Source organism: Centropristis striata, chromosome 2, assembly GCF_030273125.1.
Source record: "Centropristis striata isolate RG_2023a ecotype Rhode Island chromosome 2, C.striata_1.0, whole genome shotgun sequence".
Classification (NCBI taxonomy): domain Eukaryota; kingdom Metazoa; phylum Chordata; class Actinopteri; order Perciformes; family Serranidae; genus Centropristis; species Centropristis striata.
The window spans coordinates 19696034-19768122 of NC_081518.1; the positions used below are offsets into that span (position 1 = coordinate 19696034).

The 72089-nt window shown below is 38.0% G+C and overlaps 2 protein-coding genes across 2 annotated transcripts; both read left to right on the forward strand.

Moving 5' to 3' along the window:
- Positions 1-4897: 4897 nt before the first annotated feature.
- Positions 4898-9077, forward strand: tssk6 (testis-specific serine kinase 6). Its single transcript, XM_059358601.1, has 3 exons — positions 4898-4972; positions 5072-5149; positions 8338-9077. Exons 1-3 carry the CDS (start codon positions 4913-4915, stop codon positions 9046-9048), a joined length of 849 nt encoding a protein of 282 aa, XP_059214584.1. The 5' UTR covers positions 4898-4912; the 3' UTR covers positions 9049-9077.
- A 15581-nt stretch (positions 9078-24658) lies between these two features.
- On the forward strand, positions 24659-45453 carry spg21 (SPG21 abhydrolase domain containing, maspardin). Its single transcript, XM_059358590.1, has 9 exons — positions 24659-24976; positions 25179-25241; positions 37561-37722; positions 38123-38203; positions 39482-39627; positions 39720-39828; positions 42604-42711; positions 42807-42947; positions 44851-45453. The coding sequence occupies exons 2-9, from the start codon at positions 25179-25181 to the stop codon at positions 44974-44976; spliced, it is 936 nt and encodes a 311-aa protein (XP_059214573.1). The 5' UTR covers positions 24659-24976; the 3' UTR covers positions 44977-45453.
- Positions 45454-72089: the final 26636 nt, after the last annotated feature.

The window sequence follows — 72089 nt, forward strand, 5'->3', positions numbered from 1 at the left end:
GCTAATGACTCCGGTGACCATGTAATTCTTGTTTTGTTGGACCTGACTGCAGCATTTGACACCGTGGACCACAGCACCCTAGTGGCTCGGTTCCGCCACCTAGTTGGCATCGGTGGTACTGCGTTGGAGTGGTTCAAGTCCTATCTGACTGACAGAAGTATGAGTGTAAGCCTTGGTACCTCGGAGTCCAGCCCTGCTCCACTGCTGTATGGGGTCCCACAGGGGTCAATTTTAGGGCCTCTCCTTTTTTCCCTGTATTTACTGCCTTTGGGCTCCATCTTGAGAAAGCACGGCATCCCTTTTCACTGTTACGCTGACGACAGTCAGATTTACGTGCCGCTGAAGAAAAAAGATGTCTTCTCTCTCACACCGCTCCTGTCTTGTCTCGAAGATATCAAGGCCTGGATGACCTTGAACTTTTTAAATTTTAATGAGAAGAAGACAGAAGTGATGGTGTTTGGCCCAAGTGGCTCTTGTGTGACCCCTCCTTTTGACTTGGGCCCTCTGGCAGGTTTTTTAAGACCGAGTGTTTCTAATTTAGGTTTTAAGATGGACAGTGATTTTAAATTAGATCGTCAGATTAGTGCTGTTGTTAGGTCAAGCTTTTTTCATATCAGGCAGCTGGCTAAGGTGAAGCCTTTCCTTACGCACAAGCACTTTGAAACAGTAATCCATGCCTTCATTACATCTCGGCTGGATTACTGTAACTCACTGTACCTTGGAGTCAGCCAGTCCTCCCTCGCACGGCTCCAGTTAGTGCAAAACGTGGCTGCTCGCCTCTTAACTGGAGTTCGTAAGAGGGAGCACATAACTCCCATCCTGGCCTCCCTCCACTGGCTGCCTGTGCATTTTAGAGTCCATTTTAAGATTATTTTATTTGTTTTTAAATCTTTAAATGGTCTCGCCCCACTGTACCTCTCTGAGCTCCTCCACCCCTACGCTCCTGCTCGGTGCCTCAGGTCAGCTGATCTGCTGCTCCTGGAGGTACCGAGGTCTAAACGGAAGCTCAGAGGGGACAGATCTTTTTCTGTTGCAGCCCCCAAACTATGGAATGAGCTACCTTTGCACATCAGACAAGCCTCCTCACTGTCCATTTTTAAAACTCATCTTAAAACCTATTTTTATTCCTTGGCTTTTAACCAAGCATGAGACTCTGCTCTTGTTTTTAGTGTTTTATGGTTTGCTTTTATTTATTGTTTTTTAAAAAAGCAATGCATCTATTTATTTTAGTGTATATTCCTGTTTTATTTATTTTATTGTCTCTTGTTCTGTTTGTTTATGTACAGCACTTTGTTGCGGCTGTGGTTGTTTTAAAGTGCTTTACAAATAAAGTTGAGTTGAGTTGAGTTGGACATCTGTAGTAAGATGCTGCAGATGTTTTATCAGTCTGTGGTGGTAGAGTGTGTTTTTGTGCTGCAGTCTGCTGGGGAGGCAGCATCAGACACAGAGATGCAAGGCGGTTGGCAGGGCCTAAGCGAAAACATTTCTTCGCCCCAATTCACCAACAGATGGCGACATTTTACATCCATTAAAATAACATTAGCCAAATTCTTGTCTGGTGATAGCTAGTGTGGTGATAAAATAGATTAAAAACTTTAGCCAACAATACAACCAACAACTGATACATTTACCACTGCCTTTCAACAGAGGTGAATGCATATGCAGACAAAGGTGTTAACAAGACATTTAATAAATGGTAACGGCCGTTGGACAATTACTTTCATCTCCAGACCACAGGTCCACATGTAGACTCTAGCTAAATGGACTGATGGCTAGCATCTCTCCTCCTACTTTTGGAGTAGCAGCAGCAGCTGTACTGAGCATGGAGGTTTAGTGCTTGCTTAGGCCACAAAGTTTTACATTTTTACGAGTGCTGGGCCGTTAACACCATTAACAGCGTTAACGGACATTAACGGCGTTAATGGCGCCGTTAATGTGGCCCAGCACCAACTTCAACAAATACCCACCTTTGAGAGAAGCACAAGTTTCCTCTTGTTTGCGGTGTCAGATTACAAAAAAAACTCTCTTCTCCTGCCTCTCGCTGACAGCTGATCTAGCAGCGTGCCCCACGGCTGTGCATATGTCCTTTGTGCAAAACGGGGCCCCCATTGGATCACGGGGCCCTACGCACTGTGCGTGTTCTGCGTGTAGGCAGACTGGTCTAAAGAGCTGGTTCTGTGGTTGGAGCCAGGTTGGACACACTGGAGGAGGTGGTGGAGAGATGACCTGTCAATATGTTCCAGGCCATCCTGAAATACCCAGATCATCTGCTACACAAAACCTTTATGGACCAAAAAAACAGCAGTGGACGGCTCCTCTCTCTCTGTTGCAGGACGGAGAGATACAAAAGATCCTTCTCTCCTACAGCCATCAGGCTGTCTCATTCTAACAGAGATTCTACCAGACTAACTGAATTTACCCTCAGGGATGAATAAACTAATTTTGATTTGATTTGATTTTTTTTATTTGATTGTCTTGCTGTGAACAGTGTGAAAGAGCAAAATGTATGATAAATTGAACGTGCCAGGGGGGCTTTATGGCTGTGAAGTGCTGTGGCTGGTCAGGCATTATTATGACTGTGGCTATTTAGGATCATGGGAGTTGACAGTGCACTACTGGCAGCCATAGAAGCCAGATTTACATCTTTCCAGTGTGAGAGGAAAAACAAAGTTTATGAACATTAACAGAACTTCAAGGACATGAAAAACACCAGTGACCCAGGCTAATGCTATTTGCTAAAAAGCCATATCCAACAGGATGGCAGCACCTTAGAAATAACTTTCTTTTCATCTGACCACCTGTTGTCAAGGTGTTAGCAGCTGAGAGGTGTGAGCAAAAGAATGGTTGCTATGAAGACATCCGTGGTTATTTTTACTCCTCAGTAATTATAACAACACATCACATAGACATTTTCTTTTAGTATTTATTGCTTCTTCATTCACATCACTCAAATTACGCATTGCAAGCGCAGCAAAAATCATACCAAAATTAGTGTGAGGTTGATGGTTGTTTCCTGCTGCCATCTGATGGACAACTTTATGAAGCACAGTTCATTTTTGTTAAAAAAAACATTCATTGTAGAAATAGTCATTCATTCATTCATTCATTCATTCATTATCCTTAACTGCTTATCCACACTCGGGTCGTGGGGGGCTGGAGCTGATCCCAGCTGACATTGGTCAAGAGGCGGGGTACACCCTGGACAGGTCTCCAGACTATCACAGGGCTGACACATAGAGACAGACAATCATTCACTCTCATTCACTCCTACAGGAAATTTAGAGTCACCAATTAAACCTAAGTGCATGTTTTTGGACTGTGGGAGGAAGCTGGAGTACCCGGTGAGAACCCACGCTGACACAGGGAGAACATGCAAACTCCACACAGACGAAGAGCTGCAGTCGAACTGGCGACGCTCTTGCTGTGAGGCAAGAGTGCTAACCACTAGACCAGTGGTTCTCAACCTTTTTGAGTTGAGCGACCCCCAATTTGCATGTTAAATTGGGGGTTGCTCAACTCAAAAAGGTTGAGAACCATGTTGTACGCTTTTCAGTTTTACTGGTTCAAGCTTTCATTTGCCAGCACTTCAGAGCAAATGTGGATATTCTGTGTTGTTTTTTGTCATGCACGAAAAGCCATACTTCAAGAAGTTGGGCTGATATTTAGGGAGCCTAGCCGGTGTCAGCCCCACTGCCCTCCGTTTCCGGGATGTCCTGTTAGACTTTCTGGACCTGCACTTACGTATATATAGTGCTTTTCTAGTCGCTTTACACTACAGACTGCGCTCATTCACCCACACATTCATACTGGTGGCCGAGGCTACCCTAAACGGTGCTAATTAAACCACTGGGAATTCATTCTCACATCGATGAACGCAGCATCTGGAGCAATTTGGGGTTCAGTATCTTGCTCAAGGATACTTCGACATGTAGGCTGCCATGGTCAGGGTTCGAACCACCAACCCTCCGATCAGAAGATGACCCACTCTACCAACTGAACCACAGCCGCCCCGGTGGTAGACCTTGGGACCCCTGCTGCTGCTGCTGCTGACCCAAGTCTGGAGCTTTTCTTTGTAGCCATCGCTCCATTTGTTCATAGCTAGCAAGCCAGTTTTTTTTTCTTTTGATTTTTTGTTATTTTGTCCACTGTGATCACTGAACAGAATCTCATGCGCACAGTTCAGATCATACACACTCAGTTGATACGATGAATTTTTAACAAATAATGAAGCAGCCAACAGCTAAAACATCTCCCTGTCTGAAATTATGTAACTTAATATTAATTTTATGCATTATATTTTTTCCAAAATGATTTGGTGACCCCCAGAAATCATCTCGCCAAGGTTGAGAATAGCTGCACTAGACCACCGTGTAGCCCACGCCCATTTAATCGTCTGATAATATTTGAAACAGGTGATTTTTTTCAGTGTGGTATGGCCTGTATTCTTACTTTTTCTTACACAGATGTGTTACAGACAATCACTCTATCAGTCAGCCAGGATGGCCCTTTGTCGATCGACCATCCAGTTTTCTTGCCAAACATGTCTGTTAGTCCGTAAACCTTTTCTGAACAAGGTGAATGCAAACTGTGTAAAATACGAGTAAAATATGAGGTCCCTGAATTGTAGTGAAATCAATACTAATGCTAATCAATAGCACAACATCTGAGATCGTCCAGGGAAGATATTTCAGTGTTGTGTTGGTGCATTATGAGGAAGTGCATCATTTACATTACATACAGTTCTAATGGAACATTCTCAGAATCATTGCTTCTAAAGAATGATGTCATAATATTAAGATTCTATAAACTGTTCCTATCAGACCAAGATGCATTTTAGTACCAAACTCGATCAGTTTCTGGAGAAAATTCAGCATTCATCACTAAACTGTGATGAGTGATAAATAAAAAGTTCATGGAGGACCATGGCTATAAATTTAAGAAAAATCTGGGAGAAGGCATGTTTGGAAAAGTTGTGAGTGCATACTCATCTAAACTGAAGAGGAGGGTTGCCATAAAGGTTATAGACAAAAAAAAGGTTAATGCTGATTATTTGGAAAAGTTTCTTCCTCAGGAAATGGAGATCATCAGGTCCTTGAACCACCCCAACATTGTCAAGACTTTGGACATCTTTGAATCACCCATAAAAAAGGTAATAAATATTTTTATAGCTGTACATAACCTGTGTAAGAGTTACTGTACCAACCTACTACTTGATTTCACTGCTTAAATAGTAACAATAATGGATTTTTAAGGCTCCTTTCTACTTTAAAACATTCTACATACGATAGGGTGTCAATAGCTTTTTAATTTTTCATATATATACTGTATACATGTGTGTGTTATTTTCCTGTTTCCAACTGACCACCAATGTAAGTATCTTAACCATGACAGTTGTCATTGTCTTACCTTAACCACATGGTTATATGTGTAGCCTAGATGGCATTGGTAACTTTAAAGTTTTGATGCACAACATGGGTCTAAAGTGACCCAACTAAGTTTTTATAGTCTTTATCTTTGCAATAAATTAATTTCATCATTCAGTATTCCAGGTTTTCCTCAATTAACTTGTTTTTTTTTTATCATCATACATCCTAATTTATTGTTTTCATTTCTTACTTTTTGAATAAAAAAAAACTTTTTTTTATCACTATGCTTCTAATCCACAAGTTCATTTTTGACCCATGTGTGTAAGCTTGATGTGATAATACAAAACATATTTTTCTTCATAAAATATGAAAGGAAAAATGGATATCATGAAATGTTGTAATAAAAAAAAGATATTTAAACACACAGCCAGCATGAAATAACATGGGAAATGAATGTGGGTCGTTTTTGACCCATGTTGTGCATTAGAAGGTGTTTATATGTTGTGCATCAATGGGTTAAAGTAAAGACTTAAAGTTTTTTTTTTTAACCATGATCTCTCTCTCATCCTATCCAAGTTGTTTTTGTTCCTAAACCTAATCAAACCCTAACTAGATGAACTGACACATGTTCTCCTGCTGGTAGTGGAGTTAGATCAGAAAACACATGTGCCATTTGACCAGACAGATTTTGTTGTTTAATTTAAAGAACTTGTTGGATCTAAAAGTGTCTCAAGCCATGCTGTCAGCTCTTTGAGGCTGTACTTCAGCACCATGTTACTTACACTGTTGGGAATTAAGGATGCCTCTTTTATGAATAAATGATGACCTTGCACAGGGCTTTAAATATGTAAATAAAAGGGCGTTATCATAAATGCTATGTCTCCCATATGGATATAAAATATTTAAGGATGAACCTAGGCAACACTTGTGTGGATCTTGTGATTCAAAAGTGTGGTAAGTATCATAAGTAATTATCATAAGTAATTATTAATTTTAATAATTTATATGACTTGATTTAATCTCAGTCATCACTCGTTGGGGCACCATCTGTAAAACTGAAAAATATAGCCAATTCACCTAAATCAGTCTCATAAAGTTACTAAACTATCAATTTGGAATACTGATTCATAATTATGAATATAATTATAATCAAATAACCATTTTAATATTTAGTAGTGGTTGAAGGAATTGTGAATTATTTCCATAGAAGAGGTTAGAGTATCATTCACAGTGTATAACATTAAATAGACAGCATTTGTATATTCCAAAAAGATGTTTATTCTAAACAAACAAGTAAAAGCAAATAAAAGCACACACCTATGAAAAACATATTTCTATAAAGAGTCTAGTCTAGTGTAAGCTTACAAAACAGAAAAAAGTGTGTTGAAAAAACATTTTTGTTATCTGAAATAAAAATAAAAACGAGAATAAAAAAATAAAAAAAACGATAACTAACTGAAACTGTATTGTATGGTTCAAAACTAACTAAAGCTAACAAAAATTAAAGCGAAAATTCAACTTTTGTAAACCTTTTGGTTGATATAAAAATCTATCTATTTTGCTCCGACCAAACAGCTGCTGGTTAGTGAACATGCAGGAACACATTGGTGAATATGTTTACTGGGATGTTACACAGATATGTGAGTCGATTGCCTTCAAAAAGTTCAGCACTTCACTCCAACCAAAATTCAAAACACCCGGAGATGCGATAGTTAATAACCGTATTGGGGCTGAGATGGATAATAAAAGGAAATATAGGCCATTTATCGAGATCTTTTGGAATCTTACATCCTAACCCTAACCCTAACACTAAAACTAATAAAAAACTAAACTAAAACTAAGCATTTAAAAATAATAATGAAAATAAAAACTAGCAAACTCACTCTCAAACTAATTTAAACTAACTGAATTTGAAAACATCATTTCACAAAAGGATTAAAACTTAAACTAATGAAAAATCTTTCCTACTTTGGAGGACAAATGGCCGTGCTGCTGTGCACCTTCTACAAAGTTGTATTCTTGTTAAAGCCAATTTAAGTATATTATGTGTAAATCAGTGTGTGAACAAATCAAATGTTAGTAAAGTTAGTTGCAAAGACTGACTGTCTGTGTTAAGCAAGATTAAATACAACTTTGAATGATGTAGCGACATGAATATCACAACAAATATACTTAAAAACTAGGGCCGGGACTCGATTAAAAAAATTAATCTAACTAATTAGAGGCTTTGTAATTAATTAGTCAAAATTAATTGCATTTTAATCGCATATAAATATTTGACCTGAGAACAGTGAGAGGTATTTTTTTTCACATGGATTTTTAGTATACCATTGAATAATGACTGAATACATAAGCTTAAGCAACAAAAATATTATTTATTTTTGTTCAAGTCCAACAGATCAGTGCAATTTTTGCCATTAAGTGTAGCAATAGCATATTTAATGTAATTTAGAAATAAAGTACATTTCAGAAATTCAGGTAGCCTATAGGTAGGTAGACCTTCTGTAAACTATAAGTGTTTAATTCAATATCAATATCTCATGTTGTTTAGTTGTCTGTTTATGTGACAGAAAGTCTCCTGTTTATTATTATTCACAGAAATACCATACACTGTCAACCCATATTGTTGAGATGCTACTCCTCATTCATCATTGCTCATGCATCCTGCTGTTGCTGTAATGCCAGTACAAATGGATAGATAGAAGGAGTTGAACTGTGAATCGTGTGTCTGTATTTACTCTCTGACCGTATCTCTATCATCCCATATTCATCCTGGGGAGAACAGGAATATTCAATCCATGAATTTCATGGCACTCCATCAAGTAGCTGTTGAGATCTTTCACATGAGGCCAAACATGTCAACCTGTTTGTGGAGCTAGAGAGAAAATCAGGAGTTCACGAAAATCAGTAGGAATCCTCCTCTGGGAACCATGACTGTACATAATGTAACTATGCACTTCTGTATCTCTAGATCTATGTGGTGATGGAGCTCTGTGTAAAAGGAGACCTCTTGAAGCACATCAATGCCATAGGGGGATTACCTGAACCTTCATGCTACAGGCTTTTCAAACAGCTGTGCGAGGCTGTCCAGTATCTTCACAACAGTAACGTGGCCCACAGAGATCTGAAATGTGAAAACCTGCTGCTGGACAAGTATCACAACCTCAAAGTGTGTGACTTTGGTTTCAGCAAAAGGCTCACTTACACAGATGGACGGGTGGTGCTAAGTCAAACCTTCTGTGGCACCTCTTCCTATGCAGCACCTGAGGTCTTGAGAAGTGTTCCATACAACCCCAAAGTGGCTGATGTGTGGAGTATGGGTGTTGTGCTGTATATGATGCTTTATGCATCAATGCCCTATGATGCCACCAATGTTAGGAAAATGGTGGGAATTCAAATTCAGCATAGCATCAACTTCCCAAACATTCCATCTGTTTCGTCTGATGCAAAGGACCTCATCCGAAGCATTCTGCACCCTGTTGTAGAGAAGAGACTTACAGTCAGCGGCATATTACAGAGTTCCTGGATGTTGCGGGAAGGGATAAAGGATGGAGCCTCCCCTTCAGATCCTATCTCTGGGCAGGAAGAAGTACCAGATGAAAAGGGCAGAGAAAATAAGAAACTTTTAAAAGACAATTCAGAGCCAGGGGAAGGACCATCAACTGCTGCACCAAGACAGTGAAAAATACTGACATTAGATGGTGGCAAAACTTTAAATAAAAATAAAACTTAAAACTAAAGTAACATTGTCAAAACTCTTTACACAGCGTGCAAAAATCATCAACATGTTTAGCCTCTGCCTTCTTGTTGTGGGTTGTGGGTGTTTAGTTTCAAGTTTAGACAACACAGATAAAGGTTAACAGACTAGAAAATTTAGGCTAAATATGTCAAAAATCCAGGGTGCTGGAAATGAGGCTCTGGCCGATTGTCAAACCTCAGATTCAGGAGGAACAATGCAGCCGTGGAACAGCGGACCAGCTCTTTACTCTTGCGAGACTTCTGGCGGGGTCATGGGAGTTTGCTCATCCAGTCTACATGTGTTTTGTGGACTTGGAGAAGGCTTATCACCGTGTCCCTTGGGGAGTCTCGTGGGGGGTACTCCAGGGATATGGGCCGGGGTCGTTGCTACGAGCTATCCGGTCCCTATATAACCAAAATGAGAGCTTTGTCAACATACTCGGCACAAAGTCAAACACGTTCCCGGTCGGTGTTGGCCTCCATCAGGGTTGTCCCTTGTCTCTGATTCTGTTCGTGGTCTTCATGGACAGGATCTCAAGGCGCAGCCGGCGGGGGGAAGGGATCCGGTTTGGTGACCTTAGAATTACATCTCTGCTTTTTGCAGATGATGTGGTTCTTTTGGCTTCATTAGACCGGGACCTCCAGCACTCCCACTGGAGGAGACGCCAGTGGGGTTTTTCTTTCATACCTCATGGAAAGGCATGGCTTAAGGGATGGGACGAGGCAGGTTAGGCCACAGGTGATTGGCCCTACATGGCAGAACACTAGGGGAATCAAGAAGTGTTTATTATTTTGTTCAGTCTTTGGGTTTGGTGGCAGGCAGACTGCTCCCTGTGTGTTTTTTTTCGGACGATGATGGGCTATTACTGGAGGTAAGGGGGTGCCTGGCTGCCAGACTTACTCTCAATACAATTTCCCTCCTATGCAGTGCACATAACCACTACTCAAAAACTAAAGCTGATTCTACCGAGGAAGCTTTTTTTTTTCAAAAATAAACTGGGCATGTCTTTAAAGGGGATTCTATTTGGTACCCATAGAACCCATTTTCATTCAGCTATGTTGAGGAGCCAGGTCAGACGGGGTCTGCATGAGGTCATTTAAACCTGCCAGAACATCACTGGTACCCATCTAGAGTACATCAGTGGCCACTGATTGATCACCTGATCATGTGTGATATTATGCATTGACTACTGCAACTCCCTACTGGAAGGTGTCCCCCACATGCACTTTCAATCCTCTTATCTGCAGATGACCAGCCAAAAAGAGCACATGTCAACCCACTGCTTATATCCCTCCTCTGGCTCCCAGTTGATGCCCGCATCAGAACAATATTCTTCTTTCTGCTAGGACATCTACCTGCCCATGCATAAAAATAAACCAAAAACGTTGCACATGGGTCCAGTCGTAGACTAAGCCAAATATCGTCAATTGGCTTTGTGGGCATCAAACAATAGTTTTGTCTCTTTCTTGTGAAAAGGGACTACAACTTGCATATCACTGTGCATTGCTCCAGTATAAACCAAGAGGGTGGTCATGCAGTGTACCCATGTATAACTACATGTTATAATATGTATGTTATTGGATATTTTGTTGTTACAGGGTTTTGTGTGTGTGGAAAGAAACGTATCAGGTTGTTCTGCAATACGGTACTGGCACCTATGAGAGGGGAGTAGTTGGAACAGGTTGTGTTCGAGGTGTAATGTTTCCTGCCTGTTTCCTGACAGATAACAATAATGTAGAATGGCAGACCACATAGTGTTATGAGGGGGTGAAATGTGGGCCATAAAACAACTAAACTGCAGCAGATTCAGTTAATGTGTCTGTGTCAGTGAGAAATGTGAGGTAATTAATCATATGCTCAGGTGCTGCTGTTGGGAAGTCTAAATGTAATCTGTTTATTAATTCAGTAAATCAACAACAGATCCACAGACATCCTCTCTATGAATATAAAATACAATTTCATTTGAATGCAGGCAAAGTGTGTATAAAATAGGGTTGTCAAAAGTATCAATACTCAAAAAAGTATCGATACTAAAATGTTGTATCCGGATACAATACTCATTTTCAAAACTATCAATGAAAAGTGTTATTTTCTCTCTTGAAATTCCCAGAATGAAGCAGAGAAAAGTCGACTCATCAAGCTTGCCTAAGATTGTGCACAGCATACAAAATATTGTTCTAATTGTTATTGTTTATGGTATTTATTTATTTTTTGCACTACCTCAGACCTGAAGCTTGTTATCCTAGTTGCAGTTTCTTTTTGCACAACTGTTTTTTATTATAAATATTTAACCAGTGGTTCTGTTAATTTTTACATGTTGCATTTTTCTTGCTGTTAAAAATATTTCTGTTAAATTTTCGGGGTCTTTGTTTTTATCCTTGTGGTATCGAAAATGGTATCGCATATCTAATATTTTCCTGAGTATCGGTATCGAGTTGAAAATCTTAGTATCGTGACAACCCTAGTGTAAACACACACAGACACACACACACACACAGACTCACACAGACACACAGAGACAGACACACACACACACACACACAGAAACACACAGACACACACACACACACACACACACACACACACACACACACACATACACATATATAATAGAGTGCAATGATTTACAAATCCTTTGCGATCTACATTAAGTTGAACACAGTACAGAATATTGTATCAATAAATACACTCATTCTGATTCTGTTTTAATAATGGTTTACCCAGCATCCCAACTTTTCAGGGTTAAAGAATTAAAACCTATGTTGGTTGAAAAATGTGTTCAAGACAGCTAAAAGTAAGTCTGATGTTAATCACACTTCAGCTCAGTAGGGAAGTGACTGAGACAGTTTGTACACATGATCACACAGCACACAGAGATAATAATAAACAGGCTACTTCCCATATCACATCCGGAACATGATTCAAATCAGACTAACACACTTTATGAAATATTGTTATGTAGAACTGGTCAGTGATGAACATCTTTAAGACCGTCCCAAAGCTCTTATTTGTGATCGGAGGATAGAGGATAGAGGATAGAGGAGGCATATCGGAGGAGGCACAAGCGAGGATACACGAGAGAATCTTATGCGGAAGTCTTTTAGCGGTGGCCCCGCCCCCTGACTTACTGAATAGATGCAGCAGCTGATCGGACTGATGTTATACATCGCAACATCGCTGTAGTTTGATACCGGAGTGAAGACAGATCACAGATTAAACTAAAGTGTGTCACCACAAGTTTTATATTTTATTTATATGATTCACCATGTAATTAAAATCTGTTTTATTGTGACTCTGAACAACAAAAACACCACAAACATATTTCTACATTTATAATAAATTAAGAGAAAGATCGCTCTAGAAGTTTTTTTCCTTTTTCCTTTTTTTCCTTTTTGTGATCTGTTTTTTCCACCGTACAGATTTATTATGGATATTATTAAAGTAAAAAAACAAAACAGTAGAGAGTATGAGAGTCTGTCCGTCAGCAAGAAACACTTTTACATTGTTTGTCATTTTCATCAGTCCCACGCGAGGCTGATCATTACTGAGTGACATAATTTACATTTTACCTTTTTAATCATCTAACCTAATAAAATATTGGCCGGTGTTCAGCGGACACAATCATGTTCTGGGATATTAAATAATTAATTTATCACCAGGATCGTCTACTACGACGGCGTATTAGGGCCATATATGAAAAAAATAAATAAATAAATAGGAACCCAGGGGAGAGGGACCCAGCCACCATGGCATGATTAATCATGCCATGGTGGCTGGGTCCCTCTCCCAGACCTGCGTATCACGGCAGCACCTCGGCGATGCACGAGCATTTAAATAGAAAGCACATCGGGCAGTTGAACCAAACGGAGTCTGACTCGCCCCGGTAAGATTCAAGTAACATTCAGCCGATACGTTTTGTTTATAAGCGCTTTTTTTTCGCTTCAAAAGAGAGCTTTAACGTTATGTCTGACGAACGTATTTTAAATTAAATGCATGCAGTCTGAAGCAGAGAGCCAGCATGGAGCCTTTCTGCAGAAGAAGCAGATGTGCAGCAGCAACAGGCTCCTCACTGAGTCAGTACTGGTGCTGGTCTGTGATACGAGGTTCCAACAGGTGAGCCCAGTTCAACCCAGACTACATCCAGAACCCAGAACCAGTTCCACCCACTTGATGGAGCAGAAATACAGTTTTATAAAACACATTTTCCTGTCCAGAAAAAATGGACAGAGGTTTATTTATTTTTTGTATGAATCAGCAGCTGAATTGTTGAATAAAAGATGCATTTTTCATTTAAGTACCCATCTTTCTTGTGCTTATTATCATTTGCCACATATTTAAAGCAACTTCATGCTAAATTTAAGAAAAAATTAATAATTATCCGATTAGTCGACTAATCGTTTCAATAGTCGGTGACTAGTCGACTATTAAAATAGTCGTTAGTTGCAGCCCTATTGAGCAGTCGCAAGCTGAGATAACATGACGCAACTAACAGCAAGCCAGAGATCAACCAGTCTACAGGAAGACGGTGAGAGACAGCGATCAGGACAGCCAACAGCAGTCCAGGAGGAAGAAACACCAGCTGGTGTCCTCTGAAGGACAACAGACACAAGGACAGTATGCTTCAATATAGACAATACTGGAAAATGACTGTGATGCACGATAAGAATGAAAACATTTTGTTGTTGAGGTTGCCAAGGCAACTGGGACAGCCTATGGAGAAGCTGAAGGGCCCTAACGAGGCTTCATGTGATCCAGGAGGCTCTTAGCAGAGAGGCAGCAAGCTGCAGGAGGGCCACACCCAAGTCAAAAAAGATGAGTACGATGCAACACACACACCAACCCAGACAGTGCTGACCCATACCAACATTCACACTTCATACAGACAAGAACATGTCACACCAACACTATAAATAAAGCACATAGAACATTCACATTTCAAACAGTCAGGAACATGTTAAATAGATGTATGTCCCAGGAAGAGACAGAGCTATTTAGGAGGCCACACAGACTTCAAGTTACACAAAGTATGCAGAATTTAACCTGCTCACCTCACAAGCTGACACACCAACATGTTATAGTAGATTATAAAATACATATTGAATGTTTGCAAATGCTGGATTTCTGAATGCTGAAGGATGTGATATGACTGTAAACTGTAAAGTGACGTGGGTTATTATCATAGTTCTCACATGTCAAATGACTCTACCCCTCATAGATATACTAGTATGGTTTGAAAATCACATTACAATAAATCAAAGTTGCCAGCATTTGAATATGACCAGCCCAATTAATTCTGCACAGACAGGATGTGTAGGAATGACACAGTGAACACTGAGCTCTCAGGAGCTGGTGAGGGTGTATGAAGGAGGAAGTGAGACTCTCAACATTAGAGGAATGTGTGGAGAGCTTTGGAGAAACAACCACTCACGCCAAATGCTAAAATGTCCTTAAACCTGCAACTATCCCCACTATGTTAAAGGCTCAGGATGATTCCAGGGCCGGTCTGAAGTCCATACTTCTCTTGATCATAAATAATAAAAATGTTAACTGGTAACTGTCACATAAGTGAAATCCTGAAGGTGATGAGGGAGCAGCTGCATGTTACCATGGCATGACAGAACAGACAGGTGTTTAGTATGTAGTTAGCTGTAGTTTGAGAAATATTATTATTGTACATTCATTTACATTTTGCATAGCAGAATGCTGGTAGGGGGAGTCTGTCAGGGGATTGGGTGAACCAAATTTTAGAGTAATGAGGAGCTGTTTTGGCTAAGGCATTATTCAGTTTAATTCTGGTTTCCTTTGACATGTTGCATCGTATCCATGCTGAAGAGATGGAGTCAGAGACAAATGGACCTGTTTCTACCGCCTGCCTACATGATGACAGAGACATTTCAGACTATATGGCAGAGTGTGAAGGGTTTTAAAAACATGGCAAATGGACAATCCAGGAAAAAGGTAATGGAACATTTAGCAGCATTACAATGAAGGAACTTGGACTGAGCAGAGGACAACGAGGGACGCCTGAAGGAACGGAAGAACACCACACAAACTGTTTTGTTTTTTGTTTTGTTTACAGGATACTACGTATATTAACTTTAAATATATTGTAACACAGTTACACAGTAATGTTCAGCAGTACACATTTTATACAGATAATATCCTCCATAGTTATGTGACTGGATTCGTCTATAATACTCAATTAATTTGACTTGTGTTGTGTCTTACATGTAACATTGTATTGGTTTGGTAATCCTGTTCAGTGATGTGGTGACATGTATCAGTGTTTGGCCGCCAGGCGGGTGGGACTGCAGTTCGACTTTCCTCATAAACATGACAGCCTGTATGAGGTTTTCACGAACTGTACACTGAGCTGCATCTTACAAACAGAACATACAGAAGTATTTATCAATGTTTATAATCCACTTGGGTATCTCATAATAATTAATCAAGGTATTTGGTGAAGGTTTGCTCATAACCACTAGAAAGTGTCTTACTTTGTTGATGTGTTGTACATTTTAAAAATGTATATGTAGATACTAGTATATCAAACTCCTATTTGTGCACAAAGCCATATCTTGCAGGAAAGTCCCCACACCCAAAAGGAAAAACTCACTAGCCAAACCTGCCTAATGTTTCCTGTTGATGATCTGAATTTTTAAATCTCCTTAGAGTTCCCATGTTTATATAGAAACACACATCTTCCGAATTAATTCCTGTAGATGTTGTTAATGGATTTCTCCATTAAAGGGGGGATATGCCGTAGAATTAATTTGAAGATGTATTAAAATATCTGACATATAGCAGTTTAAATATGCATCAAATATGTTTTGATAAACACACAGAAATCTGACCAACAGTCACAGTCTCTTTAAAGGAAACTTCTGCTTGATTGAGATATGAACAGCTCGGATTTGGGAAATCCCAAGTGTGCTCTTATATCAAGTGTTTTTTAATAACCATCAAATTACAGGACGTTGACCCTTAGTTACACAGAAACAATGACACGCCAACCTGCAAAGTACAAAGAGAGAAACTGGGTGTTGTCTCTCAGTGTTGTTCTGACTTTTGGATTCATCTGACACATTTGGCATCTGAATCTGTTTTTTGATACTTGCTAAATAAATCCCGCACAAGGCTGTGATTCGAATCTATCTGTTCGTCAAGTGTTTTCTTTAAAGATTTTCTACAACATTTTATTCTGATATTAATACTGCAGTACTATTTTGATAATAGAGGTTATTATGTAATAAGGTGTATTTGTAATACCAGAGTCATAGCCATTAATGGCTTAAATTTAGTATAGGGTGCATTTGGGTACTATTACACTGAAAGCTTTTGAAAGTATTTGCCACTATTATCAGATTATTACCTAACTATTACCATGGTGTTACCGAGCTGTGGTGTCAATAGAATTATCAACCTATCCATTCATGTTCATCTTCTTTAATCCTGTTTTTCACCTGACAAATTTACAGCTTGACCATTTATTTACAGGTGAGTGTTTGTCAAAGACTGTTATTAACATAAACTACTTTCATAAATTATGTATTTTTTATTTTTTTTAACCCTTGTGTGGTCCTTTGTCGACTATATACCCATGGTCCTCAGGGTCAAAAAGGATCCCATGACACACGACTGTTTTTAGGACATGTAGAAAAAAAAATATTACCAACTTTTTTTTTTTTTTTATCATTTTATCATTTAAGGCAACTCATGCCCCAAAAATTAATTGATTGATATATAATTTTCATATTTTTTTTCTTTTTTATTGGTCAATTTTAGTCAAATATTCAAAATTAGGCCTCATTTCAAGAGAGAAAAAAGAAAAAAAAAACCTGAATACTTTTTTCAATAGTAATAGTGGAAAAAAATAATTCTTGATTGGAATACACAGAGTAGGTCATGTCAACTTTTAGTGAAACTTATGTTTTGATATTTGTATATTTGAATAAAATTGACCAATAATAATGAAAAAAAAATGAAAATGAAAAATATATTTTTTTGGTCATGGGTTACCTTATAAGGTGAAAAAAAAGTTGGTAATATTTTTTTCTACATTTCCTAAAACCAGTCTAATGTCATGAGGTTCTTTTCGACCCCTGAAGACCATGGGTGCTATAAAAATGTATAAAACACATAAAAATGTATGAAGAAAGTTAAAATTTATATTATCTGTAAAGGATGCAGAGGGGCACATATGCTGAAAATTTTGCTATGTTTCTAGAGGTGCTATGTGTGTATTTAATTCAAATTATTATATTCAGCTTCATACTGATTTTTATGAATAAGTGATACATTAATTCAGTCACTTAAAACATTAATAACACATTATTGTTACATTGCTGCAATGCTCACGGTTGTCATCCTGTTCTAGATAAACACTACTTCACCTAAGAGACTTGAGTGTCCAGTTCTTCGTTGACCTTCAGCATCCAGTCTTCACCTTTTTGGGCGGCTGTGGCTCAGTTGGTAGAGTTGGTTGGCCCCCAACCGAAGGGTTGATGGTTCGATCCCCGACTGTCGCAGCCTACATGTCGAAGTATCCTTGAGCAAGATACTGAACCCCAAATTGCTCCCGATGCTGTGTTCATCGGTGTGTGAATGAATTCCCAATGGTGGCAGGTGGTCCGTTTAGGGTAGCCTCTGCCACCAGTATGAATGTGTGTGTGAAAGGGTGAATGAGCGCAGTCTGTAGTGTAAAGCGCTTTGAGTGTTCGCAAAGCGACTAGAAAAGCGCTATATAAGTGCAGGTCCATTTACCATTTACCTTTTCAGGTAAGCAATTTAAAAAAAATGCTTTTGTAATGTTGAGAAACACTGAAATTATTATTCATAAAGAACTTTCAACCACTGTTCTGTGATGTCATGTATAGTGATATACAAATATATCTGAAGGAACGGTGTATTTGGGATAATCAATATTATTAGTATTATTCATGTATTTATTTATTTATTTTTAAATCAGAGAATGGGGGAAAATAGATTATTAGTACAAAAACTAGTAACTAGTAAAAAAAAAATTGGTAACAATAATGTTCATTCATTAATTGACGCTTGGTCAAACTCTCATCTAATTAAGTATTGCTGTCTCATTAACATGTATTAATTTATTTTGTAGGCTAAAACCAGAGAAGTCATCACCATGTTGTTGTTTGTTGTATTTCACATTATGCAGATTTTTCAGCATGTGGTCCTCAATATATAGTATAGAAGTCACTGCATTTTCTGACTTTTCCAGGTTTCCTGTGTCCAGCATCTTCAAGACAGACTAAGCTAACTTTTCATATTTTTTGCACATTTATATTTAGGTTAGGTTAGGAATAGGTTAGGTTTATATTAGAGTATTTAGTTTGTATAGTTTAGCTTTTTATGCTGGTCTAGGGACAGTTAAGTTAGCAAATTAATTTAGTTCAGATCAGTGGCGGTTCTAGACCAGCGTTCCTGTGGGGGCCAAGCAGGGGCCAGTGTTTAATCAGAGGGGCATGTTAAAAAACAGCAAAGGTGATATTTAAGCATTCAAAACCTTTATTTTAGTTTATTTAAACATCATATTTAAGTATATTTGGAAGATACAAATACATTGAAACAATGAGACTCACCAACAATAACAATTATTTTTGTACAACAATGACATTTTCTCATTTTTGAGCACAATTACTTTCTTTATATTTTGGAAGTGCAGGACAGTAATAATGATCTTATTTATATATACAAGCTTTTATGAAACAATGTACACATTCTGGGTTCTTACAATGAGGTATTGTTTGAACAAAAATAAGTAAGAATTGTTCTGTCGTACATCGTTTTTCATCACATTATTATTAATTTGACACAGGGGCCACAGCAGGGGCCAAGGGCTTCTTCACAGGGGCAGGGGCCCCTGGAGGCCCCTGTGTAGAACCGCCACTGGTTCAGATCACTTACAGTTGCATATTATTGTTACAATTGTGTTATTTTGTGAGTTATTGTTGTACAGGCTATTGTATATTGCAGGACCAAGTGAGACGAGGAAGACCACTGCTTCCAAGATGCCGCTCAGAAAGTGCGTTGGACAAGTCTCGACCTTGCAGATCCTGCCCCACTTAGCCCAACCACTTCCGACCATGGGGTACCTCAAAGACCTCCGTCAACCAGCCGGCTGTGGATGATGGATAACGGACCCACAACTCCTTCTCCAGTCTACAAGGTATGGGTTTGTTTTTTTCCCCATCACGGTGGACACAGACATGGCCTGATAATACAATCTGCTGTCTTAACTACTTCCTTTGAATAATAAAATATTAATTCAGAATTGAGTATTTATAATGTATGAATACATTTGGTATTGTGTGTCATCAGGTTCTGAAAATACAGACACCCCCACAGTCCAAGAACAGCTGGATGACCTCTGGACCCAGTTGAAAAGATAAGCTTTTTTAAAAATTCTTCAATTGTTAATTCTGCACAAAGTGATACACAAAACATTGTCTGTATTCCATTTCAACAAACACAAACATGAAATGTATATTTAAATACATGACTTAATGCAAGTCAATCATACTAAACATCATCTTTTTTTTTTTTAAACCAACCATTGCACACACTTCCATCCAAGGAGAGGTTACATCTTGATGGTAACTTTTTAGATTAACAAAACTTTTGTGAGATTTGTAATTGTTGTTGCTGGGGAGGGGGCGGAGAGGGTAAGTCTAAACATTGCATGCAAGAGACCAACACCGGCGTCTCAGGGGAAAGCTATCTGTATACACAACTATCAATCTACTTGGTTGCTTCAAAATTTTACGATAGTTTTGCAATTCCTGACCCAGAGAGAAGCACATCAAACAAACAAAAAAGCAATGGTAGATTTTCAAGGCCTTTCAATGACATTAACATTATTTTCAATGACATTTATTTTGCAATCAACATTAGTTTTATCTTCTAAAACAAAACTATAATGACATTCAAATGTAGATTACCACAAAAACAATATTAAACTTCAAGTCTCATTGGACAAAATAAAAAATTATTGACAGTCCTGAAATGATGGGTTAAACATCCTTAATAAGCCCACATTAATAATATATTAATTTCAGGTGAAATATTTATTTTTTACTTTAAATTCTAATCTCATTTAAAGAAATTGTTTCTATATAGTATTTTTCATATGAAATTATGTGAAAACAAATAGAAAAGAAAAGTTAAGTCTAAAACTAAAAAGAGGTCTTCCTCATCTCGCATGGTCTCAGTAGCAGTCGCAGGTTCACATGGTCTCAGTGGCAGTCGCCGTTTCGCATTGGTCTCAGTGGCAGTCGCCGGTTCGCATGGTCTCAGAGGCAGAGTTACTGGTTCACATGGTCTCAGTGGCAGTCGCCGGTTCGCATGGTCTCAGTGGCAGTCGCCGGTTCGCATGGTCTCAGAGGCAGAGTTACTGGTTCACATGGTCTCAGAGGCAGTCGCAGTTTCGCATGGTCTCAGTCGCAGTCGCCGGTTCGCATGGTCTCAGTGGCAGTCGCCGGTTCGCATGGTCTCAGTCGCAGTCGCCAGTTCGCATGGTCTCAGCGGCACAGTTACTGGTTCACATGGTCTCAGTGACAAAGTTACTGGTTCACATGGTCTCAGTGACAAAGTTACTGGTTCACATGGTCTCAGTGACAAAGTTACTGGTTCACATGGTCTCAGCGACAGAGTCATCGGTTCACATGGTTTCAGCGTCAGAGTTACTGTTTCACATGGTCTCAGCGGCAGAGTAACTGGTTCACATGGTCTCAGCGACAGAGTCACCGGTTCACATGGTCTCTCAGAGACAGAGTCACCGGTTCGCATGATCTCAGTGGCAGTCGCCGGTTCGCATGGTCATAGCGGTAGAGTTACTGGTTCGCATGGTCTCAGAGGCAGAGTTACTGGTTCACATGGTCTCAGCGACAGAGTTATCGGTTCACATGGTCTCAGCGGCAGAGTTACTGGTTTGCATGGTCTCAGCGGCAGAGTTACTGGTTCGCATGGTCTCAGCGGCAGAGTTACTGGTTCACATGGTCTCAGCTCTGTGCTGAATTGATGCGCCGTGCTCCATCGTCTGTCAAAAATAGAAGCTCTGCGCAAGTTTTGCAAGGGCTGATGGATGGCTGTGCAACGTTTTGTGGTCCTCTGTGTCTTTTATTTCTTTTACTACTTCAAACTACGTTACATTACATTACATTACATTACATTGTCAACAGAGACTGCCCTTCTCGCTGTGACTGAACAGCTTCACAAGGCGAAGGCAGCCTCTCTCTCATCTGTTGTGGTTCTACTGGACCTCTCTGCAGCTTTTGACACTGTGGATCACCAGATCCTCATCTCCACCCTTCATCACCTGGGAGTATCTGGCTCTGCCTTGTCTCTGCTCAAATCCTACCTCAAGGACCGCACCTTCCGTGTAACTTGGAGGGGTTCTGTTTCAGAACCCTGTCTACTCACCACCGGGGTCCCTCAAGGCTCGGTCCTTGGTCCGCTCCTCTTCTCGATTTACACCAACTCCCTTGGCTCCCTCATCCACTCACATGGCTTCTCCTATCATAGCTATGCCGACGACACCCAGCTAATCTTCTCATTTCCCCAGTCTGAAACACAGGCAGCAGCACGTATCTCTGCATGTCTGGCTGACATCTCCCAGTGGATGTCCTCGCACCACCTCAAACTCAACCTGGGAAAGACTGAGCTACTCTACCTCCCAGGGAAGGGCTCCCCCACCACTGACCTCCACATCACTGTGCAGAACACAGTGGTTGTCTCCACAGAAACCGCCAAGAACCTTGGCGTGACTCTTGACAACCAACTGTCCCTCTCCACAAACATCACCGCCACCACCAGATCTTGCAGATTCTTGCTGCATAACATCAGGAGAATCCGTCCGTTTCTCACTCAGAAGGCAGCTCAGGTCCTGGTCCAGGCACTGGTCATCTCACGCCTGGACTACTGCAACTCCCTCATGGCAGGTCTGCCTGCCAAAGCCATCCGACCTCTGCAACTCATCCAGAATGCAGCTGCTCGACTGGTCTTCAATCTTCCCAAATTTTCACACACAACACCCCTCCTCCGCTCCCTGCACTGGCTACCTGTGGCTGCTCGGATACGCTTCAAGACTCTAGCTCTGGCGTACTCTGCTGCTAATGGTTCAGGTCCTACTTACATCCAGGACCTTGTCAAACTCTACACCCCTGCCCGTCCTCTCCGCTCTGCATCAGCCAAACAGCTGGCGACTCCCACCCTCCGCGGGTCAACTCGCCTCAAAACCACCTCCAGACTTTTCTCTGTCTTGGCTCCCAAATGGTGGAACGAGCTCCCCACCGACATCAGGACCTCAGACAGCCTGTACATCTTCCGCCGCAGGCTGAAGACCTATCTCTTCCAACAATACCTCGGTTAAGCCATGGTCACCTAACACATATATATATTAAAAAAAAAAAAAAAAAAAAAAAAAAAATTGCTCTTCTTCTTCTTCTTCTTTTCTATTCTTTTCTTCTTTAACATATAGCACTCCTGTAGCAATGACAGTTAGCTCTTAAAGTTATGTACTTACTCGATTCCTATGGTCTATGTCTAGTACCATCAGGTTGAATGCACTTATTGTAAGTCGCTTTGGACAAAAGCGTCTGCTAAATGACATGTAATGTAATGTAATGTAAAAACTACGTCTTTTATTTATTTTACTATCTGTTTGATTTATTGTTTTATTTATAGCATCATTTTAGAGTAATACACTTATTATTTATTGCTGATTGTTATATGGAAATGTTTGTTTTATTGTTGATTCTATGAACAGCACTGTGGAGATGTTTTTGTTGTTTAAGTGTGCTATACAAATAAAGTGAATTGGATTGGATTGAAGTAAAATCATGTAGAGTGGTTGTCTTACTGCAGTAACCTCCTCATAGACACTGTGTAGCTTAAGGCTACAAGAAGTTATTTCTTCCTGCAGCCGGCGGATTATCTCAACCTTGGGGGACAGAACCCAATGTATATCTTTAAGAGTTTTGAGTGATGCTGTTGTAGCCATTTCATAGTGTCTCTGAGCTGATCTCTAAGGTACTCTGTATTTTGGACCTAAAACTCCTTTGTATTCCGGTATCCATGTTCCTGACTGTCATTAATGTCATGTCTGATTTCCATCAGAGGTTGATTTAACTATGGTATATGTTCCTTTTCAATTTTCATGTCCCACACCATTACTTCTAGTTTGTGAACTGAATGTTGCAATTCTTCCAAGGGACAGAAGGTTACAACTGAGCAGTTAGAGAGTCACCATCACATAAATAAATATAAATTAGTAGAATTACTCAAATGGAAGTCAAATATGCCACCCACTGCAGCACAGTGGCTGAAAGATGTAATGCTGTTTTTACATTTGGAGAAGATTACATTTGCTATAAGATGCTCAGACAAATTTCAATTTGTTTGGGAACCTCTTTTGTCATACTTCAGTAATCTCCAAGAGCTTCCCAAGACATTAATGGATTAAATCAGAAGATTTCAGGAGTCTATAGAGTCTTGTGGTTTGGGCCCACACTAAGGCACACTTGGCCGGTCATACAGAGCTCTGAAGTCATGTTGTCCCTCATTGAAATCCTATTCATTTATTGGTGTTTTAATTTTCTTAAATTATTATTATTTTTTATTATGTCTAAGACACCTATAATTAAGCCTTCTCTTTTTGTTTATTTTTATTGTTATTATTATTATTTTGGTCCAGTCGGGGTGGGGGGGTTATGTGTGTATAGAAAAATAAATAAATAAGAACAATCTTTTGTAACCATGCTGATAGGTCATTGTCACTAATATTGTTTTTTCAATAAAAATCCTGATATTTTTATCGCAAAGTGAGAGCAAATGTTCAGTCAAAGCCAAATTCAGATATGACATGCCACAAGTAGTTTTATTGAAACGTTTAGTTAATTGAACATAAATACTGTATAACAGGAGCGCCTTTTTAAAAAATTAAAGCTCCATAAAGTGCACATTTAAATATAAAAAATCTTAAACAAAAATAAATTTGACTCTGGTTTCACTTAAACACACTTGTATAACCACACTTGTATAACCACACTTGGCCGGTCATACAGAGCTCTGAAGTCATGTTGTCCCTCATTGAAATCCTATTCATTTATTGGTGTTTTCATTTTGTTAAATTATTATTATTTTTATTATTTATTATGTCTAAGACACCTATAATTAACCCTTCTCTTTTTGTTTATTTTTATTATTGTTATTATTATTATTTTGGTCCAGTTGGGGTGGGGGGCTTATGTGTGTATAGAAAAATAAATAAATAAGAACAATCTTTTGTAACCGTGCTGATAAGTCATTGTCACCAATATTGGTTTTTCAATAAAAAGTATATATCTATAAAAAATAAAAAAAGAAGAAAAAATAATAAGTGAAGGTGAATGCAACGAGATTCTACATAGAATGTATTGAATCATGTTGATATGATCATAGATATACATGTATATGATAGTATTAGCAGGAAAACTCAAACACGAGCAAATGCACAGGAAATGTTTGTTTGCGCATGCGTAAACGAAGCCCACACTGGCCCTGGCTGTTTCTGTTAACGAGACAAACCGTTCCGGAAGGCGACAGATAGGTCCTGTAAATACACTGTAGCTAACCTACGACATGGAGCAGTAGGCTTACAGTAGCTCTTGTGTAAGACAGAAAGACAGACAGGCAGACAGACAGGCAGGCAGACAAACAGACAGACAGTCGTTGTAGGCGGTGGCAGAAGCATTGCGGAAGTGTATTTTATCGGAGTCATATGACCAGGCAGCAGCAGGCAGCGGCTGAGAAAATGCTTCCTAAATATGGATAAAATTCCTGGGACACGGTGACTAACATCCACAACAACACGGTAATAGAGCCCACAAATCTTATTTACACCTAGCAAATAACCTTCTGTTCAGTTTGTAGCGTAACGGTGCTAACGGCCACACATCCATGTTGATGTTATCACCAACAGTAACAGTGAAGCTAGTTAACAGTCAGGTGTTAGTCAGCTGAACTGGGCAAGTTATATCACGTTAACGCTTTGTTTCCTGTCAATGTGTCCTCAGATGGAGGAGATTAAAGTGTCTCCTGACTACAACTGGTTCAGAAGCACAGTACCCCTGAAAAGAGTAAGTATCTCCTGATTATTAACTTGTGATGGTGCAACAACAAGTACACAACAACACTTAGCGTGCAAATGATTCTATTACAAACACTTACAAACATGGAAGGAATCACAAAGAAAGAGGAATCTCTCTTTCTTGTGGATGAAGAACTAATGTTATTAAAATGCACAAACATTAGGTTGGTTAGATGTAAAAACTAGATTGTTGTCATTACTGATGGTGTTTATTAAGAATGTCATAATAACAAAATCACCTCTTATTATTGATAGAAATTTGTCTTTCAGTTCAGAAGCACATAATTATTCAACAAGGCATGCAGTTGGAGGTTGTTTCACTTTACCAAGATCCAAGACTATGATTCAACGTACAGTTATATATACTGTATATATATATATATATTATATATAGGGCAATGCAACAGTGGAACTCACTCCCTTATCATTACTCAATTAAATCTATAGCTTTAAAAAACAACTTAAAATAAATTATCTAAATATCAACTTTAATTGATGCAGCTGTCTTTTTGTGTTGTTTTGTTTTGTGATGTCATCCATGTTTTATGTGAAATGTAATTATGTATTGTCTGTGTGTTCTTTTTGTTTTATGTTATGTATTCCTTTAATGTATGTCATGTCTGTTATCATTCTGTGTATTTCTACATTGTATCTGTCACACTGTAATATGATGATAGACCACAGGAAGAATATATGCTGCTTTGCAAAAGCTAATGGGGATCTAAATAAAAACAAACAAACAAACATTTCACACAATAAAACTGCTAACTGCAGATGAACTACAAGTTTTACAAACACAAATACATTTGACCAATACAATACATTAGTGCTGCACGGTTTTAGGAAAATAATATAAATGCAGTTGTTTCTGACTGATATTGTGATACGCGATTGTGATATGATAAATCATACTGCAGTGACTAAGAGAACCATTTTGTCTGCAGTAGGGCTGGGCGATATGGGCCAAAACTCATATCCCAATATATTTAGGCTGATTATCGATATACGATATATATCCTGATATTTTTATTGCAAAGTGAGAGCAAATGCTCAGTCAAAGTCAAAGCCAAATATGACATGTCATAAGTAGTTTTATTGAAAGCATTTAAGTGAACGTACATACTGTATAACAACAGGAGCGCCTTTTTAAAAAATTAAAGCTCCATAAAGTGCACATTTGAATAAAAAAATATCTTAAACAAAACTAAATTTGACTCTGGTTTCACTCAAACACACTCGTACAACCAAGTGTTTTTCCAAAATCAAGCTTTAGAAATTTTCTACATTAATATTATTTTCTCGTTTCATAGTTTATTTTTTAAAATCTACACCAGTCATAATCATAAATATCAAATATTATATTCATTTATTTTCTGAATTTTAATCCTGTAAGGGATTTTTATGTACATTTTCGCAAATTTGAACTATATCAATATATGCGATATGGTATAATTCCATATCACATTTATAAATATATCGATATATTTTAGTCTGCAGCACAACAATGTTCATTCAGAAGGTATTTTGACACATTTTGCCTTTCACAAATTTTGCCTGAAGTGAGGTAACATGCAGACACACACACACACACACACACACACACACACACACACACACGCACACACACACACACACAGTTTGTGTGTAACATAAGTTAAATAACCATTGTTTAGTATTTATGGCAGTCAGACTAAACTGAGGTTGAAGACTAATGTAATTCAGGTACATAGACATTTCAAATGAAGACCTGATCAGTATTATTGATTGGCCTGTTTTATTTATTTCAGTTTCTCTCTGTGACAACAAAGTTGTGCTATTAATCAAACATGGGCTTGCTGTATTAAACACAGTTATGAGCAGCATTAGTAAAATATGCAAAAATGTACAGAAGTGGGGCAACACATATGAAAACACACATACAGAAGACACACACACACACACACACACACACACCAGAAGCAAAGTCCCCTCTAGAACAGATGGTGAATTAGGTCCGGTCTGCATAACATCAGGTGGATGGAAGTTGGAAGCTGAAGCGATTAGTCAATGAATTAGTCAGTTGACAGTAAAAAGTAATCAACTTGGTAATTGAATCGGGATTTGATTTAATCAAACACAAACTTGTTAAACATTTGCTGCTCCCAGCTCCTCAGATGTGAGGATTCAATGCTTCTCTTGTTTTTTTTATCTCAGTAAACTGAATCTCTGTTGATCAAACAAAATAAACATTATAAAACATTATTGTAAAGACTCCAACTGTAAATGTGGATCACAGAAAAATCCTTAATTTTTAAATTAAACTCCCCCTTGGAAAATACTCACAGTTCATAATGATATTCATTTTCTAACTGATTAAGTTGTGATTTTTGAAAATTGAAAGGCTTAAAATCTGTGTATTCACATATTATCCTATGCTATATTTAATGAAGTAGGACTTTCTTGTATAGTTACTTAGCTATATACTTTGATACTTGGATGTCCAGTTTTTGGTTATCATAGTTTAGTTATTGGTTATCATAGTTTAGTTATTGTTATCATAGTTTATTTATTGGTTATCATAGTTTAGTTTTTGGTTATCATAGTTTAGTTATTGGTTATCATAGTTTAGTTATTGTTATCATAGTTTAGTTTTTGGTTATCATAGTTTAGTTATTGGTTATCATCGTTTAGTTATTGTTATCATAGTTTAGTTTTTGGTTATCATAGTTTAGTTATTGGTTATCATAGTTTAGTTATTGTTATCATAGTTTAGTTTTTGTTTATCAAAGTTTAGTTATTGGTTATCATAGATTAGTTATTGGTTATCATAGTTTAGTTTTTGGCTAGCATAGTTTTGTTTTTGGCAATCATAGTTTAGTTATTGGTTATCATAGTTTAGTTATTGTTATCGTAGTTTAGTTTTTGTTTATCGTAGTTTAGTTTTTGGTTATCAAAGCTGAGTTATTGGTTATCATAGTTTAGTTATTGTTATCATAGTTTAGTTTTTGTTTATCATAGTTTAGTTATTGGTTATCATAGTTTAGTTATTGGTTATCATAGTTTAGTTTTTGGTTATCATAGTTTAGTTATTGGTTATCATAGTTTAGTTATTGGTTATAATAGTTTAGTTATTGGTTATCATAGTTTAGTTTTTGGCTAGCATGGTTTAGTTATTGTTATCATAGTTTAGTTTTTGTTTATCATAGTTTAGTTTTTGTTTATCATAGTTTAGTTATTGGTTATCATAGTTTAGTTATTGGTTATCATCATTTAGTTATTGGTTATCATAGTTTAGTTTTTGGTTATCATAGTTTAGTTATTGGTCATCATTGTTCATTTAGTTATTGGTTATCATAGTTTTAAACTGGCCCATAGTTATAACTGTGTTGAGTTTAAACTGAAGTATTCGTCCGGGGAACATTGAGCATTAAGCATTAATCACTAGAGCGTGTTGGATAGTTACTATGTGACCAGTTTAAAAAGGTGCTGAGGTATGGTGGCATGTCGCCTATCAATACTTTACAAATGAAGAGGAACCAGTGCATGTCTCACAGATAAAGGTGCCCATCCCACCTTGTTGTATAGGAGTCAATGATGGTGGAGTAACTGTCACCAGTGATGAATCTGAGGTGGGAGTGGAGGCAGAGGCATGTCTATAGATGACATCAGCATAACCCAGAACTGATAAAAAGACAGCCTGAATGATCCTGAATTTTTCACAGTAAAAATATCTTTCAAGTAGCGAAACCCTCCCCACATTCACATGAAAAATAACAAACTTGTGCTTGTGTCCTCATACACAAGAGCTTATTCTCTAACGCTCCACAGGAGATTCTGTCTTCTTCTGTTTATTAAGTAAAAAATTAGTTCATGTCATGGTATTTCCACACAAGGCATCTATAAATACATAAAGTATGTCCTATAGTTTTAGCAGACAACCTGTGCAGAGGCAATTCATTTATAAGATGAATTTCATGTCTTTATATTTCCAATTGTATCATTCTAGGACATTTATTTTGTGTGCTTGCTTGCAAAAGCACACTAACTACTATTCACCGGGCTTATTTTGTGTGCTTGCTTGCAAAAGCACACTAACTACTATTCACCGGGACTATTTTTATTTTGTGTGCTTGCTTGCAAAAGCACACTAACTACTATTCACCGGGACTATTTCTTTTTATTTTTATTCTTCCGTTTCTTCCGTGGTGTTTTTTCGGTCGACTACTCCTCCCAGAGTTTTGGTCGCACATACAAAAAAGGTATCAAACCGACGGGCTCGCCCATGACAAGTGTGCTATGACTTTTATAAGGGTTTCGACAAACGGTTTTCAAATTATTGGGCAAAAACACGTCAAAAAATCCCCCCAATGTAACCCTATGGAGAGTCTAGAGTGGTGATGTCATCAAACAGAGTGTAGAGGGAGAGAAAGAATTGTCAAAAAATAAATTTGAAAACTGCGCTCCAGGCCGCAAATTTCACTCTACAGAAATAATTTATACATAGAAACGTAGGAAAATTTGTCCTCTCACTCACAATCCTCTGGTAAAGCTGTCAGAGTTATAGTTTTGGCGCAGGACGCACAGATGCACTTATGCACCAACTGCCTCATTGGCTCCCATATTAAAAATGCAGGAAGATTTATCAAAAAAAAAATTCAACAGTTTTTTCAGATCGCTCTAACAAAGCTATTTTTTCATCTTTCTTAAAAAAAACATATCTAGATGTTCAGGAAGAACTCAGGACGCTCAAAGTGAAGTCGGATCAATGATAGGTATTATGGTTTTGTCAAAAATGCTTTCTGTTCGAGGCCAGAAATTTCAGTTTTTCCACCTCTGGCCACTCTTCCCGAACATTCCGTTGATTGCTCTGCTGTGATTGGTCGACCCCACCTGGCCACCGGGTTGCTTAGCTACCAAAGCCTCCCCCAGCCCCCCACTCCTCCAACACAGACATTTTAACTGAAAACAGTTAACTCTGTCACAGACATGGCATTTTTGAGACCTTATAACTTGACCATACATTGTCCAATCTGCCTCAAACTTGTTATGCATGATGATGGTTCATCACTGACCATCTCTACATAAAAATATTTCATAAAGTCCCGCCCTTTTGATTAGCCACGCCCCCTTTCATAACCAATGAACCGTTTGTCCTAGAGACTTGTATGAGGTGTCTGTGAACTCAGGACAGAGTCCCTGTTCAACTGCTGATTAAAGCCACACCCCCTTGAGTAGCCACGCCCCTTTTACTAACTTTTGAACCGTTTGGCCTACAGATTTGGATGAGGTGTCTGTGAACTCAGGACAGAGTCCCTGTTTAACTGTTCATTTGAGCCACAAGAGTGACGGTCCAGAGGCAAGCACACAATCAAAATTTCTTTAGAAATTTTCTAGTTTTGTGTGCTTGCTTGCAAAAGCACACTAACTACTATTCACCGGGCTTATTTTGTGTGCTTGCTTGCAAAAGCACACTAACTACTATTCACCGGGACTATTTTTATTTTGTGTGCTTGCTTGCAAAAGCACACTAATTGTTATTCCTCGGGCTTATTTTGTGTGCTTGCAAAAGCACACTAACTATTATTCACCGGGCTTATTCTTCTTCCGTTTCTTCCGTGTCATTTTTCGGTCGACTACTCCTCCCAGAGTTTTGGCCACACATACACAAAAAAGGTATCAAATCGACCGGCTCACCCATGACAAGGGTGCTATGACTTTTATAAGGGTTTCGACAAACGGTTTTCAAATTATTGGGCAAAAACACGTCAAAAAATCCCCCCAATGTAACCCTATGGAGAGTCCAGAGTGGTGATGTCACCAAACAGAGTGTAGAGGGAGAGAACGAATTGTCCAAAAATAAATTTGAAAACTGCGCTCCAGGCCGCAAATTTCACTCTACAGAAATAATTTATACATAGAAACGTAGGAAAATTTGTCCTCTCACTCACAATCCTCTGGTAAAGCTGTCAGAGTTATAGTTTAGGCGTGAGATGCAGAGATGCACCACCAAAACCCAAAAACAGCCTCATTGGCTCCCATATTAAAAACGCAGGATGATATCTCAAAAAAGGAGATGTAAGAGTTTTTTGAATTCGCTCTAACAAAGCTATTTTTTCATTTTTCTTTAAAAAAAATATATGTAGACGTTGAGGAAGAACTCAGGACGCTCAAAGTGAAGTCGGATCAATGATAGGTATTATGGTTTTGCCAAAAATGCTTTCTGTTCAAGGCCAGAATTTTCAGTTTGTCCACCTCTGTCTGCGGAACTTTCTCCAACAGCAGTTAATTTCAGTTGATTGCTCTGCTCTTATTGGTCGACTCCACCTGGCCACGTGGTTGCTTAGCTACCAAAGCCTCCCCCCTCCCCCCTCCCTCACAGACATTCTAACTGATAACTGTCAGTTTACTCTAAGTAAACAGACCTAATAACTTGACCATACATTGTCCAATCTTCCTCAAACTTGCCAAGCATAATGATGGTTCATCACTGACCACTTATACATAACAATGTTTCATAAATTCCCGCCCTTTTTGATTAGCCACGCCCCCTTTCATAACTAATGAACCGTTTCTCCTAGATACTTGTATGAGGTGTCTGTGAACTCAGGACAGAGTCCCTGTTTAACTGCTGATTCAAGCCACGCCCCCTTTGAGTGACCACGCCCCCTTTTACTAACTTGTGAACCGTTTGTCCTACAGACTTGTATGAGGTGTCTGTGAACTCAGGACAGAGTCCCAGTTTGACTGTTGATTTGAGCCACGAGAATGATGGTCCAGAGGCAAGCACACAATCAAAATTTCTTTAGAAATTTTCTAGTTATTCTTCCGTTTCTTCCGTGTCATTTTTCGGTCGACTACTCCTCCCAGAGTTTTGGCCGCACATACACGAAAAAGGTATCAAATCGACCGGCTCGCCCATGACAAGTGTGCTATGACTTTTATAAGGGTTTCGACAAACGGTTTTCAAATTATTGGGCAAAAACACGTCAAAAAATCCCCCCAATGTAACCCTATGGAGAGTCTAGAGTGGAGCAGTCATCAAACAGAGTGTAGAGGGAGAGAAAGAATTGTCAAAAAATAAATTTGAAAACTGCGCTCCAGGCCGCAAATTTCACTCTACAGAAATAATTTATACATAGAAACGTAGGAAAATTTGTCCTCTCACTCACAATCCTCTGGTAAAGCTGTCAGAGTTATAGTTTGGGCGCAGGACGCACAGATGCTCAAACAAAATGCACCAACTGCCGCATCGGCTCCCATATTAAAAATGAAGGAAGATTTCTCAAAAAAAAAATTTAACAGTTTTTTAAAATCGCTCTAACAAAGCTATTTTTTCATTTTTCTTAAAAAAAAACATATGTAGATGTTCAGGAAGAACTCAGGACGCTCAAAGTGAAGTCGGATCAATGATAGGTATTATGGTTTTGCCGAAAATGCTTTCTGTTCGAGGCCAGAATTTCAAGTTTGTCAACCTCTGTCTGCTCACTTTGATGGAACTGTCTCCATCGTCAGTTAATTTCAGTTGATTGCTCTGCTCTGATTGGTCGACTCCACCTGGCCATGTGGTTGCTTAGCTACCAAAGCCCCCCCCCCCTCCCTCCTCCAACACAGACATTCTAACTGATAACTGTCAGTTTACTCTAAGTAAACAAACATGGCGTTTTCTTCATAAAACACGAGACCTTATAACTTGACCATACATTGTCCAATCTGCCTCAAACTTGTCATGCATGATGATGGTTCATCACTTTTCAGTTCTACATAACAATAATTCATAAATTCCCGCCCTTTTTATTAGCCACGCCCCCTTTTACTAACTAATGAATCGTTTGTCCTAGAAACTTGTATAAGATGTCAGATTACTCAGCATAGAGTCCCTGTTTAATCCGTGCCCCTTTTGATAAGCCACGAGAGTCACGGTCCAGAGGCAAGCACACAATCAAAATTTCTTTAGGAATTTTCTAGTTATTCTTCCGTTTCTTCCGTGTCATTTTTCGGTCGACTACTCCTCCCAGAGTTTTGGCCTCACATACACAAGAATGGTATCAAATCGACCGGCTCACCCATGACAAGTGTGCTATGACTTTTATAAGGGTTTCGACAAACGGTTTTCAAATTATTGGGCAAAAACACGTCAAAAAATCACCCCAATGTAACCCTATGGAGAATCTAGAGTGGTGATGTCATCAAACAGAGTGTAGAGGGAGAGAACGAATTGTCAAAAAATAAATTTGAAAACTGCGCTCCAGGCCGCAAATTTCACTCTACAGAAATAATTTATACATAGAAACGTAGGAAAATTTGTCCTCTCACTCACAATCCTCTGGTAAAGCTGTCAGAGTTATAGTTTTGGCGCAGGACGCACAGATGCTCAAACAAAACGCACCAACTGCCTCATTGGCTCCCATATTAAAAACGCAGGAAGATTTCATAAAAAAGTAGATGTAAGTGTTTTTTTAAATCGCTCTAACAAAGCTATTTTTTCATTTTTCTTAAAAAAAAATATATGTAGACGTTGAGGAAGAACTCAGGACGCCCAAGTGAAGTCGGATCAATGATAGGTATTATGGTTTTGCCAAAAATGCTTTCTGTTCGAGGCCAGAATTTTCAGTTTGTCCACCTCTGTCTGTGGAACTGTCTCCAACAGCAGTTAATTTCAGTTGATTGCTCTGCTCTTATTGGTCGACTCCATCTGGCCACGTGGTTGCTTAGCTACCAAAGCCTCCCCCCTCCCCCCTCCCTCCTCCAACACAGACATTCTAACTGATAACTGTCAGTTTACTCTAAGTAAACAGACTTCATAAAACATGAGACCTTATAACTTGACCATACATTGTCCAATCTTCCTCAAACTTGCCAAGCATGATGATGGTTCATCACTGACCACTTATACATAATAATGTTTCATAAATTCCCGCCCTTTTTGATTAGCCACGCCCCCTTTCATAACTAATGAACCGTTTGTCCTAGAAACTTGTATGAGGTGTCTGTGAACTCAGGACAGAGTCCCTATTTAACTGCTGATTCAATCCACGCCCCCTTTGAGTGACCACGCCCCCTTTTACTAACTTGTGAACCGTTTGTCCTACAGACTTGTATGAGGTGTCTGTGAACTCAGGACAGAGTCCCTGTTTGACTGTTGATTTGAGCCACGAGAATGATGGGCCAGAGGCAAGCACACAATCAAAATTTCTTTAGAAATTTTCTAGTTCTTATTCTTACGTTTCTTCCGTGTCATTTTTCGGTCGACTACTCCTCCCAGAGTTTTGGCCGCACGTACACAAAAAAGGTATCAAACCGACCGGCTCGCCCATGACAAGTGTGCTATGACTTTTATAAGGGTTTCGACAAACTGTTTTCAAATTATTGGGCAAAAACACATCAAAAAATCCCCCCAATGTAACCCTATGGAGAGTCTAGAGTGGTGATGTCATCAAGCAGAGTGTAGAGGGAGAGAACGAATTGTCAAAAAATAAATTTGAAAACTGCACTCCAGGCCGCAAATTTCACTCTACAGAAATAATTTATACATAGAAACGTAGGAAAATTTGTCCTCTCACTCACAATCCTCTGGTAAAGCTGTCAGAGTTATAGTTTGGGCGGAGGACGCCCAGATGCACCAACAAAAAGCACCAACTGCCCCATTGAGTCCCATATTAAAAACGCAGGAAGATATCTCAAAAAAGGAGATGTAAGAGTTTTTTTAATTCGCTCTAACAAAGCTATTTTTTCACTTTTCTTAAAAAAAAATATATGTAGACGTTGAGGAAGAACTCAGGACGCTCAAAGTGAAGTCGGATCAATGATAGGTATTATGGTTTTGCCAAAAATGCTTTCTGTTCAAGGCCAGAATTTTCAGTTTGTCCACCTCTGTCTGCGGAACTGTCTCCAACAGCAGTTAATTTCAGTTGATTGCTCTGCTCTTATTGGTCGACTCCACCTGGCCACGTGGTTGCTTAGCTACCAAAGCCTCCCCCCTCCCCCCTCCCTCCTCCAACACAGACATTCTAACTGATAACTGTCAGTTTACTCTAAGTGAACAGACTTCATAAAACATGAGACCTTATAACTTGACCATAGATTGTCCAATCTTCCTCAAACTTGTCAAGCATGATGATGGTTCATCACTGACCACTTATACATAACAATATTTCATAAATTCCCGCCCTTTTTGATTAGCCACGCCCCCTTTCATATCCAATGAACCGTTTGTCCTAGAAACTTGTATGAGGTGTCAGATTACTCGGCATAGAGTCCCTGTTTAACTGGTGATTGATTACCCCGCCCCTTTTTATTAGCCACGCCCCCTTTACTAACTAGTGAACCGTTTGTCCTAGAGACTTGTACGAGGTGTCAGTGCACTCAGCAGAAAGTCCCTGTTTAATCCCTGCCCCTTTTGATAAGCCACGAGAGTCACGGTCCAGAGGCAAGCACACAATCAAAATTTCTTTAGAAATTTTCTAGTTGACCCTCTCCTCATGTGAGTCTATGTGTTTTCAACCTTTACATGTGATCACACTCCCGTTAATTTTTAACAGTTTTATGCAATTATTATCATACATTTTGGCAGGCAGAGAATAACATTAATCAGACTTTTTTTTTTGGTTTGTTTGTTTTGTGCCCAATGTGCAGAAATTTCAGATATCTAAGAGGTTTTCTGCTCTCCTTTTATTTGAGGTGTAAGTCTGGTGGGGTAAGCCCTCTACTTCTACCTCTCCCAGGGCGATGTGTCAGGGGATAAGTTCTGCTCCAATGGCCTGGCTGCCCACAAAGAAAGCATGTGTTTGTGTCTTGGCCTTCCACTAGCAGGGGGCTGCAGCCGTTGTTGAGGTTGGACTGGTGCTCGCCCTGGATCAGTTTGGGGCAAGGAGGGCGTAGGGTAGCTGTCATGTACCAGGGACCAGGTGTGGCAGTCTGTAGCTTACCTGCCTTTTTTTCCTGTCCATTATTTATCTAATTCTGACTTGCGTCGTCTGTCAGCTTCCTCCACCGCCCGTGTTCTAAACTCCTTTAACGTGAGTTCAGAAGGATCTAGGCTGCCTTTCTCTCTCTCTCTGCCATTCCCACCTCGCCTGCTAGTTTCTTCTAGTTTTTCCTTATCTGATTCTGGGGTCAAAGGTCAGACTGTGTTGTGTATAATGCATAAAAAAGTGTGTGTGTGTGTGTGTCTGTGTGTCTGTGTGTTTGTGGTGTCTGTGTTTCTGTGTCTGTGTGTGGTGTCTGTGTGTGTGTGTGTGTGTGTGGTGTCTGTTTGTGTGTGGTGTGTGTGTGTGTGTGTGTGTGGTGTCTGTTTGTGTGTGGTGTGTGTGTGTGTGTGTGTGTGTGGTGTGTGTCTGTGTCTGTCTGTGTGTGGTGTCTATGTGTGTGTGGTGTCTGCGTATGTGTGTGTGTGTGTGTGTGTGTATGTATGTCTGTGAGTGTGTGTGTCTCCCTGCTCTCTGCTATCCGTCTTCTTTCCCTGCTTGTGTCTGTGTGTATGTGTGCCAAGTCTGATGTCCTCACAAAGCCTGTCAGGAGAAATATCAATGTAAACACACCACAGTAAAGGGTCGACCGATATATCGGGTCGATATTTGCATTTTGCAACATCTGCCATTCTCTGATGAGCTGGGTGCTGATACGGGAAAAAAGAAAAACATCAAATATGTGGATCATCTGAGGCGCCACCACCTCGAGACCTAGAACAAAGTACACATTGTTTGCTATCCAACTGTTAATATGTTTGGTTTCCTTTGTTAATAAATGTTTCTTTTTTGTTTAAATTGAGACTTGTGTAACATTTGTTATCATTGTGTCATTTTTATCATGTAAATGGAGGGAGTAAAGGCAATATCGGCTTCAAGAATCGGCCCAAAAAAATCGGCCCAAAAAAAACGGCAGCACATATCGGGGATCGGTTAAGACTTAGTTTGGGTTTTGGCTCACCAACTTTATTTCCAAAAAACTGATGATTTTGTTTATTTATTGGGTACCCGACGAGGACTTTTTTGTGTGTTTTGGTTGTTTGAACTATGGGTTGATTTTTGGACACTTAATTGTATAATACACTGTGTTATATTGCAAATTCTTGTTTGTGTGTTTTTTGTTTAATGGGTCACCTTTTGAAATGGTCATACATGATTTCTGGTTGTTAGTAGGGACCCTGCATGGGTCCTGTGTAATTTTGACAAATCAAAATAGAAAAGAAAAATTGTCCTATTAACTCCGGCTGGCACACCGGTACTGTCAAACCACTACAGTACAATCTCTTCAGTTATTTAAAAGAATCCAAACTATCCCTTTAGGGGCCAGGATGTATTTTTCTCACTCTGCGTTTCTTTCTCCACCAGATTATTGTCGATGATGATGACAGTAAGGTGTGGTCACTGTACGATGCCGGCCCAAAGAGCATCAGGTGTCCCATCATCCTCCTCCCTCCAGTCAGTGGGACAGCTGAGGTGTTCTTCCAGCAGGTGCTGGCTCTGACAGGGTGGGGCTACAGAGTCATCTCGGTGAGCCAGTCCGTGTAAACACACTGCAGCTTCAGCATGTGTCAACATGTCACATCTTCTGCTTTTACAGCTCCATATCTACTAAAAATGCAACTCAGTTATTTTCATTATGGAATCATCTGCTCTTTCTTTTCTCCATTCAAATATCTTGCTTTGACTCTGACACACTGGACAAACTTACAGCAATTATAATCATAATCAAGATAGAATTGAGTTTTTCTTTATCTTATTCTGGGGTCAAATGTCAGACTGTGTTGTGTGCATAATGCATAAAAAACTGTGTGTGTGTGTGTGTGTGTGTGTGTGTGTGTGTGTGTGTGTGTGTGTGTGTGTGTGTGTGTGTTTGTGTGTGTGTGTGTGTGTGTGTGTGTGTGTGTGTGTGTGTGTGTGTGTGTTCCAGCTGCAGTATCCAGTGTATTGGGATCTCATGGAGTTCTGTGATGGCTTCAGGAAGCTTCTCGATCACCTGCAGCTCGATAAAGTAAGTGTGTGTGTTGTTTTGTCCTTCACACCCCTACGGGACCTATGCTATATAGCAGGACTTGCAGTTAGCGAGCTAACTTCAGGGTTACTTCCTACTGGGGTACATTGGCCATGGTAACTCATGCTGAACACCTAACTTGTCCGGAGCAGTGCTCAACTGGCATTGTAGGCTGATCATCCTGATGGTGGCGCTACAGTACCCATCTACAGTTTAAAACAAAAAACAACTTATACCAACTTTCACCAATTTTACACCAAAGACTCAATCAAGTAAAAAAATCAAGTAATCAAGTCGTCATGCGCTCAAACGGAAATTCCTGCTCTTGAATAAGGCTAGTAAATAAACTCCATAATTGATCAATTTCTTAATTAAATTTAAAAATTTAAAACATTATGATATGAGTACATGGCGAAAGTATGTCGAATAAGTTATTTTTAGGGCTGATACCATTCTTTGCACTAATTTGGTGCTAAATTTGACCTTTTCTTTTCTTACTTGAATTGATAAAAAGTGGTCAGAAACCCCCCCCAGAATACCACATTGAGACACAAAGACTTATAGGAGCACAATTAAATCCATGGTTTGATTTGGTTTCAAAAGTTTTTTGGATATTTCTTTATTTTTTGGTGATTGGCAAGGTTATTATAGTCAACGAAAACTAACGAAATAACAAAAACAAGAATTGAAAAAACGTTTTCATTAACTGAAATAAAAATAAAAACAACAGTTTTAAAAAGAAAATGATAACTAACTGAAACTGTATTTTGTGGTTAAAAAACTAACTAAAATTGTAGTGAAAATGTCCTTCGTTTTCGTCTTCATCAACTTTTTTCATATCTTTTGGTTGATATGAAACCTATTTCATCCATCTGGTTTTGTGACTTAATTAACTTATTGGGGCTGAGATGGATCAGACAAAGGAAATAAAGACAACATTTATTGTGACCTTATTGAATCTGGCACCCAACAAATACCCCAATAAAAAAAAACTAGCAAACACACACTAAAAACTTGTTAAAACGAAATGAATTTGAAAACAAAAATTGACAACGAAATTAAAACTAAAACTAATGAAAAAACCAAAACTATTATAACCTTGGTGATTGGATGCCGAGCACTTCTGTTCTGAAATGGCTGCGTATCATTATTATTATTATTATAATTTTCAATATACAGACTACACCCACTTTGAAGAAAGGAAGTGTATACCTTTTCATATCACAGGTGCATCTTGTAATCCCTGATCATCTTGTAATAGAGTATCTTTGTGTTCAGGTCCATCTGTTTGGTGCCTCTCTGGGTGGATTCCTGGCTCAGAAATTTGCAGAGTGCACACACAAGTCTCCCAGAGTGCACTCACTGATACTGTGTAATTCATTCAGCGATACCTCCATCTTTAATCAGACGTGGACAGCAAACAGGTAGTTTTTAATGATTCCATCACAGACTTTCCTCTCAACATTTACTTGTTTACTTTCGTTGTTTATGCATTGTTTTACATGTTCCTCCTCAGTTTCTGGCTGATGCCAGCTTTCATGTTGAAGAAGATTGTTTTGGGGAACTTTGCTAAAGGACCTGTGGACCCTAAAATGGCAGATGCAATCGACTTCATGGTTGACCGGGTAAGTGGTCAGGTGGTTTATGTTAGAGTATTGTGTCGCTACAGTGAACCAAGTACCTCTTCTCAATTCATTTTTGGCAAGATGTGAAGCTAAATATTAGCATTACATTACATTTACATTATTCTTTTATTGCATTTGAATATTTCTGCATACTGGGGTCCCTAAAAAGTGTTGGAATTACATAAATTGGGTATAACTGGAAAGCTTGGACTCTTGTGGATTCAATAAGCTCAATCATATTCATGTGTGAGTTCCCATTGTAGCATTTCATTGCAGTGAAACTTGACCTGTGATCCCTAAATAATCACAGCCTCATGGGACTTATAGCCACAAACTAAAGACCTAGAGCAATGTTAATGTTAGCTAAATTAGCTGTCTCTGTCAGATTTGTGTCAGCTTTCACAGACAAAAGCACAATTACAATTAGTTTAGGTTAGTTTAAAAAATGACAGACACACTTTTTCCGTCCGTCCGTCTCATTTTTTTTTTTCTATTAACTATAGCTGTATCAAGTGTTAGCTTGACTATGTTGCAATGATCCATCACATAACAAAGAGAAAACAAGTGTAAAGAATGTCTGTTTTATCTGTTTTTTATTTAACCTGTAATTGTGTATTTGTCGTTCAAAACGGACAGAAATCTGCCAGAGACGACAGATTTAGCTTACGCTAATTAGCTGAAACGTTTGAAACTCAGCATTAACGTTTACGATGCTATGCATCATGACAATGACCCAACTATTCCATAAAGATATTTGTTGCCAACTATTTTTATCAGTAGTTTAATTGATTTATCGCTGCAGCCACAATGGATTGGGCTATCCCAGGGGTAGGCTACCTGCAGCTCTGGGGCCACATGAGGCTCTTCAGGCCGTCTGCAGTGGCTCCATGTGGCTGCGACAAAAAAATTATACCAAATGAAATTTATTTTCTATTCTCTTTACATCTTAATTACTATTGATTGTTGGTGTAGGCCCAAAGCAATTGGTATTCCTGAATTATAAAAAAAGTGTTGCTTATATACGGCATTACATTTTATGTTATTTTTACATACATTTTTAGTCAAATAAAATGTGACCATAGAGTAATAAAGTCTACGGCTCGGCATCTTACCCTCTGAATTTTGCCAACATCAAGTTTAGTTTTGAGTTTTTCCTTCAATTCCAAATCTCCTGACATATTTTTGGTGTCCAGCCTCTCATTTGCATCTTGGTCCTCGGGCTGCATTCTGACAAAATCATATTAATAAATGCTCATTATTGTTTATTGTTTATTGTTAAAAGGATCCCCATTAGCTGTCACCAAAGTGGGACGAGCTAGTCTTCCTGGGGTCAAAAAAAAAATAAAAATAAAAAAATCACTTAACGATGATGTAGAAACAATGAAACATTGTAGACATCATTAAAAATCATCACAAATTATTCAAATAAGTTATTACATTCATAAATATTACATTCATTATTACATTCATACAGTCCAATCCCTACTCACATATTTAAATAGTGCATTCTCAAATGGTACTTGAAAGATATTTTGCTATTCAGCTTATGTATATTCAGTACACTATGACCTATTAGTATTATGGGTTGGTTCATTTAGACTTAATAGGCTGTTTCATCTTCATAGTAAGGCTCAAAATAAGGTATGCGGCTCCATTATGATATTTTTCTCTTATTTTGGCCAACAATGGCTCTTCTGTTAGCAAAGGTTGCCGACCCCTGGGCTATCCCATGTATCCATTGAGCAGCGCAACATGATAGGGTCACATGTTTTTGTACTCTGAATGGCTAAAGGAGTCCGTCAAGGCGAGTTCTCCTGTCCAGCTCTACCTACTGAAGGCAGACTGTTACATAGAGACAACAGAAATGTTGAGCTCAGGTCACACAAATGGTATCAACCCAAAAATTGCAGGAACAACTTATGAGACATAATTGAAGATGGAAATGGTTTTCATATTCTCATATAATATTGTTTTAAGTCTTTATACACTTTCAACACTGGAATAGGGCGCCACGAGAATGAGTTCTTAAACCAGGAAGTAAGTTAGCATTTTAGTGCCCTGGGGTCTATCCTCTCAAACTCAATGAGGATTTTGAATGGGTTTTTGGATAAATAGGGTTAGGGTTAGTTCTATCATTACCTTAACATTTAACCATTTATTCTCATCAATTTTCATTCAGATTTTCTTCTTTATACATTGTTAAAAACCATTATGTTTGATTATATTCTGTTAAATTATACATTTTTAAACAAATCTATAACAAATCTATTTTTATAAAGTTTATTAAATATTTATTGTATAAGTGTGGAGAAACAATGACATTTTTTTTTCTGGACGCATTATGGTAATTAATTTGTGAATCAAAAATATGTTTAAAAATATAGAAAATATTATTTTAACACAAAACAATGAATTGTGCCTCATTATGGCTATATTGTTAATTCATATAAAAGTGAAATATATTTAGTTTAATAAAGTATGTCCTTAAAATCTTCACAGAGATAGCTTAGACTGGCTTCATGAGAATCACCCTTATATGTGACATCTACCATTGACATCTTTCCATTAATAATGTGCGTAGGACCTGTTTTTAAAAGCAATTGATTGACAAAGCCTGCCGTCTTCTTCACCTATAATGATTCATTTTTCCAAAATGTTGATCTATTCCACACAGATTCATTCCCTTTCAGTACTCTGTTCCTTTAAGTACAGATATGTGATGCCTTAACATCTTTGTGTTTGAATGTTAATCTCCATGTGTTGTGTGTGCTTTAGTTGGAGAGTCTGAACCAAAGTGAGTTAGCATCGCGGCTAACCCTCAACTGTCAGAATTCTTATGTGGAGCCACACAAAATAAAAGATGTTGCTGTGACCATTATAGATGTAAGTGATAAACCATCTCTCTCAGTCAACTGTCCATTCTACTATATTTCGACCACAATAACCTGAAAGACCTGTTTTCTCTCAATGGTCTTGAGGTGTTTGATCAGAGCGCCCTATCGCTGGAGGCCAAGGAGGAGATGTATAAACTGTATCCAAACGCAAGAAGAGCTCATCTGAAAACAGGAGGAAACTTCCCTTACCTGTGCAGGAGCGCTGAGGTCAACCTGTACATACAGGTACACTGCTTCATCATTTACTGCTCTGTCAATTGCAGTCTGCAGCAAGGTTATAATAGTTTTGGATTTTTCATTAGTTTTAGTTTTGATTTCGTTGTCAATTTTTGTTTTCAAATTCACTTAGTTTTAATGAGTTTTTAGACTGTGTTTGCTAGTTTTAATTCGTTTTTTTTTTTGGAAACACTTAGTTTTAGTTAATATTAGTTTTAGTGTTTACAATTCATTTTCATTTTATTTATCCTTTATTTATTTTCTCGAGGAATCATTGAGGGCAACCCCTCATTTGCAATGATGTCACATTGCAAATGACTGCACAGACAAAACACATGCAAAAACATTAAAAACAGTTACAGTGAAAGGCAGAGTTATTTATGATCATAGTTTTGAGCTGGCCCATAGTTATAGTTGAGTTTGAGCGAATGTTGTAAAATGTTCCAGGTAGATGCAGCAGAAAAACTGAAAGCAGTTTTCGCAAATTCAGTATTAGTCCGGGGAACATTGAGCTTTAAGCATTAATCACTAGAGCGTGTTGGATAATTACTATGTGACCAGTTTACTAAAGTCCTGAGGTATGGTGGCATTGTTAGTTTTAGTTTTTTGTATCTTTGAATCTCGCACCCAACAAATACCCCATGTATTTGTTGGGTGCGAGATTCAAAGATGTCATAATAAATGTTGCCTTTATTTCCTTTGTCTGATCCATCTCAGCCCCAATAAGTTTATTAAGTCATAAAACCAGATAGATGAAATAGATTTCATATCAAGCAAAAAGGATTATGTATGAAAAAATTTGACAAAGATGAAAACTAAGGACATTTTCACTATAATTTTAGTTAGTTTTGTAACCACACAATACAGTTTCAGTTAGTTATCGTTTTTTAAAACTCTTGTTTTTATTTTTATTTCAGTTAACGAAAATGTTTTTTCAATTCTAGTTTTCGTTATTTCGTTACTTTTCATTAACTATAACCTTGGTCTGCAGAGGCACACGTTAATCCTTCAGGTGGACATAACTAACAGTGTATGTGGTGTTGTCACTGATAGACTCAGTCTGTTGTGGGCCCGGTGTTTGATTTATATTCTTTAATGTGGAAACACAGGTTGGTCTGATTGCTCTGAGCTCTGTATGATAAAGTTCTCTATGATACTGGCTGCTCACAGGTCTTTAATTTACTTCTGTTCATCAGTTGACTGGACGAGTTGATGCAGTGTGTGATGGGTGGCCGGCTCATTCCTTACTGCTCGACTTTCATGATACACTTTTATAGTATAAATCAATGATGGCATGCAATGCATTCACAACTTGTTAAGCTCAATATGTCGAAGATTTCAAATAAAAGGCAGCCAAAGTATGAACACACAGATATGAAACACATGTAGATGTCATTCAGTCTGACTTCCACTTCCAGAGGATGTCATTATCTCTAATGTCCAAATAAACCTGAATAAACCTCCATACATCCACTTAGAAATCAGACAGAGAGAGCGAGAGAGAGAGAGAGAGATCCAAAGCAGACTGTAGTAATTCCACCTACCACAGAGTTGGATTTTGTAGTTACTGCAATTTTTGTTCTAAAACTTTGTCACAAGATGAAACAGACATCAAGGGTTCATTTTTTAGTTACAACTCAATTTCGACCAAAAATGTAGTTACTGCAGTTAGGCTTGGTAGGGCAGAATAGGTGTAGGCATATTTCCACCTACCAGATTAGCAAAAACATTTCTTACTTCCTTCATTTTCATAAAAAAAAGTCAAATTTCATAGTGAGTTGATAATACAAAGTGGAAGGTCATAACTCGGAGATCCACTTATTCACTAATATTTTGTGTCTGATTTGATTTGTGGCTTTCATTTTTTTGTCTTTAGGTTTTTTTAATGATGCAGCTTGCTTTTTCTACACAGATTCACTTGCGTCAGTTCCACGGGACGAGGTACGCTGCTATCAGTCCTGCCATGGTGAGTGCTGAGGAGCTGGAGGTGCAGGAGAGTCACCTGAGGAGTAAGCAGGATTCTGATGAGGACCAATGAGAGCACTGTTACCTGCAGGCTGTTCCTCCTCAACATTTCCAACAGTTTCTCTCACCCTTCATCATTTCACTGGACGATCTCCAGACTTTCTGTGGAGCTCAACAGTCAATCAGCAAGTCAACTGAGAATATTTTTATTTGACAGATGAAGCAATATTTTGATAATGACCTGTAAATAAATGATACTCAGCTGCTTCGCTTTAAAAACATACAACGCCTTGCCTTATGTGGAATGAATTAGATAATTGTTGCACTCATAAACTGCCTGAACTGTTTGCCTCAAGTGTTCATTTCTATGTGTAATATATATTGTGGTTAACATAGCCAGCAATGAACTGGTTTCCTGTTAACAGAATGATGAACGCACTGGTTGTATCTTAAAGTGGTTGTGTAATTCAGTGAGATTAGAAAATGGATGGATGGATGGATAGTTTGCATTTTTCTTGATTTGTTTTTGAATACACTTAATGATATATAATTTTACATGTGCAGTTATTTCCACTTGTGTGTCTCTGTGGAGAGCTGGTTCCATCAGCCAGTCCATGTGTTGAACTGCCAAAGCTTCAGCCACTGAAACGTGTTAAAAATCAAACATAGGTCCATGTGTCACTGGATGTTTTGTAGTGTGTGATTCAGAAAACTACACCTAGTTTCTACTAACGTCGCTCTGCAGCCTCTGGCTTCAGTCATAGCTTCACTGCAAAAAAGGTGTGTCTAAAAACAAGATAAAAACACTAAATCTGAGGGCACGCTTAAAATAAGAAATTAACTCTTAAAACAAGATAAATTAAAGCTACAAGCAGCGATGAACTGGCCCGAGCAGAGTGCACTGCAAATTTTGTTTCTTACCAAGATAAAACAAACCTTTAGATTTAGAAGTGTTACATAATTTATCTTGTTTTAAGAGTTAATGTCTTATTTTAAGTGTTCAACATGCTTATTTCTAGATTTAACAATCTTAATTTAAGAAATCTTGTCAAGTAAAATTATTTGTCCATGCAGCAAGATCATTTCCCTCAGATTTAGTGTTTTTATCTTGTTTTTAGACACACCTTTTTTGCAGTGTGCTCATGATCACTTTTCTTTCTGTGCTTCTGAACACTTGATAACACAAAATTATGTGCTGTGCCTTTTTAAATGTACATGTGCTTAAAATGTACACGTTTTCTCTGACAGACAATTACACCTCACTCTGCAGTTCAGCTCTACGGCGTTTAAGCCTCTCTGAGCTCATTGCTCAGCTGTCTGGCACACAGCTGTCCTGTTGTCCAGTAGTTCAGGAGACAGATATTTCCCTCAGGAGTTCGTGAGGACCAAAAACAGCTAACAGAGGCTGAATCTTGGACTGACGTTGATCAGGTGGACACAAACACTTCAGATGAACCCTCATCTCCTGTGTCTGCTGCTCACAAGTTCTACCTGTTCTACAGTGTCTCAGATGGTACGGTCAGTCAAAGTGTCCTTCAGCAAGACACTGATTCTGTGTGCATGCATGTGTGTGCGTGCTTTTAAAAAAACCCCCACTATATTTACACAATGCCTATAAAAAGTATACACCCCTCTTGGATGTTTCACAATTTTGTCGCTTTTATACAAATATAACGAAACGAACGAAATATACAATATGAAATCAGGATCAATATAATTTGTTGTTTTCTACAAGAATTTGCAAATAACAATATAAAATAATTATTTTATTATCAATTAAAAATATGGGCTACACGGTGGTGTAGTGCAGTTGTTCTCAACCTTTTTGAGTCGGGACCCCCAATTTAACATGCATGTTGTCCGTGACCCCACCCCCTCTTGTCTCTTTCATTTGCCAGCACTTCAGAGCAAATGACACAAACGCAAATGTGGATATATTGTGTTGTTTTTTGTCATGCACGAAAAGCCGTACTTCAAGAAGTCGGGCTGATATTTAAGGAGACTAGCCGGTGACGGCCCCACTGCCCTCTGTTTCTCGGCTGGTGGTCCCGACGTGTAGTGCGATGCTGCAGATGTTTTATCAGTCTGTGGTGGTAGTGTGTTGTTTTATGCTGCAGTCTGCTGGGGAGGCAGCATCACACACAGAGATGGTTCGAGGCGGTTGGACAAACTGGTCTAAAGAGCTGGTTCTGTGGTTGGAGCCAGGTTGGACACACTGGAGGAGGTGGTGGAGAGATGACCTGTCAATATGTTCCAGGCCATCCTTAAATACCCAGATCATCTGCTACACAAAACCTTTATGGACCAAAAAAACAGCAGTGGACGGCTCCTCTCTCTCTGTTGCAGGACGGAGAGATACAAAAGATCCTTCTCTCCTACAGCCATCAGGCTGTCTCATTCTAACAGAGATTCTACCAGACTAACTGGATTTACCCTCGGGGATAAATAAAGTAATTTTGGTTTGATTTGCCTTGATTGATTTGTTAGGCTTTCTGGTGGTAGACCTTTGACCTCTGCTGCTGCTCCTGCTGCTGACCCAGTCTGGACCTTTCCCAGCATCAGTTCTAGCTAGCTGCTAGCAAACTGCAGCTGTGGTAAAGCAACAACGCGCTATTTTTTTTTCTTTTTGTTTGTTCATTTTCCCCCCTCTGCTCACTGAACAGAATCTCACGCGCACAGTTCAGATCATACAAACTCCGTTGACACCATGAATTTTGGACAAATAATGGAGCAGACAACAACTAAAACATCTCCCTGTCTGAAATTATGTCATTTAATATTAATTTTGTGCATTTATTTTTTCTCCAAAATGATTTGGCGACCCCCAGAGATCATCTCGCGCGCCCCAATTTGGGTCAGGACCCCAAGGTTGAGAATGGCTGGTGTTGTGGTAAGCACTCTTGCCCCACAGTAAGAGGGTGTGGAGTTTGTTTTGTCAGCGTGGGTTCTCACTGGGTACTCCAGCTTCCTCCCACAGTCAAAAACATGCACGTAGATTTAATTGGTGACTCTAAATTGTCCGTAGGAGTGAATGAGAGCATGAATGATTGTCTGTCTCTATGTGTCAGCCCTGTGATAGTCTGGAGACCTGTCCAAGGTGTACCCCGCCTCTCACCCAATGTCAGCTGGAATCAGCTCCAGCCCCCGTGACCAGAGTGCGGAGAAGCAGAGAAGGATAATGAATGGATGAATTAAAAATATAAAAGGTAAAGTAAATGAATGCAGAAATATTCACCCCCTTCAGGTCAGTATTTAGTAGATGCAGCCTTGGCTGCAATCACAGCACAGTCTTTGTGGATATGTCTCAGTCAGGCTGGACACACCTGGACACTGCAATTCTCATTTCTTCAAAACAGCTCAAGCTCTGTCAGGTTGTCCAGGAATTGGGGGTGTGAACAGCTCTTTTCGAGTCCAGCTGCAAATTCTGGATTGGATTGAGATCTGAGCTTTGACTATGCATCTCCAGAACATTCACCTTGTTGTCTTTGAACCATCTCTGTGTAGATTTTGTTGTATGCTTGGGATCGTTGTCTTGCTAGAAAAAATAAATCTTCTCCCAAGCAGTAAATCTAGTCAGACTTTCCTCCAGGATTTGGTGATATTTACCTGCGTTCATGTTCCCCTCTAGCCTTCCAAGCCTTCAGGGCTGCTGCTGAGAAGATCCCCAGAGCATGATGCTGCCACAAGGCTTCACACTGGAGATAGTGTGTTTGTTCTTTTGTTTCATTAAACATTGGACAAAAATGTCCAAAATGAAGATATACTTTGCTCACTCATACAGTATTTCCTTATCTACATATATACAGCCATGGAAATAAATTATTAGACCACCCCTTTTCTTCAATTTCTTTCAAAAAAATTTTGGGGGGATTTTCCTTGGATGTATAATTATATCAGTTGTCAGAGCACACATAATTTTATCCAATACATCTATAGATTAGCTAAGTACACAATAAATATAAACATTAAAATTATATAGTCAAAATATACAAAAACAAAGCAAATAGAAAATAAACAAATAAATGAAGATAACCATATATGAGAAAATAAATTAAATACAATTTTTTTAAAATGAGTGGAATACAGGGAAGACAAGACACATACTGTCCTGACAAGACACATACTGTCGTCCTCAACCAGAGTACCTGAAGTAATAATGGATCAGCTGGAGGTTTATCACTCTAAATGAAGCCCATCAAGTTGCTTTACAAATCAAATAAAGTCATCCCATGTCTTGTGTAAAATCTGTAGAGAACCATTAACAGTAAACCTGATTTTTTTCTTGTTTAAGATTGCACATCATTTTCTTCAAGTACTATTGATACGTATAATTTTTCTTAAATTTCTTGTAAATTTTAAACCCTAGTACAACTTAAGGTACATTTGTTTGGACAAATCTAATGATAACAACAAAAATAGCTGATAAGAGTTTAATTTAAGAGCTGATATCTTGCTCCCCCAGCTTTGTGTTCTGCTTTGCAACCTGATACCTTTAGTGGTTGTGGCTTGTGGTTCTTTATTTCCCCTTGTGAGCTGGTGTAAACACTAAATGAGGCACTCAGACTCTTCATTGCCTCTGTCAAGACAGGCATAGTGGAATATTATCATGACTGTCACCATCTCTTTGCACATGTTCTGCTCAGCGCCACTAGATGGAAGCAGAGAGCTTTGTACAGCTCATATGCTGTTCTGCACTTGATGACTGCCTATCCTGTCCTGCTTTACATTCTACATATACATCCTTTGAACAAACAAATATTTTTAACATCTTTAAAATACATTTGTATTTAAAGTGAGAGTAAGAAAAGTGTGGAAAAGCCTATTTTTGCTCAATTATCAAGAAATAGTCAACAACATTGTAAAACATGACTCAGAAAGGACTGACTGATAGAGACTGACTTGATGTATTTGAATGCATTAACCACCATCTATTTTTGTAGTTAAATTTATGAACAGCCAGAGAGGTCAGCATAAAAGTGCTCATTAAACAAACCGACCAGCCAGGCGTGTTCAAACAGACTGCATCTACCGCAGCCACCTCACTGTGAACACATGAAAGAGAGTTGATGGAGTCTGAGGCGAGTGCCAGTGAACTCACAATGAACTGACGTCTCATCTTTTTTTTTTTTTTTTTTTTTTTTTTTTACAGCTTTATGAAATAAGAACAACCCAGAGTTGGAGGAGGAGGTCTTTTAACACTAAACATTTGCGACTGAATGATTCCCCTTCATTATGGTAAAGTAGACTATTTTTTTTAATTATTTTTAACAAAAAGAAAAACAGAAACAAAGCTCTAGAAGAGGGAGAAAGTACAATATTTGAAAAATGAATGAAAGTAAACCGAGAGAGACAGTTTTGATGTAAAGTCACGGCTGCTTTCAGCTATGTCAACAATGATAATGTCCACCCAGGCATCAGCCACCTGACTATAGCTGATACCTGCTAGACAAAACTTAAAAACCACATTGTTTTGTGTGTAGTGATTTTATCCCAGTGTAGCATTCATTTCAGAATCAGAATCATCTTTACTGTCATTGCTCAGAGTAACAAGTACCATTACAACAAAAGCCATCATCCCGTCCAAACGTATAAAACACACACAAACAATAAGACAGAGGTGAACAGGACAGGAAGACAGGGAGGAAGAGAGAGAAATACAGCACACATGAGGAGAGGAAAGAGGAAAAAACAATGAAAAAAAACTCAGCAACATAAGCAAAATACGCTACACAACATGAACAGACTTATGACATGCGGGGGGGGGGGGGGGGGGGGGGGGGGGGGGGGCCTTGTGTTTGGGTCGTGTTCCTTACTTTTCTGCCATGCCAAAATATTTTCACCATTCCTTTGGCACCTAATGTAAAATTCTTAAGTCTTTAAATTTCTTGGAGTAGGAGATTTTTGCCAGATTACTCACCTAGTAAATGAGCTGAGAGCATACTAAACCCATGAAAGACAAAAAAAAAAAATAATAAAAAACCCAATTCTGACTATGAATAGACATTGTAGTAACAATACACTGTAAAAAATATCTGTTGTTTTTACGGTAAAAAAAACAGCAGCTGTGGTTGCCAGAACTTTACAGTAATAAATAAGGTGCAACTTTTTCTGATATTACGGTAAAATTATATTAGTACTGTTGATTTCACATTTAAGATTGCCATGTTATTTCACATTTTACCGTTAAAAATTAAAAGTTTTTTGCTTCGAAAGAAACGCTGCTCTGCCATATAATTGACAAGAAAATACTTTATAAATGCTGAATAAATTTTAGGTTTTACCATTAAATATTACATTATATTTCTGTTAGAGATATGATGTTTAGTTAATTTAACAGTGAGAAAAAGTATGTTTACAACAAATAAATGCAAAAATTACAGTGATGCTTGTATATATATTACAGTGCATTTTTGTTACAAACAAGGTGCCAGTGTATTTTACAGTGGAGTAATGCATTTTTCAAATTGAAAATGTAAAAATTACTGTTTTGGCTGATATATACATTTACAGTGTTGCATTGCTACTGAAACTGAATTAACCCATTTATCATTTTACGGTCCTTTACTGTCATGTTTTAGCAGTTTTTCACCCTAAAATCTACAGACATTTTTTACAGTGTAGAAGTTTTGGACATGGCATAGATTGTTTTGTTCGTTATCCTTAAAAAGTAAGAGCAGTTTACTTCTCTCTTCCTGCCACTCAACAAATCTGTTGTGGTTGTGTCTGTCATGCTGTGATCATGGAGCAGAAGAAGGAGAACACCAGCCAACTGTAACGTGGATTAAGGACCTGAAAGAGTGTGTGCCAGCCGCCAGGGCCCTGCTGTTCCAGGATGACAAGCTTAAAGTCAAAGCCCTGCAGCCATAATATATCTGTTGGAGCAGAAGGTTCATCCTTTCAAAATGATGATCCTCCTAAATTAGGGTGATGAGTGAGGTACCGCCTCAATGATTAATGCCACTAATCTCATTAAACACCTCAAAGCTAACACTGAATATTATCAATCCCCAGCAGATTTATGCGTTTTTCTCTTTATACAATGTATGTGGTTTGAGCAGGATGAGATGACAGTTGCATTGTTTTCCTCAGAAACACAAGCCTTTTCCATCCCTGTTTAGTTTTCAGTCATCTTTCTGAAGTGGCCAGCATAATCAATCTCTCGAATGTACGATATGTGAACTGCCACCTCAATACAGTACGAGTTGAACCGAGTGCCGAGTCACTCTTCTGCAAAAAGTCCAGATGATTAAGCCCTAATTCTAGTCTAAAAAAACAAAAACAAATATGCAAGCTTGGGCATCACTTGATGTGAAATAATCTGTCTACATCAGAACTTTGAAAAGATTTAGAAAAGACTCCCGGAAAACTGTCAGCTCACACCTGCTCACATCTAAAGACAAGTGTTTAGAGTTTTTAGTCCCAGCCTGAGATTTAAGACTGACTGTGAATCTTTCAGGGTCACTATTTACAAGACTACAACTAGATTCTTTGAACATTTTTTTCCTACTATTCTCTTAGTAAAAACTTACAAATGGAGGAGAAGCAGCTTTTGGCTCCAGCTGCTCTAGTGTGTGCAGTGGTTTGTGTTGGGGGAAAAAACAACAACAACAAAAAGAAGAGAATAAGACACCACAAATGCCCCTCACAAAGCTGAAAAGGGTTTTCTGTTTTTCTGACATGAAAAGTTGACTATTTTACAATAAAAATAGATATAAGGAAGAATATAGGAAAGGAACATTTAGAAATGAATTCATGAAATACATTTATGTCCTATTTAATTGTAATGTGTTCAATTGAATAATTATGGCTTATTTATGTATACATTTATTTATACATTTCAACTGGGTCTCCTTATTGTTCTCTTTACAAAGAAACATCTAAATTTATGACATCATCACTATATTTTTATTGAGGACTGAGCTTACTAGCATTATTGTGATGTTCCTTTTTCCTGTGGAAGTGGTTTTACTGGCCGGTCTGGAACCGGGGACCTTTCCCCCGCTCATCTATTGGTTGGAGATTGTGTTACGTCACTGAGACTTGAGATAATATCAAACACGTTTGATATGATCCAAACCCAAGACTAGGAAAAGACTGATATGAGACAGAGCAGATTACTACCTTAAACTTAACCATGGAGATGATGGGAGCGCCGTGACTCCAGTAAGACTCCTAGATTTACGAAAGACTTTCAGTTTTTAGTCTGGGACTAAACTCGGAAAATCGTTTGGTGTAAGCCCAGCATAAAAGTGAATATGAGTAAGGCTGCTAAGTCTAATAACATCCCTGGCTGTTTACTAAGAACATGTGCCGACCAGATAGTTGATTTAATCATTTGTTATTTGAAATTACTGTTCACAGTTTAGTCTAAAAGACTATTGGCCTGTCACACTCCCACTCACTCTGATGAAGTGCTCTGAGAAATTGGTTCTACAGCACATAAAAAACAAGATCCCAGCCAGCCTGGACCCCTCAACAGTTGGCATGCAAAGTCAGCAGGTACACAGAGGATGCCATCTCTACTGCCCCCATCCAGCCCGCACAAATCTTCAAAATAACACCACCTACATCAGAATGCTGTTAGTTGATTTCATCTCAGCATTTAACACAATCTTCCCTGTGAAACTGATTGGCAAACTTAACTAACTGTGTGTTCACGCTGTACACCCACACCTGCATCCCAAGACATGGAGAGAACTCTGCTGGAAATCTGGCCAATGATACTCAACGGCTAAGTCAGGGACCAAGCTACTACGCAACATCAGCACTGCAAAAAAGGTGTGTCTAAAATAAGATAAAAACACTAAATCTGAGGGAAATGATCTTGCTGCATGGACAGATATTTTCACTTGATAACATGGAGTCTTGGGCTATTTTGTTGGTTTTTGACTCTTTTTAATTCTGCCTGTATATATCACATATCACATAAAAAATGTTTGCCATGCCATGTGTTGTAACTACGCAACGGGGCGTCAACTATGTTGGGGTATCTGGTTACAGATACCAATTGCCTTCATCAAGGATCACCAAAAATGTTGGGAATTAAGGATAGCTCTTTTATGAATATATAAATGAATAATATAAAATGGAGGTGACCTGCCATTTTGTGAGTTGTGAGGATGCATGTTGTGATAATGTTGTGATAATGCAGCATAGCTAATCATGATGTTTCATTGTTGGCGTTAAGTAAAGTGTAACACATTTTCATGCATTTATACTGCATTATAGATGCGTCTATATGAACCTCACTTTACTTAAAGCATACATTGATCATTTATTTATACTTATGGCATCCTATGAGTCCTTATAACAATTGATTGTTGAGGTGTGTGTATAGAGGGGTATGAGTAGTTGTAATGTATTATAAGCCTCATCAGTCAGCCTGTAGTTTATAACCAGTCAAGAGCACTCATAAGACACTTGGATTTATAAGTCATTATAAGCTATATTTATAACTGTTGATATAGTGCATCATGAAGCTTTTTATGTGTTTATGAGTGCAGTCATAATGCATTATGATTGATTATAATGAGCATTATAATTCACTATGAATGCGCTCATAATGCACTATAGATGTAGTCTTCATAGAAAGTGTTACCCAATCATTTATAGATGGTAAATAGACCATTTATAAATGGTAAACAGATAGTTTATTAAAGTTTAATCATCATTTATAAACTGTATATAGGCCATTTAGAATGGTAAATAGAAAATGTATTAATCTTGAACTAGAATTTATAAATGCCAAATATATGGTATATTAATGCAAGTTGTTACTTTACCATTAACAAACATTTACATTATAATTAATAGTTTTGCACTCATTATAACATTTTTAACACCAATGTTAAGTTTGTAAATATTTCAAAAGTGATTCATATACCTTTAAGAAATTGGTTGAAAACATTTAAATATTAAATATGTATAGCACTTTGTAAATGGTTAATAATTGGTTTATAAACCATCTTTTAACATCACTTAGATGGTTATTGTAAAGTGTTACCTTGCTTTCTTTCTGATTCCAACCCGTGGGAGTGAATGAAAACAGAAAAAAAATATTCTGTGTATGACATGTTCTGTTCAAAAAAGTGACAAGATTTTTTTTAACTATCTGGATAAATTGGTGTCAGTGAACATTGATAAGCGTGACTAAGCTACCGTGTGGGAATGGTAATCGTGTTTAAACGTCGTCATGAAACAGACTTTTTTTATTTACCGAACTAGAATTTTCAACCAGGGTTGGAACCAAGTAGTAAAAATTCTGGTCTGGGCCCAGTTGGCTAATATGAAAGTAAGTGGATTTTGACTTGCGATTGTTTGCAAAACTTTGTTTTGTTAGGACTTGGTTTGGGCTAAAAGATCTTGTTTGGTTGGTGTGAGCCTGAATCTGATTCACACTGACATTGCACTAATATTACTCATTACTCACTCCACAGAGAGGCCTTGAGAAAATGTCAGTTACCAATTTCCAAGGAGCCTGACAGACTGCAGCGCATGAAAAAGAAATTCATGTTAACACATATTATGTGTGTGAAAGGCAACAAAGAAAAGGTCTCAAAGTCTGAGCTGGTGAACAGGTGGAGAATGGCAATGAGTGCAAAGCTTCATAAAGAAGCATGGGCCTTGGGAAATTAGTGTGTGGCTAAGAGGAGGCAGAGAGAGGCAAATGTCGCAAAAATATGGTCAGACGCCAATTAGCAGGGTGCTAAATTAATTATAGGTGCAGTACAACTTTTTGAGTGATCTTAGGGTGATTAATCAACACACTGCAAAAAAGGTGTGTCTAAAAACAAGATAAAAACACTAAATCTGAGAGAAATGATCTTGCTGCATGGACAGATAATTTACCTTGACAAGCTTTCTTAAATTAAGATTATTAAATCTAGAAATAAGCATGTTGAACGCTTAAAAATAAGAAATTAACTCTTAAAACAAGATAAATTATCTAACACTTCTAAATCTTAAGTTTTTTTTTTATCTTGGTAAGAAACAAATAATTGTCAGTGCACTCTGCTCGGGCCAGTTCATCGCTGCTTGCAGCTTTAATTGATCTTGTTTTAAGAGTTAATTTCTTCTTTTAACCGTACAACATGCTTATTTCTAGATTTAATAATCTTAATTTAAGAAATCGTCAAGTGAAATAATCTGTCCATGCAGCAAGATAATTTCCCTTAGATTTTAGGCTACAATATTTTTAAAAAAATCTGTTCATCAAGGACCAAGATTATTGGCCTTTCATCCATAAATGCTGGGGGATGAGGAGTGATTACCCCAAGCATTGTGGTGGGTAATGTCACAGAAAACCAACGTCAATCCACGCAAACCTACTGTCCATACACTTATTAGTAAAGCTACTCATTTATACATACCACAATACAAAGTACTTATGGCACCACTGGTTCAATATATGATTTGGTCAGAGCATTTACAAACAGTGACAAGCACCTGCTGTGGAGTTTTGGGGAGAGGTGTCAAGTAGTGAAAGCCTTCCAAATGCTCGCCAAGGTTGTGGTTCATACTGAACCATAATCCACCCAGAGAAGCAGCATGTGACACAGGATGTGTTCATATATTTCATTGTTTTTATTTCCTGGTTTGATTGCTGTGCACTGTAAAAAATGTCTGTAGATTTTACAGTGAAAAACTGCTAAACCATGACAGTAAAAGACTGTAAAATGATAAATGGGTTAATTCAGTTTCAGTAACAATGAAACACTGTAAATGTATATATCAGCCAAAACAATGTTTTTTACATTAAAAAAAACAAAAATACATTCCTCCACTGTAAAATACACTGGCACCGTGTTTGTAGCAAAAAAAATATACTGTAATATATATACAAGCCATCACTTTTGCATTTATTTTATATTTATAAAGTATTTTCTTGTCAATTATATGGCAGAACAGCATTTCTTTTGATGGAAAAACGTTTTATTTTTTACGGTAAAATATGGAATAAAATGGCAATCTTAAACTTGAAATTAACAGTGCTAATATCATTTTACCGTAATATTAAAGTTCTGGCAATCACAACTGCTGTTTTTTTTTACTGTAAAAACAGCAGTTTTTTTCTTTTTTTACAGTGTATCTACATGTCTTCAGTGTGGATGAACTTGTGAATGTGAATGTGTTTTTGTCCTTTGAGAAAATAGACATGATTAGTTATTTGATTAGTAGTTTAATGAAACTCCCTGCATCTTATATTTTATCCCACACCCATCTTTGCTTTCCATCACAATAATATGAACAAATATCCAAATATAAACATAATACCCCCTCCTAGTTGTTTTAGTGGTGGTGTGAAGCACCAGTCTGCTGTTAGACCACTAGGGGTTGCTATAACACTGGCTGCCACCCTGTTATGAAACCTTTGTTCCCCTTTGTCTGACTGCAGCACTGCTGCAATGTAGACAGACAGGGGTGGGGACCTTCTCCACTGCTCTGTGTGTGTGTGTGTGTACGTGTGAATGGCTTGTGTGAGAGTGCATGTGTGTGTGTGTGTGTGTGTGTGTGTGTGTGTGTGTTTTGTCTTACTGCAGCAGTCCTGTGCTGTAGACTTTTCTAGGGTGGGGTCTCTCTTTCCGTCTATTTTCTCTCTCATTTTATTTCTCTCCATTCATTGTCATGACAACTTATCAGCCACTGCACTAAAAAGCACATACCAAATGAGACAGTTTATACATTTCAAACATGAATGGAACACATAATCAATAGCTTGTAAAGAAATGTTCAAATAGGGAATATGTACATGTGCAAATCATTCAAAAGATCATCTGAGTCTAACTCTGAGCAGTGTTATTATTCATGTCATGTCTGGCTCCTCTGATTGCTATCTGGCAGCTAGATTAAGCAGACATCTGATGCTGATGCTCACCATGAATGAAACAAACCATACATAGCAGCAGACAGGCAGGACATGATTCTTTCAAGGGAATATTGCCAAAGATGTGTTTAAAACTAATCTCCCAGTGTACAATCAAACCAAATTGACAGGACACTCCACTGTCCTCACTGTGACCTCACTTTAACCCCCCTGCTCTGGCTGTGCGACGCATGATGCAGCAATATACAGTGCAGCACTGACGACATATACAACCATTCACATTCCACTGTGCTACTGGAGGCAAGAAAGGAAAAAAAGATAAAAGGAAGGAAAGAGCAGTATAGGTAAACACTGCAGCACCCCTGGGCTCGCTCTGTCAAGGTGGGTTAGAGTGCAGATCTATTAGCTGGAAGCTGATAAGACAGCTCTGCTAATTGCCGCTCATTATCTTCTTACATTTGCTGCAGTAACGGCACTTAACTGGTAAGTGTACTGGACCCACTGACCCACTTAAAATGGGAAAGACGGGCGACAGCACCCATGGGAGCCCTATCCTGCTTGAGATGCTGAGGTAGAATGACAGATAGTTGCTTTTCAGTGAAGAATCTGGGTGATGCAGGCACTGTTACACTCAACTAGTCACTAACAGTCAACTATCTGTACCAGCAATGAGTTAAGTGTATTGACCACTGTCAGTCACTGCATGCTATTTGTTATGTGGGTTTCTCTCTTGTTGTCTCTTGTTGTTAATGGTCAGCTTACGCAACAAAAAAAGTCATATAGCAAAAAAAGTAGTTTGTTTTTTTACATATATACTATAAAAAACAACATTTTTACAGTAAAAAAACAGCAGCTGTGGTTGCCAGAACTTTATCGTAATAAATACGGTTTTCTAATATTGCGGTAAAAGGATATTAGCACTGTTGATTTCAAGTTTAAGATTGTAATTTTATTCCATATTTTACCGTAAAAGAAAAAAAGTATTTGCATCAAAAGAAACACTGTTCTGCCGTCTAATTGTCCAGAAAATACTTTATAAATGCTGCATAAATTAAAGATTTTACCATTCAATTTTACAGTATATTTCTGTTGAAGATATGGTGTTTAGTACATTTAAAAGTGAGAAAATGTATTTTTACAAAAAATAAATGGAAAAATTACAGTGATGGCTTACATATATATTACAGCATATTGCCAGTGTATTTTACGGTGGAGTAATGTATTTGAAAAAAAGTTTAAAAAAATGTTTTGGCTGATATATACATTTACGGTGTTTTTCACCGTAAAATCTACAGACATTTTTTTACAGTGTATGGTAAATAGGAGAAACAATGATTTTAAGTGTCACGGGGAACAGCATTTCCCGTTACTTACTCTAAGTCACATGAGGTGATTCTCTTGTGGATAACAAGAATTGCTATGCAAGTAAAATCATTATCTATTGTGGATGACTTGATGGATCTATATAGACACAGTTTGATCACTTTGCAGGGTGTGCAAACAAGACAAGGCTTTAGCAACACAAGCTAGTGTGTACACAGGAGCTCATTCTTTTCCCTGTTTATGATGAAGAGCCAAAGTCAAATCAAATCTTCAAGGTTCTGTTACAGAAATACAAAAAAACAATCATTAAATATATAATAACACTCAATAACACAAATTCTATTAAAAAAAGAAACATAACATTGTTTCCACAAAGCTATTAGTTTCTGTAAATATGCTGCCATTTTTATTTACCATTTTTTATTTACCACTTCATCAAGATTGCGGACCGGAGATGGTAGCCATATAAAGTCTATGAGAACCAATATATCTTCCAAGTCACTGAGAAGGTCAATCTTGGTGTCAAAATCTACATTTTCTGGGTCAAGGAATCATTTAAGACTATTGAGAATATCACTAGATGATTATTTGATCAAATAGATATGGTCATTTTCACCATGTTTTTACTAATTTCAAGGTTCCTAAGCAGTCGGACATATATTGATATAAAGTCATATACAGTGCACGTATTCTGCTAATCCGCACTCTCCCGTGAACATAGATTCCAAACATTTTCAACTCAGGATTCCCTGCTGCAGCACTTGAAGAGAGTTGCCTACCAGTCTGAGTGAAAATGAACATATCTACTTGATCAAATAATCATCTAGTGATATTCTCAATAGCTTTAAATGATTCCTTGACCCAGAAACATATATTTTGACACCAAGATTGACCTTCTTAGTGGCTTGGAAGATATAGCGTTTCTCATAGACTTTATATGGCTGCCATCTCTGATCCGCAATCTTGATGAAGTGGCTCCTACCAAAAATTGAAAATTATGGTGATAGAGAGTATGTGGAAAAAATTTGGTGCTTTTGTCCGGCGTATCCCCTTTATTTAGCTAAGCCACCTGACTATAGTCTTAAAACCACAGAGAATTACCACCAGCCTCGGTAGTTTTCCTCACTTTTACACAACATCTCAGCATCTTTAATTTGATTTCATTGTGCAGCCAGCTTGTGTTATGCTTGTTTTGTTCAGTCCCTCAGCTGAGTGAATTATCGACTTACATTCACCGGGTGAAGTCTAACAAGACACCAAATTAATGCTAATGCTGCGCTGTGACTGCTAGATGTTTAAATAGGCCAACTGCTTGCAAATATTTATCAACTTGATGCTGTTAATAATAATGTGTTGTTTTTACAGCTTGTGGCAATGCTCTAGTGGCCAGTTTTGTATTAATGCAGGTTAAATATGTCTGTTTTGCATCTCTAACAACCATCACTTCTCACAGGCCCAAGTCCATTCTAGGTTTGAGTATGGACAGGGAGGGTCCATTGTAGGTTTGAGTATGGACAGGGAGGGCTGAAGACATTTCACAAGTCATCAGAGATTACAGCTACAATGTTGGAAAATGACATTAGAGGAAAGCATGGCTAATAGTTTACAAAGGAGAAGCTGCAGCTATGATGTACTGCCCTACAAAGTCTAACTGCAGTAACTACTGATGAAGTAAAAAAGTGAAATAAATGATATTAAGACTAAAATATAACATTTCTTTATAATATTAAGTCTAAAATATTCAAATAAAAATTTGAATAGAGTTGTTCCACACTTTGAATACACTGATAACAAAATCTATTTGAAAATGTTTATTCACTGAAAACAAAATATAAAAGCTGAAAGAAGACAACAACATTGTAGTTACTGCACTCTGTTTATTATTACTATTCGAACCTTTTACAGCAAAACCAGAGTGCAGTTACTACGTTTTTGGGGTCAAAGGTCAAATAAATCATCATGATTTTTAGCATAAAAATCACATCATCAATACATGTAGAAATAAGTGTCATATCACTAATCTACATATAACACATTTGGCTGGCCAGTTAAATCACGTTAAACAACTTTAAAGCAGTTTTTCTCAGTTTTACCTTTTGTGTAGTTACTGCAGTTAGACTTTGTAGGGAAGTGTACTAGATGCTTATTTAGAAAGTTTAAAATGAATCATCATCAAATTCTAATAAATTATTTTGTAGACCTTCATTTTACAATATGGAAAGTAAATCCAAGGAACATATTTCGCCTTTTTAGAAAGGCTGATTGATAAATTCTGATTACATTAAGTTACAGAAACTAGTAAGACATCAGCAATCCCTGAACGTGATGTCAGGACTTCAGCTTTTTATAACGAGTTGAGTGGAATTTCTTCAAATATGACAACAACAATAACACTTCCATAACAATGACAATAATATCCTGCAGGGAGCACTATATTCACTAAAATCACAACAGTAAATAGATCATTTCAGTCCCAGATTTCATTATTATAGTCTTACTTGATTAAGGAAAGATTTGTGAAATATGTTTTTTTGTTTCTTCCTCACATTCTCTGTGCTTCTTGCAGTATTGCTTCTGACAATCCATTTAAGCAAAAGCTGATGTTCCAGAGGTAAAGTAAAAGGGACAAACACTTGCATTTGGAGATACAAAATAAGAAGACAAGATTCAAAGCAGTCTCCAATTACAGTGTTAGATATAGAGACATGTTCCAGTATGGTGCTGACAGGGTGTGCATGTTGGTAGCCCCAACCGCTACTTTGTTTGCCAGCCGTGTGTTGTAACAGACGTGAATTAGCTTAATTGGAAACCAGAAGCCTGTTAAAGATGTAAAGCCACAATAACAGCTGGATGTCTTAATTACTCAGCATTGATTAAACATCAGCATCACAGACATTCTGTCTCCGTCACTTTCACTGGATGAACAGCAGGCAGCACAAAGTATCTCATCTAAGTGTATTTCATTATTCAAAAGTTATTGACATTTCATTAAAGGGAAACTGGTGATTATACAGTTGAGCTACTCTTTCAACTCATGAAGTCAAACTTTTGAAAGCACTCTCTTTGACTACGTTTGACAGTACAGTCTGCCTTTAACAATTAGTGTATCTACTTTTTACAGCAAACCGGCATTCAACTATATTTTGAAATGACTATTTAATGTAAAATGGCTCAAATGACAAACAGTGCCAAACCCACAAAGAATATCAATTAAATAGCTAGTATGGTTCTGCAGTGACATCACCATCTAGCTCCAGGTGCCCAGAAGCAGCACTGTTCTCAATTAACAATAAAACTTTTTTTAAAATCAAGGTTCCAATTCAACAAATTTGCAACATGCAATTCATAACATTAATTATGTGTGGCATGCTCCTCTCCCTACTGTTGGTGCTTAAGCAGCCAGTGTGAACCCACTGTAACTTGAGCCGTGTTTCCACTGAGAAAGTCTCAGGCCACACCCTCTCAAAAGTCCACTCACTCTGCGTGTCTCCACTACAAGTTAGCCTCCAGAGGGATTTAGAGACTCCGGAGGTGACGTATGGTTTCCACCGTCGCTAACTGTGCACAACGTCAGCAGCTGAAAGCAGCATGGCTAATTATGCACAGAGTCTCCGCTGATCATAAACATAGTGATTGTGAATTAACCGGCATCGCTAACTGTGCACAGAGTGTCTGGTGCTTGTTGTAAACAAACAGAGATCGCTAAGTGAACACCTCCTGCAGCAGCAGCACATACACACTGTACTGCTACAGAGCTAACTGCCGCTAACGGAGGCTCGTTAAGAAGCGTAAGAAGGAGTCGCTGGATTTGTCTCCAGTCGTTTTCTTGAAAAATAGTCTCTAAGGAGGTCTGAAAAGTGCTAAATTTAGCAACAAAGTCTCTAAGTTCGGAACACTGCTTCACCGGCTTTTACAAATGGCGTGCATTGTTGTGGTGTAGAGTACTACGTCACATCCTGCTTAGCGATCTATCCAATCAGTAACCAGGCTGTTTTCAGGGGAGAAAAAAGACCCTGCTCTTCAACAAGGACTAAAAAAGCCCTGACAAAAGCCGGCTCCGGACTGCTCGTATTCAAATTGGGGGCGTTTCAGAGAGTGAGACCCGCCTCATTGCGGGTATTGCCCGGTAGTGGAATAAGCCCTTTGGTTAGCTTCTATCTAGCAAGGATGCTCCTGGTGATTCAGGTATTAGGCTGCGGTCACACATAGGCGAATGCAGGCGGGTGACCATCACCTGCCAAGGTGATATGTGAGCAGGCAGTGCAGGATGTGGCACACATGAAGATCAGTTTGTTGGGTCAACCACACACAATCTCTCCATACTCAAAATTCACAACAGTTAAACTCCACGTGATGCAGAAAAATCTAATTTATTTTCACCACCGAAAGCAAATGTTTTATCAAACCTCAACCCACATAGAATGGAATTAAACAGGAATCATGTGGCTGTGGCTCAGTTGGTAGGGCGTTCGTCCAGTAACCGGAAGGTTGGTGGTTCGATCCCCGACCATGGCAGCCTACATGTTGAAGTGTCCTTGAGCAAGATACTGAACCCCCTGATACTGAACCTCCTGATTCTGCATTCATCGGTGTGTGTGAATAGTCCCAATGGTGGCAGGTGGCACCAGTGTGCACCAGGCCTGGTAGCCTCGGCCACCAGTATGAATGTGTGTGTGAACGGATGAATGAGCGTAGTGTGCAGTGTAAAGCGCTTTGGATAAAATCGCTATAAAAGTGCACTCCATTTACCATGTGTATCAGGTATCAGCAACAACAATGTGGATATTCACAGTACAGAAGAACTGCAGGTAGCTTATTACTTCATATATTTTTTGTTGAATAGCTGACAATGATGATGTCTGCATCATCCAAATCTTAACATAATGCCAGTGCCATCTGCAGGTAAGCAGTTGGAGATGTCTTAAGTCACAGTTAGGAGCAGATAGATTGGGGAAGTGAATAAGGTTTATATAATTGTTGTAGGTAAGGTGATACATTACTTAACCATTTCTGTTGGAGAGGTCTGTGGAGAGATAAGCGTGCCAGTGGAGCAATGACAGGCAGATTAGTTGGACTGAATGAGAACTCAACTGTGAGGGTGAGATTTAAGTACGACATCTATGATCAGCGTTCAGCTCTGGTCTTGCCTGATAGCACAGTATGTCTATAAAAACTAACTTTTGGCTAATGGCTAACATTTTCAAACCTTTTATGCCTTTCACAGGCTGCTTTCTGTCATCTTTCTCCCCCTGTAGGAGGTCCAATAGGTTTCTTTTAAGAGCGCCTATTCTTGGAAAAACCGGCATTCAACTTGATTTTGAAATGACTATTTAATGTAAAATGGCTCAAATGACACACTGTGCCAAACAGACAAAGAATAGTAATTATACAGCTAGTAAGGTTCCGCAGTGGCATCGAGTGCCCATTCATGGAAAAGCACATCTCCCCCCAAATGATATAAAAATTATATAAAAAATGTTTTGAATGTTATTGGTAGCCCTGAATATTTTGCACTATTGACCAAACTTCCTTTCCTTGGCTTTATACCTGTTAATGTAAATACCTTACATGAGAAAACATTATGTGTTACTGTAAATCAGCAGTCCCCAAACTTTTTTAGCCGTGCACCCCCTACTATGTCCCAACTGGGTAGACACACCCCCAATCCCCCACATCTTCAAAAAAAAAAAAAAAAAAAAATGATGCAATAATCTTTTTTATAGCCATATTAGAGGGGGTATAATAAACAAATCACGATCAAAACAATGCACTGTCGCATTTGAATTAATCTGAAACACAGTTTCAATATAATGTAACAAAGTTATGTGCAAGCTTCCACTTGTAGGAGCAAAGAGGATGATGACAGGCTCAGGATCAGGGAAAATGTTATAATATTTTGAGCCGCGTTGAACAAAAATTGCAGCAAGTTTAAATGAGCGTGGAATGAACACAACCCTGTCATCATAACACAGGTTGGAAAAATGGAAGAAGATAACTTCTTCTACGCTTAATTTTAAGATGAAGTGCATTTTGAATAGCCTGCATTTATTAATTAATTAATATTACAGTTTTTGATTTTACATTTCATGGACTACAGGCTGGGTTAACATTACCAGCAGCTTACTACCAAAGTTACTGTCACTGATCATTTGAAGTGATGTCTATTGTGTTTTGTTCTTGTGACTATTACTTTCTTTGAAACCAAAGGCTTATAAAAGTGATTTACAATTATTTATCAATTATTATTTTATAGCACATGAATGACTGTAAGTCAAGTTGATCTGCTATCTTCTTATTCAAGGCTTCTCAATGGGTATCAGGATAACAACACACTGAATACAACTCTTGTTACAAATTCCATGAAGTTTAAAACAAGTGGAAATGTTTTACTGCTTTGGCAACTTCCTAAAATTATTATCAAAAAAACTATTTTGAAGGGGACCTCTTCAGTGCCTGTGCACATTTATTCGGGTATCTGAAGTGCAAATTTGTCAGTTTCTTTGTGGGCTGCCTAGATCAGAAAACATGTGATTCAACATTCAAGTCTTCCTTTTGTCTCGCATGCAGCCTCATTGGAAATGAGTGTCTCGACCCATGGATATCTCCACTGTGCTCAAGCCATGGATTCCTCACAGAAAGCCTTCCACCAGAAAGATTTAATAGTATTAGCAGCAGTGATATTAGCAGTCGTAGTATTATAGTGGGGGTAAAATGATGAATGAGTTAATTCAGTTTCAGTAACAATGAAACACCGTAAATGTATATATAAGCCATAACAGTATTTTTTAAAATTTTAAATACAGTACTCCACTGTAAAATACACTGGCACCGTGTTTGTAGCAAAAAATATACTGTAATATATATACAAGCCATCACTGTAATTTTTGTAAAAATACTTTTTCTCACTGTTGAATGTACTAAACACCACATCTCTAACAAAAATATACTGCAATATTTAATGGTAAAATCTTTAATTTATGCGGCATTTTTAAAGTATTTTCTTGTCAATTATATGGCAAAACAGCGTTGCTTTTGATGGAAAAACTTTTTTAATGGTAAAATATGGAATATAAATAAAATGGCAATCTTAAACGTGAAATCAACAGTGCAAATATCATTTTACCGTAAAAACGTTTTTTTTTTTTTTTTTTACAGTGTAGAGAGACAAAGTACACACAGGGAAGAGACAGTGGTGGATGAAAAGGTCAAAAACTGGACTTTCACACAGGAAACTAGACTTGGTTGCACTAGAATCCAGGTATAATTAAGTAAACATGTTCTGGCAGAACCAAATATAAGTTTGAACCTGAAAATTGGCACAATATAACTCCATTTGACTCCATCAGTGCTCTTTGTTTTAACCCTGTGGAGTCTCCAAAAGCTCCAAATCCAGACTTCTTGATGGCATCCAGACTAGAAAACAAAGCAGCGTGGAGCCCTACTGTAAATTTACCTCTAAAGTTGTTCTGGCTGTAAACTCCATGAGGCCAGTTTCAGTTTGATGATGATATACCAAGTAAAACTGGAGACAAGCTCAAATATATTTAGTATAAAATGATAGAACTGGATGGAACCCTCTTATATGTTATATTTGCAACCTTTGTTCACATTTGCAACATTTAACATTCTTTATTGAGCACGATAGTGTTTTGAAAAGTAAAAAAAAAGATTCAAAATCACATTTTATGTTGGACTAAAGGACTAAAACAGACACAAAATGACTAAAAAAAAGACACAAAGAGACTAAAAAAACAATCACAAAATGACCAAAAAACCCCACAAAATGACCAAAGAAGACAAAATGACTAAAAAGGACACAAAATGACCCCAAAAAAAGACACAAAGAGACTGAAAACAAACAAAAACAAAGTGACCAAAAAGACACAAAATGACTTAGAATGACACAAAAAGACTAAAAAAGACACACAATGACTAAAAAAGAACACACAATGACCCAAAAAAGACACAAAATAACTACAAAAGACACAATTAAAGACACAAAATGACCAAAAAAGACACAAAATGACTAAAAAGACACAAAATGACCAAAATTGTTACACTACAGTCACACGACAAGAAAACCCAGAATTGGATGACAGGAACACACACAATCACAAGATCACATTTATGTTTTCTTTGTTTCTTTTTGGTTCAAAATGTTGATCCAGTAAGTCAGAATAAAAAATCAATTATTATTAGGCCATATAGGTGAGGTTGTGCTGGAAAAATATATACTTACATGGCATTTAAACATTTTTTAAGTGGTGTATACAAGCAGGTTGAAAAGGATTCAAAAATGGACAAAATAGCTCAAGACTCCATAGAGTTAAATGCCCAGGTGTTATTGCTTTCTATTTCTCCTCACTGAAACAAAAGCATCCAGAAGAGAAGTCCCAGTGGATATGTAGCCTCTGACAGATAACGATATTGATGCCCTCCACATGAGCTGCAGTCTCGTCTGGTGGTTAATGAGGCTGGCACATCCCCAAACTTTGCAGTGTTGTGTTGTTCTCTGTGTAGCCTCTACCTGCTGCTGTGTCCTCCACTGACCCAGAACCAGCCTGGGGGAGGAAAGAAAACTCTTTCTTCTAGGAGAATTAATAAAGAAGGTGAAATCAAACCCTTGTGTTTTCGAACATATTACAATAATATGCATGTGCTTAATGGGCCAGCTGAGCTGCAGGGTTGTGAGAATTGACCTTCCTGTCTATGATTGCTGTTGTCTCAGATGAAGTCTACCTGACTGAGCTCCAGCTGCTGCAGAGCCACAGTGCAGAAACTGGCACTGATCCTGTGCATGTCCATGTAACCCACACTCATAAACATTGACTCTGAAAGGACACAATGCATATGCCAAACAGAACATGGGATGACTCAAAAAAACTGGAGGAATGCAAAATTTTACAGTGCATCTGATGTCCAGTGCCACCTGTTTAAATGTGATTATTTGTGCAACATTGGCACATAGCACCTACCATATGGTCTGGTTAAAAAGTACTCCCCCTGATGCTATAATATTGCCAAATCAGGATCGACAGTTTTTAAAAAGCAGTCAAATTGATGCAGCAGAACCAGAGATATCTGGTTTTTGCCTCTTATTCAGGTCTTGGTCAAGGTTGCATCACACTGCAAAAAACATGAAGCTTACCAATTATTTTCTTCTTATATCTAGCAATAGTATCTCAATTATATTGTTTTGAGTATAATTTACCTACTGACCATAGCTTTATGTGTGTATTTAATGATTATTAGTATTATTATGTGCTTATTTAATTATCTTATTCTTTAAAGACTTGTTTTTAGGATTGACATTGTGAGCTTTTTCATGCTTTTCAAGCTATTCAACTGTTGAATTTGGTGAGTTTTTACCTCAAATATTGGCTCCAATTGAGAGTTTTTTTCTCATGTAGGTTGAATGTTATTTCAAAAGCATTTTCTACCACCAAAATGTGCTCGTTTCAAGTATTGCTGGCTTATTTCAATGTTACTGGGCTTTTTAAGCCACATTTGCTCAAAATAAGTATATTTGTATTTATTTCATGCCATCATTGGTTTTTCCAGTGTCTAGATATTTTGTTTTTACTTATTTAAAGAATTCTTACAAAGAAAAAAATACTTACTGCACTGGCAGATACTTTTACTTGTTTTGAGCATGTATTTGCTTAATTCTAGTTATCTGTTTCTTATTTTTTGTCAGTTGGTTTTTGCAGTGCAGATCTGTGTCTCCTCAGCCATCAGCTTGCCTCAGAAAGCACCTCATTCAGTTAGTCAGTTTTAAGGGTTTGATGTCATCAGCTCATACGGGGAAATAAGAAGAGGGGAAAATTATATGAGAAAATATGGATAAATTATGAAGGACATAATCATAAGTATATAGACATTTCGACCAGATTAAGGAATAATGTACTGAGAGTATTAGCCTAATTAAATTAATATTATTATCCAAATAAATCACATTGCAACTCATAAATTGTTGCTTAAATATAACTCATAATGTAAAAACACAGGAGTCAGCAGTGGAAACTGAGCTCCAATTCCACCAATAACATACAGTATAATAATATTCGTGTCAGCAGAATTATGTTATAACTTGGCTTTTTACACGTTTTAATTGTTTGATTGTACCATACTGAACAATAACATTTACATTTAGTGCAGCATTTTTTGGACGATTATAGATTTGATAATTACACACAGGCTTCTTGGACTTTTGCATGCACAATTCTTCAACAATTAAAATCTACAGAGTGTGGAAGTGCTTTGGCTTCAGACTTGAAGGGCTGCTAAACGTTTTGCGAGCTACCAGATGTCACTGTGTTTGCTACATTTCAAGCCTCAACGCTTTGTAAGGCTTCATCTGCCTGTCACAAAAAATGGGCCCATATAAGAGATAAACTAAACAGAACTGAACTAAGCATATAATACTTAACATTAACAGAACAGTCCCTTCCAATTCACACTGCACACCCATATCTGCAACTAGTGATGGGAATTTGGTCTCTTTTTATTGATCCAGATCACCAAGAAGACTCTTCATTTTACCACTTATACCTTTTAGAATTCAGCAAAATTTAGTGCTGCTTTGACTTATGATTTGTATTTGAACACATATATCACTTAAATTTCAATAAATTGCTGTAGCCAATTGCATTTACAGTTGTAAAATCCCTTGTAACTCTCTAACTTGCTTGAAGAACCACTCTGCTACACAAAGCAGATAGAAAATGCCTATAAACCTAAGCATAGAAATGAAATATGTATTTAATTTAATTTAATTAAAATATAATTATTAATAAAAAAAAATTAAATATATATATAGTATAAATTAAAAATAATAATAAATAAACAACATAATAAAAATAAATATTATACAATGTGCAAAACAGCAGCATCCAACAGTTTTAGGAGTCTCTATGAACTAATCACCATCATCTATCTAACTGTAACTTTTTATTAGTTTTTTCAGGGCATTGAGGAAGACCGATTATATATATTATATATTATGTTATATTATATTATTTCTGTCATTGTCACGTCTCAGCGCTGCCAGCCCCGCCCCTCCCTGTCAGGTGGTATGATCCTTGTCAATCCTCACGTGATTGGTTCACCCGTAGTCAGCGTCCACAGCACCTACAGGTACTTTTCCTAATGAGAAAAGTAAAAAAAAGAAAAGAAAAGAAGAACGGCTCGCTGACGGACGTGAGCCGGCTCCCATCGTTCACTTAAAAGAGCCACTCTTTGAACCGGCTCTTCCGCGACTGACACATCACTATCTGCAACCCTAGACATTAAGAGAACCCTGTAGAAAGGTTTGCAGATGACACCACCATCATCGCTGCACTATAAATTGAAAGTAAATCAGTCTTGCAGAGTGTGCACAGGGAACAACCAAATCCCCATGCCAAGTTCCTGTTTTTACACAGGAGCTACAGAAAGCATCATGACAGAAAACAGGACAAACTGGCATGGGATGTGCACGACCTAGGACAGGAGGGCTCTGAAGCAGGTAATTAAACCACCCACAACATCATTAGTACCCATACACCTCCAGCAGCAGAAGTACCCTCAGCACTGGGAACTTAAAATAAACCAAACTTCTTAGCTCTCAAACTTAGCTCTGACAAAGTGTGACTGTACAAAAGTTCTTTAATTGTGTACTCTACCAATAGAAAGTAATGTACTGCCAAAATACTCAATAAACTATGAGGACGATGTATGAAACAAACACTTATCATGTCATGATGTATCTGTTTGCTGATGTATGTGTGCAATGTGAAGGATTGGGGCCAGGTAGGAGAAAAAAATAGTGAGAGGATTTATTTTTTTCATTATGCAGTTTGAGAAAAAAGTTGAAAAGAAAAGATAAAAGTCAACTTTTTGTGTTCGGGTAAGTTGAAAAGAAAAACACAGATTGGTTATTCTGATTTTTGACCTGATTTTCATCAATGTCATAAAATGAGCAATTTAATGGTGTATTCGTACTAAAATTCCCCAACACATAAATGAGCTATTTTTGGTAGTAGCTACTACAACTATTGTTTTAGGAAAAGCTGCTTTTATGTAATTTATGTGAATTTTTTAGACATATGTCAGACATATTGAGTAAAATCAGGTTGTAGTTGTCAATCGACTTTACCAAACTCAAAAAGTTGACTATACTCTCGACATTTCAATTTTTTTCTCAAAGTACATAATGAATTTCTTTTTTCCTCTAATTATTTTTTCTCCCACCTGGCCCCAATCCTCTTCCACAGAAATGAGCTACTACATGTCATTTAAAAAGAACATTAAGTGCAGTAGTGCGGACATGTGAATCAGTTGTGTGGCTGCAGGCGAGGCCATCAGAACCAAGGTTATAATAGTTTTGGATTTTTCATTAGTTGTAGTTTGAATTTCGTTGTCAATTTTTGCTTTCAAATTTAGTTAGTTTAAATTAATTTTTAGAGTTTGCTAGTTTTAATTCGTTTTTCTTTTTTGGGAAATGCTTAGTGTTAGTTTAGTTTTTATTAGTTTTAGTGTTAGTTTTATTTTATTTTTTGTAATGGGGTATTTGCTGGGTGCCAGATTCAATAAGGTTACAATAAATGTTTAATTCATTTGTCTTATCCATCTAAGGCCCAATAAGTTTAAGTCATAAAACCAGGTTTAGAAAAGGTTTACGTATGAAAAAAGTTGACAAAGACGAAAACGAAGGACAATTTTCACTATGATGCATTAAAAAATACAGTTTCAGTTAATTATCGTGTTTTTAAAAACTCTGTTTTTATTTTTATTTCAGTTAACGAAAATGTTTTTTCGATTCTAGTTTATGTTATTTTGTTAGTTTTCGTTAACTATAATAACCTTGATCAGAAGGCCATATACATACTGTATAATATAGTATGTTCGTTAGGACCAATTCGGATCCTTGGTAGGAATCTTAGAAGAAGCAGCCATCAGCTTCATGTGGCGGATAGAAACCAAGGGAATGGATGACAAACTGACAGTTAGATTAACTGTCACTAAGTGTGGTAGTGTGCATGAGTCATGATTTCCCCTTA

Coding starts and splice junctions, on each gene's coding strand:
- tssk6 (XM_059358601.1), top strand. CDS start 4,913: ATGGAGGACCATGGCTATAAATTTAAGAAAAATCTGGGAGAAGGCATG. Junction 4,973..5,071: donor AAGGCATGTTTGGAAAAGTT/GTGAGTGCATAC, acceptor TTTCTTCCTCAG/GAAATGGAGATCATCAGGTC. Junction 5,150..8,337: donor TTGAATCACCCATAAAAAAG/GTAATAAATATT, acceptor CTGTATCTCTAG/ATCTATGTGGTGATGGAGCT.
- spg21 (XM_059358590.1), top strand. CDS start 25,179: ATGGAGGAGATTAAAGTGTCTCCTGACTACAACTGGTTCAGAAGCACA. Junction 25,242..37,560: donor GCACAGTACCCCTGAAAAGA/GTAAGTATCTCC, acceptor TTTCTCCACCAG/ATTATTGTCGATGATGATGA. Junction 39,628..39,719: donor CAGACGTGGACAGCAAACAG/GTAGTTTTTAAT, acceptor GTTCCTCCTCAG/TTTCTGGCTGATGCCAGCTT.